Here is a 72,089-nt window from a genome sequence, read left to right as displayed (position 1 = left end):
GCTCCTGAAAATAAAAAGCAACAAAAACTTTGAAAGAAAGGACAAAAATCCTACACATTATGGCACAAATTTATTTTTCAGCTCCTACTACGTGAGCCGTCTCTTGTTTTTCCTGCGTGGTCTCTATGACATGTAACGTTTAACAGCCCATCACAAACATTATTAGATCTTGGTAGAAGCATGCTGCATGCTTATTGGCTCACTGATGAGATTTAATCCTTAGGTACCCAGCCCTAGAGAGGAGTTGAGCTGATGGTAGCGACAGGCTACACCAAGACCCCAAAGAGTGCAACATAATGTCAAGACGCTGCTACCGATTCATCCTGGTCAAAACAACCACTGCTTCCATTTGATCAAATGTGTAAACCAGAGGAGGAAATCCACATGACAGGTCACATTTAAGATAGATACACACACACACACACACACACACACACACACACACACACACACACACACACACACACACACACACACACACACACACACACACACACACACACACACACACACACACAAAGAATCAATCATCACACTACTGTAGGAAATGTCTCTCTAAATTAGTAAATGCCACACATGCTGATGGGAGGTCTTGTATCCTACGGAGGGCCACAATTGCTGCTGGTTAAGGTCAGATTTGACAGAAAATGGGCTGATATAAGCTCTATAGCCCCACATCAACCCAGGCTCGCTTGCTTTCGCCTATACCTAGAACATCTCATTAAGCTGAGTTAATTACGGTACACCCACGTAAAGAGCAAAGGTTAACCCATCTACACCCTCATAAAAGGCAAACATCATGAAGTGTGCCAGATAAGAGCAAGCAACTGGCTCTCTGTTCCATGTACAGTACATAAAACAATCAAACTGTGGTATGAGTTTGTGGTTCATTCACTCTGGCACAGTGGTCAAAGCAAGACTAGGTAACTTTTTCTGAAAAACAACCACTGCAGCTACAAATGACAATGACTATAACTATCGGATGATGCCGAATGTAAAACTATCGTTAGGCATTTAGCTAAAACGCCAAACTACTGTAACAGCAGCACAAATGGAGAGGAGTCATGAAGTTAGCAAACTGACTCATGTTTGTTAGCTACATTTAGCTAGGCATAGGGCTGCAACTAACGATTATTTCATATTACTGAATCTGTCAATAATTTTTGTTATTAATCGATTAGTTGTTTTTGGTCTATAAAATGTAAAAGAATTATGAAAAATTTTGCTCTGTGTTTTCCAAAGCCCAAGATGACAACCTCAAATATTTTGTTTTGTCCACAACTCAAAGATAGTCAGTTGACCCTCACAGAGGTGTGAAGACAATTGAAAATATTCCCATTTAAGAAGCTGGAATCAGAGAATTTTATTAAATAATTTCTCAAACCAATTATTCAATTATCAAAATGTATTAAATAGTTGACAACTAATAGATTAATCGATTTATCTTTGCTGCTCCACATTTAGCTAAAGCTTGCTTTAGCTAACAATACGGCTATATTTAGCTAGTTTGCTAACATTAGCTAACAGTGCAGCTACATTTAGCAAAGCTCTCCAACATTAGCTAACAAAACAGCTAAATTTAGCTAAAGTTTCCTAACATTAGCTAGTACAATTGAATTAAGCAACAGTGTGTTATGTTGCTTATGAATTTAATTCAGTTAAAGTGCTCATATTATGCTTTTTGGCTTTTTCCCTTTCCTGTATTGTGTTATATATCTTTTTTGTGCACATTATAGGTTTACAAAGTGAAAAAACCCAAAGTCCACCCCAAAGGGACTTACCATCTCCAACAGAAAACACTGTTCACAAACTGCTCCAAACAGCTCTATTGTAGTCCAGCCTTTACTTCCGTGACAAACGTGCGTCACTTTTTAAACACACAATGCTCACCTAGCTGCTAGCATGGCATTCCCTCATACTCTGCAACTGACTGGCTAGAACTGCTGACCTAGCTGCTGCGCATGTGCAACTCCCAACAAAGCTGGAACAGAAGTGACATGCTTCACTCTGTAGCTAAAACAGAGAGCTCAACACACAGGGTGAAAAGATGAGCTGTAGCAATGTGCAGTACAACAAAAATATGGTGTTTTTTGAAAATTAAACCATAAACATATTCTGATATAACCTCTAAATACAATTATGAACCTGAAAATGAGCTAACTATGAGCACTAGCAATAATGCAATGTACTCTATTACCACTAAAGGGGTTAGCTATGAATAATTTTACACATCTTTCTGAGCTTATCATACGTTGTCTCTTCTCTTTAGCTACAAATGTAATAAAGTAAAAAGTATAACATTTCCCTCTAAAATGTGTTGGACTGAAAGTGTAAAGTAGCATAAAATGAAAATATTAAGTAAAATTTTTTTCTTAATAGCAGTACTTAAGTAAATGTATGTGGTTACTTGCCACCAATGCCAGTGTAGTGGGAAAAAACTGTTCCTCAAGACACAGCAGGGACAGCCCAGTCTCATGCCAGGTCGTTATATAGTCACGTTATTGTCATCTATTAAGTCTTGGACAGGTTACGTAAATGCCGTTAAACACAGGACTTTCACCCCGGAGACCGGGGATCGCGCCCCGCGTGTTGCAGTTCCTTTATCGGCGTGTCCCGCGTGCGACGGTTACTTTCCCCGTTCTTTTTTTTTCCTAACCCCAACCGTCTCGTTATTGTGGTGTTTCATTTCCCCGTTGTTGTGTGCCCCAGCGGCCGGGGATCGTGTCCTGCGAGTGGCGGCCTGTTTCGTTGTTTTGGCCGCCGTGCGGCGTTTCATTTCCCCGTTGTTGTGTGCCCCTGCGCGGGTGGATCGTGAGTGGCGGCCCGTCCCGTTGTTTTGGCCGGCGTGTGGCGCCTCATTTCCCCGTTGTCACGTCCCCCAGAGCAGGTTCGAAAAGCGTGACCTGTACACGTTCAAAAGTCGTTGCATATACACAAAAAAAAACCGTCAAAATCGTAACCTGTACACGAATTTATGAATCAAAATAACGTGACTATTACACGACCTGGCGTGAGACCGGGGGCCTGTTTCACAAAACCAAGATAAGGGATTAAGCCGGGATTTCCTGGTTATCCTGGATGAATTTAGCCTTGACTCGGTTTCACGAAAGCAGAGGCACATAAATCACCATGGAGATTTATTCTGTGCAGCTAGCCTGGTCCTGACCAGGCTAACAGCCAGGATTTATTTAATCCTGGAACCTTTTCTGTTCACTCAGCAGTGGTTTTACCCTTTTCTTATCAGCCTGGATTAAAATACAACAACAGGTGCATATTGCTGTTCATTTGAGTACTGTTATTATTTAAAGTTGTGACCATTATTTTTTTTATAATTATACATTTGTCATTGTTACTGTTATATTGCTGTATGAAGACTGCTGTTCATATTGTTGTAAGAAGTTTGATGAATATATTATGGCAGTTGTTGAGATAATTAGAAAAGGCTGATCAAATTTCAAATGAATTTTAAATGAAGTATGTTACTAAGGGCAATACATACAATGCTGTACATTTCTATAGTTCCCCAATGCACCTTAAATTATTTTAGTTTATAATTTCTTTTTTTTTTCTTTAACAATAAGGATCATTTTTGTTCTCCTTCCATGTGCATTGTATTTGGCATTCTTAGCACACAATTTGTATTGTCCAGTAAACTGGGACTATAATTTGGGAGGATTGTACAATTTTAAGAACATATCCTAACTGTACAATCCTCCCAAATTATAGACTTAGTTCACTGGACCAGTAACTATCTAGTGATGTAGGCTACTGTACATTCATGTAACAACAGGGAGAGGACACCTTAATGGTTTTTGACCTTATATTTTGCCTGGGGGGAAATAACTGATGAATATACTCTGTTCCATTCATGTTTGTGCATGGAATTTATCACTTTATTATTTTTGTAGTTTCTAGATTTTACAGTGCAATTTCTTCAGTGTCTTTATTTTCTATGTCCATATATACCAGGGAGCAAGGCATATAATAATATGTAGAGAAGGAAACTCGTCCTCTAGAAAAAATAAAAAAACGCGAGAAAAAGCGTGACAGATAATAACGGACAGACTAAATGATAGTCTAAAAATATACATTTATGAACTACTGCTCTTAAATGAAACCATTCAATGTGTCACTTGTCATTTGCAAAAACGAACACCTGTACACTTTGCATTAAAAGAGAGTAGTGGAAGTTAATATGACTTAGGAAATTAATATTTTAGCCAATGAGAGAGAGGGAGGAACAGAGTGAAAGAGATATTTACGCTTCATATTCTAGCGTTATAGAAAATGGATCTTCATGGTAAATTTCCTGAGTTATCTTCTGCTTACTTTTAAGGCAAAGAGTACAATTGTTCATTTGTGCAAATGATTAGTAGCCTAATCATTGAATGGTAGGATTATGACGGTTTCCATTCAGAGCAGTGGTCAGTTAATGTAGATATTTAGGCTACAATTACGCATTCAGTCGGTCCGTGATCTTCTGCTACACTTTCTCTCGCTGTTTCGTTACAGCGGCCGTGTTATTTTCTTTTTATTCAAATAATGTGTTTCACGTCATCATACTTCCACAAGAAGCTGCTGCTCACTCTGTATAAAGTATGTACAATGCGTATTCTCCATTTTGGCATCAGTAAATCTGTGATCGACCTCGCGGTCTTTTGAGGGAATCCGTGGACGCGCATCTATCTGAATTAGTTCAGCCTGGCTCGACCTAGTCGCTCCTCCTCAGCCTGGCTTGGCCTTTGTGAAACGCACCTAGCCAGGATGCACAGATTAGACTAGGTCAAGCCTCGCTTTATCAGTTATCCTGGATTTATATATTCTGCTTTTGTGAAACAGGCCCCGGGTTGGCAGGGAAGTGCTGGCAGAGATGCATCAGCAATGACAACTCAACCTGCCACAGAGTATATTGCCAACATTAGCACATAGAGTACAATACAATGCAGCTTTATTGTCCACCATCTTGGTAATCTGTCCTTGAATAACATGATACATTACAGGCAACAATAACATCACCTAAGGCAGTGGTTTTCAAAGTGGGTCCTTGAGGGTGTTCCAGGGGGTCCTCAGCAAAAAGGGGAATCAATTATTTTCACTATAATTCCATCCATAAGTAACCCAATGACAGAATGTATGGCTATTTTTATCACAGCATTTTATACACTTTCTCTAATAAAACATCTAAAATCAGATGGGGGACCCTGGGACAAATCTAAAAAAAATGGGGGTCCATGGTCTAATTTGTGTCAGTTTTGGGTTCCTTGACGTAAAAAAGTTTGGGAACGTGGGAAGGCATGAATGTCATCAAAACTCATTTACATCCAAACGACTACATTTGATATGCAAACTAAACGCCGCTTTATACTTTACTTTGTTGGTTTGAATTTTGGAATTCATTTTTATTGTTACTAAAAATGAAATTAAATGAAAGGGGACATATGTTGGTTTATTTTGGTGAACTTTCTTGTGCATCGTTTTTATCTATATCTATCTAGTTCTATAACATGGTATGTGTTTAAAGCCTTTTATATACAGGATAAAAAGGTCCATTATAAATGAAAAGGTTGACTTTAATATGTTGGTATGGTCCAATAATGATGTCCTTGTCATCCTTAGTGATCTCTACACTTCCCGAGTATGAACAGTAAACACGCCCTCGTCCCAGCAGCCGCGCAGGCCGTATCTGCTCTCCCTAACCATAAGGCTTTTATGGGCTTTCTCATTTCATGGCTGGGGCAAAGTCTGAACCGGTGAAAAACAATTACGCTGGTTGTCAACAGCTGCAGTGCAATCGTTCCAACACACTCCCATGCTTCAGCAAACAGCACAGCATACACAGATTTCCCACAAAATCAAAGTGAAAGTCAAAAGCAATCCCCAATCTGCGGCACACTGGCCGCTGAATGCCATCCATTCCGAGCTCAACAGACTTCCATTCCCTGCCCTTCACCCCAGTGGCTCCATGCAAAGCAGCACAACAGAGAACTCATTACGTTTGAATTAGGCAGTGACTACTTTTACATGCAGCCAATAACCCGTTCAAAACCGGAATATTAGCAATAATCTGGTCGCTCACGGCCGTGTAAACGGCGGCAAAAACACGAATATGCTCATATTCCGGTTTTTAAAACCCGATAATGATCCCTGGGTTACCCCTTTTCTAACCCAAAATTTTGGTCATGTAAACGCGTATCGGCATATTCCCATCAAAAGGAACATTGATTTGTGTTATGTGCATGTTCTATTCGCAAGGAATCTTGGTCTTTTGAGTAGAGAACTTCTTGTATGCGCCAGAAAACATAGTTATAATAATAATAATAATAATAATAATAATAATAATAATAATAATAATATACTATAATAATATAGTTATATATATATGTCATGCAGAAAACCTGCGAGCAGTATACCGGAAGTAAACAAGAAGTAGAGGTAAACATGGCGAGACGCAGCACAGCACCACACTTTTGGAGCGAGGAGGAAACCAAATTTCTTTATTAGTGTGGTGAAAACCAGGAATATAATGTATTTTGTTGACGGCAGAAAGTACCGAGATAGTGAGATTTGTAAGAAGGTGACCGAAAAGTTATTGCGTCTTAAGGTTGTCCGTACGTTGCCGTTTACATCGGGATATTGCCAATTGATTACAAATTCCATGTATACAGGAGTAACTCTCTCTGCTCACGCATGTAAACGGGTTATTCCGAATGTTTCAGAAACCCGAATAGTGACCTTAACCTGACCATAACCCGAAAATTGACAGCTTGTTAACGTAGTCATTGAGTGTTGGCTGAGACTAGCAAAAGGTAAACCTTTTAACATTAGTATTCTGTTGTTTCTCATCCTCGCACAGCGGGCGTGGACAAAAGGGCAGCACACACGCACACTGCCTGTTGCAATGACTAAGCATCGGCGACTCTTCCCTGTTTGGCACCTAATGAACAGATGCTCGCTCTTCGACTGCCTCTTGTCTCTTGTTAACTCCGAAGAATGAAGATGATAAGGATCGAATACCCTGTAATGGCGTTCATCATGTCACTGATTAAAAGAAATACAACCTAAGATAGCTACAGATGAATAAAAATGTTGTTTATAGTTTTATTGCTCTCACAAGGTGAGACTTATTTGTGCCTCTGGCGAAATAGCAAGGCAATAAAGCGGCACAACAGTGATGATAAAAATAAAAAAATGTTGAGGAGAGAAAGAGAGCAGGGAAAGTGTGGCAAATGCAACAAGAAGAAAGATGAGAGGTGAAAGAAATCTTGTTAAACTGCAGGACATTGTCTGCCATTAAATCTGAACCACAAACTTCACAGAGCTGCCGTACAAAGCGGCCTACACAGGTGAAAACGCTCAGCCACGGTAACACACAGATAGTCTCTAGACATTTCCCACAGATGTACTTTTCCTTCCTCTGACATTGCATGCATACAAACAAACATAAGTGACAGCACAGCACTCCGGAAAACGTTTGAAGTTTTAAGAAATGAGCCGGTAGCTCACAAAAGAAAGTGCCCCGTCCCACGCAAATTTATCAGCTGACAGAAATAGAAATGTCAGTGACAGGCATGCTGTTGAAATTCTGCGTTGTTGCCATTTTAATCTACAGGAGGATAGAAATGGGGCCCAGCTGATTAATCGCGACCGAGGCACAGACACAGATTTATCAACAGTTCTGCCTCCTCTTACCCCGCCACACTTGAAAGCAAAAGGATAATGGACTCCTACACATTTGTTTTCTGATCAAAAATTCCATTTCTTTGGCGTGAGAATTTTCTTGGTCCATTTTTCTTTGTGTCTACGCTCAGAACATGTCCTTTATAATGTCCTGGGTATTGATTTGGACAGCTACAAGTACCGTATCCTTAAGGGAATGTGAAACACAGGATGCTTTGTTCAGTGGGTTAGGAAGGTTTCGAGGCTGTTTGTATCTGCCAGTAAGCTAAATTGGACCCTCTGACCAGAGTGAGAGTAAAGAGAAAGAAAAAAAAAAGGGTCAAATTCCTAATGTGCTGCCACCTAAAAAGGATAGACAAAAACACGCAAGAGATAATGGTGTTTTTAACTTTAAACTAACAAAATCATAGACATTCCTCCAAAGGTGATGGGAAAAAAAAAAGGAGGATACAAATTGATGCAGCAGAACCATCTTTTTACTCCACACTTTCTCCTTCCTTCGTTCCTTCTGGCTCCTACGTGATCCACAACGCAACTCAATCCCCGACTATTATAGTGCATTCCATTTGTACTCGGAAATCAAGATTTTTTCCGAGGTCAAAGTCGGAAACACGCCCCCCCGACGTCAGATTTCCGAGCTCAGAACTCAGGCAACCAGTGGCCCGAGCTAAAAATCCAACATGGCTGCTCCGCGCATCAACAGTTGTAAAAGCTGTAGTAACATACAGTTATAAGCACTTCTGTGTCGTACACGCAGTGCTGTCCATATTCTATCTCTGGACATGTTGTTATGCTGTTTGTATGCACACACAAAAAAAAAAAAAAAAAAAAGAAATGCATTGTTATAAAATGGTATTGCTAACATGGCTAAAGCTAATGAAAACAATGAAATAGAACTTGTAAATGGAACGCATTCAACTCGGGTGTGACAGCTTCAACTTCCGAGGTAAATGGAACGCAATATAAGAAGCGGCTAATGCAGCCTCCAGTCACCAGCCTCAAGCAGAGATGAGGAGCGGACTACAGAGCTCTTGATTACCCGATTAATCATTTGGTCAAGAAAATTGTGACAAATGTCCATCAAAATATGTTAAAGCCCCAGGTGTCTTCAAATTGTCTTGGTTTTGGTCCGGCCAACATTCCTATACCAAAGATATTCAGTTTACCAGCACATATTTACTTTGGTTCCCTAAAGATTGAGACTTGAAGTCAAAAATATCAGTTCAAAAAGTGAGGTTTGACCTGTTAAAAATCTCAGAACAATAAAAATGAGTGAGGCAGTGACATACAGGCCTTGAATGGTCCGACTGCTTAAATATTTTAGCATTAGACATTTGCATTGAAGTCCTTTGTCTCAAATAAAAACCATATCAACACAGCTTTTAAAAATGGAAATTCAGTGATCTCAAAAACCTGCGATTGACTTGAAATTTGCTCATAAAAAGACTTTGAGACTTGGCCTAGACTTACATTTCTATATTTTGATAAATCTTACCTATAAGTCCTCCATATTCAGATCATTTCCATTTGCAACACACACAGTTCCTCTTTGCCAATGTCATTTCATTAAACTTTTCAAGACCGTTCTTTTTGACAACATATTTCTGTAGTCTTTTTGGAGCTCATCAGAGTGCTCCACTCACATCTGAAAAGAACACAACTTATTGACATTCATCTTGCTGTAACCCACCTCTGCTGCACTAATTATTATTGTGATTAAGATACTTCAAGTTCCTTTCCACAAGATGCATACATTATTTTGTCTGGCCCCTGTGAATGTACATTTTATTTTTTTAAAAGTAGATAGCTTGCACATGGCTTAGAAGAGGCCATTTTCAAATTCTAACACAAGCTTCCCATCACAATAGGAACCCTCTGCGTGGCTCGGTTTGATGTGCACTTAAGAGAATAGAGGACAGACTGAAAAGGGAAGAGAGAAAAAAAGGAAAAATACTGTGTGGGTATTGCATCTCTACGCTCAGAGTACAAACATTAGGTATCTTTTTTAGGAATCAGAATTCAGACAGGCAAATCCAGATGAAAGACACAATCTTTTTTTTTTATGATGAAATATACCTTAGTCGTATACAGAAAAGAAGGGACCTCAGGGGTTAAAAGCACAGCAGGGGCAAAGTCACCGTTTTGTAAAAATCACAAATACAACAAAGTTTTGGCTCTAAAGTCTCAGGCCAAGACCAATGAGCTCCAAGTCAAGTCCACATCCTAAACTTTGTCTTTTAAGCACTAAACAAGTTATTAGAAATCCTTCGCCAAAATAAATGCCAAGTGTTGAAATTTGTTTAGTTTTTTGAGATGTATTGTCTCGTTTTCGAGGGAGTCCCAATATATATCACAATCAATACATAACAGAATGATAGGAAAAAATATATAAAAATAATAAAACTAGAAATACAATTATCAATTCAACAATGTACATGCAACAGGCACAAATTTTATTTTTTTTAATTCATCAAAACATTACAACACAATAGATGGCCAAAATGGCCAATACTAAATAAACGGTAGAGTGGGAGTTAATCACCATCTACAAATCGGGTAGGACCATTAGATATTAACAGTAGGTATAGGGAATGACGGCATCTTTGATAACAATGATAGTCCATCTCAAAGTGGGAAGACATGACATTCTTAAAACATACCAAATATTGAAGTTGATCTTATTTCAACTGGTAAATTATTCCAAATCTGCTGGAGCTTTAAACTTAAAAGCCCTTTTTCCAATTGATTTCTTAACACGAGGGACAGAGAGGAAGAACTTGAGCAGAGGGCTGAACTTCTTCGTTTGAGGTAAAAGGTGCAAGATACTGTAGTAAATAAGGAGGATAATTAAAATATAGGTTGAAGCCAATGAGTGTGTCTGAAAACACTGAGATGGCCATTTAAGTGCATCATAAAACAGACTGAGTATAATAAAAAGTACAGAAAAATGAATTATTTAAAATAAATGTGTATCATTTTCCATTAAATTATGCAAAAATACTTCTGTTCAATTATCTGTAATTTCTGAGCCAAATGTTTTGCATGCTTCCGTCTGTTTTTTTGTTGTTGACAGTAGTGGAGTCTTTATATCTCAGTCTGATAATTGGAGGTATCATCTGCTGTCTGCCTGCTGCTTTTCAACTGCCAGATGCACCTTTCCCTAAAGATGGGGCAATGTGATTGGCTGCTGTCAAATTGATTCAAAGTACATCTGGTTTAAGAAAAATTAATTGCTTTTACAACCTCATTGCATTTATTTTTTGGGTCTTGGAGAGGATATCCAATCATTCCGACTCAAATGTCCGAGTGACGTTGACTCGAGTCCACACCTTTGTTTAAAAGTTACTTTTTTCCAAGACAGGAGACTAATCTTGAGTGTTCAAAAACAGCTGTAACTCAATATTAGGATGGTGCTTTTCTGGGAATAGCCAGTGTAAAGCATTTAAAAGTTACAACTGAGTCGTTTGGTAAAGCAGAACTACATTATATTCTTTACCTTAAAAAAAAGGTCCTGAAAACTCTTTTTCTCAATCCAATCCTTTATGAACAAAATCTTTTCTGACAAAGTTCCGAATTTTTCAGCATTTAGCAACATTTGAATCCAAATCTGGGGCGTGTTCGGCCCAGTCAAAATGAAGCAAAAAGTGGATTTAAACCGAAACGATAGAGCCTTGACCACAACGCACTGCCTTTTTAATACCATCAGTTTACATCCACGTCGCTGCTGATTGGATTAGTCGCGATTTATGTAGGGCTGACCTCGACTAAAGAAATTCTTAGTCGATTAACACTTATACGATTTTGTCGACTAATCGATTAGTTGATTTAATCGACAGAGCTGTGCGCTTTGAGAGGTGGTTAAGACTAGAAAAGCACAATATAAATGTAGTTAATTAACCATCTGTAAAACTGATTTTAATTAATCCTGCAAAAGCACCACTTTAAATCTTGTGTTTACCATAAATGTGTTCATAAGTTTCTTGGAAATGAGTAATTAAGCATGAATAAGCATCAAAAAAATGACTTATCAACTAAAGAAATCTTAGTCGACTAAGACCAAAACGACCGATTAGTCTACTAATCGACTAAGAGGTGGCAGCCCTAGATTTATGCTTCTGTGTAAAATCTACGACGTGGCAACGTACGTTGGTACGTGGAGCCACGGACCCTATGCTGGACCCTACAACGTAGCCTGACGTGCACCTCCCGAAAAATGTAACTACATGTCGCGGCGACACATGTCGCTCGGGTGTGGCTCGGTAGGGTTGCATTTCCCCCTACTCATTTCCTGGTTCTCCTTCTCCATAAACAACATGAAATCAAGGAGAGCACAATTTGAATTTGCTCAGCGAGTCACCTTGGCATCGAGTGATGATGCTCATTAACTATGCCCTTGTAGCCAGGTTGCACCAATCACATCGGTGTATCTGATATAGGCGGGCCAGAGGCGAGCTAAACAGATGACGACGAGTTTAATCTACCAGTTAGCGCCGCCGGTAGCCAAGCGTATGGGGCTCTGGATACGTCACCCTGTGTATTGTTGTGATTGGTTGTAGTGTTATCCAATTGCATGCAGGGAGATTTTCAAATGCATGCTTGGTGCCGCCCCCTCGAGTTGGGCCACTTTCATTATTGAATGCCAGACCCTTCCAGATCCAAAGCTAACCGCCGTCACTCTTACACACACACACACACACACACACACACACACACACACACACACACACACACACACACACACACACACACACACACACACACACACACACACACACACACACACACACACACACACACACACACACACACACACACACACACACACACACACACACAAGTTCCGCATGAAGCCTCCACAGAACCATAAATCAAGCTTAACAGGTCAGACACTCCCACAAAACAGGGAAAATGTAACTCAAAGCCCGTTGCACACCGTTTCGATGAAACATGTTGTTCAACCAGGGGCAAGGCACCAAATTCCGGACCCTGTACGTAGGCAGTCTCTATGGGCCCTTCCCTGCATCCACGGCTATTCATTCTAGTAATTTTGTGGGCCCTCCTCACATCCTCAGTCCCTACATTCTGACAGTGTTGGTTTACATTGTTCATGCCATTACAGTTTTACAGAGACTTTTTGGGCCTAGATAATCCATCAGAGTGACCATAAGTCTCCTTTGAATCTCCCCCCATGAACTATATTCTAAAGTAACACTACGACAGGCCTCTGAGTCATGAGAAATGCACTAAGACCCAACATGCAAAAACACAGCATGGGTTTAATAGTGCTTTGCCGGTCATAATTTGCATCTACTTTAGTATCACATTTAAATTGGGTTTCCTAGCTGCATCCTCTCCTTCACATAAAGTCCTTTCCCCTCCAATGATGTAAACTTTATGAAAAATGTCATACTGTTGGAAACTGCACCCATCTGGCACCTTAACAGACTTAAATCAAGCCAGAAGTGGAATTTAAAATGATTAAATGAACCTTGCCTGGGTGAAGTTAAGAAAATATTTCTCTCATAATCTGTGAAATAAAGAAAGACTCTGATCTCCATAAAAAGTCAACAGCACAAAGAGATGAGATTTCATATTAGGTCTCTGGCTCTACATTGTTGTAGTAGAAATAATATCCATCTCCTTCAATGTAGTGAATTTAGATAAAGAAGAATATCACCTTGGACTCCTCTTTGAACCACAAACTAGTATGGAAGGATGGAAAGGTCTTTAAAATAGGCATACCTTTTATGATTTTAATAAAAAATACATGAACCTGTATAGTCTGTAATCTTGCATTTTTTAAAGTCCTGAATTAGATTTTAATTGAGATATTTTTGGAAATTTTTTGAAGCAACACTTCCAGACATGTTTTACCAGGTTTAAAAGCGTTCAATAATCGGCTCTTTAAAAAAAAAAAATAAAGGTAGTCACACCACTATAACCGAATTTAAACAATACAAGCCGGAGAGAGAGAGAGAGAGAGAGAGAGAGAGAGAGAGAGAGAGAGAGAGAGAGACACACACACACACCCCACCCACCCACCCACCCACCCACACACACACACACACACACACACACACAAATATAGGCCAACAGAAGCAGTTTGTGACTGACACAGACCTATAGTTGTTATTTGGAGGCTTGAACTGGTCGGGAGAAGTGACTGTTGCTGCGGAGTTCAAGCTCCACAGACTTTCTGCCAATTTCACAATTCACATCATATTGAAAAGCTCCCATAAAACTGCATTACACATGTTTAAATGCACGACGCCGTTCAGAGGATTAAATGGAAGTTCGCACTCCCCAGTATGGGCGCAGAGCATTAATTTCTCATCCCTTCAAAGCTGCTGGAAGTCAGAAACACTTTCAAAAATATATTTTACTTTTTTTGTAATTTATCATTTGAACTGATCCTACCTGTAGCTCGGTTAATGGCGGAGGCCGCTGTGAGATTTCCTTTTAAAAACACATCCTTCGCATGTTCCTTTCCGGGAAAACTTGTGCCTCAGTTGGCTCCGTGTGGACCTGCAGAAAGGTCACTGTGTGGCGAACTGAAAGCAGGCCTGGCCTGGAGCTTTTGTGGCGTTGCAAACTGCCTGAAATATGAGCGTTTTTTCTGTTTTTAAAAACCGCCCCGGCAACAGGTGATCATTTCACGTACAGGTAACAGTGAAGCGTCGAGGAACTCTGCTGCTCCAGAGTCCATCCTCTCTCTCCCCCCCCTCATTCCTCCTCCCATCCCTCCCCTCCCTCCTCTGGCTGCTCTTATCGGGTTGTGTTCAAAAGACTCATAAAAAACAAACAGAAAAAGACCACATTAAACTGAACACAGCCATGTTAAGCCCTTTCATGTTTAAGCCAGTGCAGATTTAATATAAGAGTTTGTTGGTGCAGGCAGAGGATAAAAAAGGCCATTTCTTTAGCCATTAATCCCCCCCACCCTCTCCCCCTCCCCCGATGGCACCCAGTTTAGTGGTAACCACAAGAGGGGGCCCTCTACCAGGTATAGGTGGCCAAACCAGGAAAAACAGTGTGTGTTGAACCTATGAGTCAGAATAAAAATGCATTACACACAGAGAATGATTCATTTTGTTACTTACAGAGTGAATCAGTGGCTTCTAATATTCTTCATAGATGAAAAATACCAAGGAAGTAAAGTGCTCCTAGTGTGACTTTTATACTGGTTTGAGGTGGTTGATGTTTGTGTGTGTGTGTTCTTGGCACAGTGACACAGTGTGTTTGGTACGGAGGCAATTTATTTATGATTCCTCACACAAAAAAAACCTTCAGTTTGTTTTTGTAAATTATGTCAAAAATTATGCAGGAGTGATTTTTTCCCCCCTCTCAGAACAGAAACAATTTGCTTCTCTTACTTTTTGTTCTATATTCAATTTAAACTTTTCTATAACTACATTTTTTTTTGTTGGGGTTTCTAATACCTCTCCTTGTCATACAGTACCGGTCAAAAGTTTGGACACGTTTCAACATTCAAGTAAATGAGAAGGAGTGTCCAAACCTTTGACTGGCACGTTATATCTTCTTTATGTAATGTGTAAGTATCAAAAATGAACAAGTCCTCCAAACCTTATGACGATACGGTTGTTTGCCAAGTAAATGGCTTAATTCACCATGTACTGTATCTTCATAGTCTGCCATCACTAAGGACTTTGCAGAGAATAAGCCTGACTGCAATCAAGAATCACAGCAACAAAACTTCTTCAGATTTCTACTTTATTTCATTTTTTTTTTTAATTAAGCAAATGTATGTAAAAATACATATTTCTTTTAGAATTAAAACCAATTGCATATATTGGCAAACAGCAATACTTCATACAGAAAGTTACACATTTCAGTCAAAAAATATAATAACTGTACTTCGACAAAGTAATCAATATTTGGATAGTTCTGCAAATATAATCCTTGAGGAGAAATATAGCCCCCCTGAGCTTTGCATGAAATCATATTGGCTGTGTAAGAAATTGCATACTAATGTACTGCCTACTGCATACTCAGTGTGTATACTGCATACTGCCTACTAAATGAGCGATTAAGTAAGACATTACCAACAGACTGTCCACACTGAGGAAATGGGCAAGCAAGCTAGGACTAATGTCAAACATGTGCAAAAACGTTGTAGCAAATTACCAAACGGGTGATATTTGGATAAACGGACCACATATTGGGAATCTAAAAAGGTTACTTTCTCACCTGAAGAGCAATGGGCAGTATGAGAAAGATACTGTGTTTTGTGAACGTCAAAAGCATGTAAACCTTTTCTTGTGGACCCCGAAAACACAAATAGGACGCTGAAAAAGGAGTACAATAGGACCCCTTTCAAACTTCATAAGGTGACAATATTAAGAGCTTTTAGCCTAGCTCAAAATCTCGGCCACTGCAGTCTAAAGACACGCAATGCATTGTGGGGCAGTTCAGTAAATGCACTAAGCTCACGTCTCATACTTCTCTAAATCGTGTTTAAGTAGTATACATCTGCGGACACAAAATACACACACACACACACACACACACACACACACACACACACACACACACACACACACACACACACACACACACACACACACACACACACACACACACACACACACACACACACACACTTTCACGTCATACTTAGTAAGAATAGTATGTTAGTAGGCGATTTCAAACACAGCCATAGGCTACAGTCACAAATAAATACAGTATTGGTTTAAGATGCACTATGAAACAGCTGTGCAAGGTTCTAGCAGTAGTCGGTTAAAGGCGTCCGTGTAGTCTCCAAAAATATGTCACCACTCATCCCAGGTTTGCAATCGTTTCTTGAATGAGCGACGTGTTGCTGCACTGTTGTAGGCAAAGCAACAGGTCCTCTACTCATTACAGCTGAATATATATATATAAAGGCTCTAATGTTCATCGAGCTTTTGTGTGGAGGATAATACCACACATAGCATTGAATAAACAACACAGAATCATAAAAAAAATAAATAAAATCAGCAAGACTTTAAAAGTCTCTCATGGCAGAACAGCGATAAAAGGTTCGCCTGATTTGCTACATGCATTCAGAAACTCAAAGTAAACAGCAGACACCAGTCTCAGGGTGCACAGTGTGGCAGGAGGAAGGGGATTCTCCACCAATCAGCAGCTTTCATTTGGGTCAGTCGTCGAAATCTGGGATGTCGTCGTAGGAGTAACCCCGGTAACCTTTTGCGGCGAAGTAGGCAATTCTCAAATGGTAAAATCCAGGAAGGAACACGAGTAGCCCTATGATGATGACAGGAATGGTGCGGTCTGGATGCTGAAAACATAAAAAAAAAAAAAAAAAAAAGAAGAGGAGGAAAGAAAGTTGGGGGTGAGAATCTGTGATATCAGGAGCTACAAGTAGACATTTCTCTGTATTAAGGGGTTTAAAAGCTTGGGAACCACTATTTACTCACAAACATATACATACTGGAATATTGTACTTGGTAATGAGGTGCTGGAAGAGGCATCACAGAGTCATCAGGCTTTAACGTGCTTGTCTCCGTCGCCCCCAGCATCAACACAAACATGCTGCGAATGGAAAGCGTGTGTGCAGGAGGCCCACAGACGTGATGACTTCATCTGTCTGAGATCTGGTTTCATGTAGATCATGAGTCATTCCACATACAGGGAAGCTAACCACAGACAGTCCTTACCAACGCCAAGTGAAGGGTTTCATTTCACCACCAGATGGCAGTCTTGTGCACCGAGTTACTGTAGTCCTCTCAATGCGCTTTTTTTTTTCTCCTTTTGTTTTTTTAAAGATGCAGTGCTGCATGAGCCATTGCAATGTCAATCATCTTGTTGCAGTTGTCAACATTTTAAAAGGTCCCATGACATGGTGCTCTTTGGATGCTTTTATATAGGCCTTAGTGGTCCCCTAATACTGTATCTGAAGTCTCTTTCCCGAAATTCATTACAGCCACTAGAGCCAGTCCCATAATGAGCTTTCCTTAGGATGTGCCATTTCTGGGTCTGTAGCTGTGGACCTTTTTCACAGCAGACATTTTGACTTGTAATAGTAGGAAAAGCCCAGCTGAAATTGATAACCTTAACGATGGCTCAGTTCCATCAAGTGTCCCAATAAGCTATTTCAGTGAGTCAGCATGCCCAATACCAGGGCCTCTCCTAAGTGGAATGCAGCCATCATTAATGGTTTTGAATACACCTGTGCTTTTCCTACTATGACATGTCAACATGTCAACATGTCTGCTGTGAAAAAAGTCTATTGAGGAGGAGAAAGGGGGGTGGGGGCAAGGTGGAGGGTGGGGGTTTGGCCTTGACCAACTGCCACTTTGCTCGTTTGAAAGCCATGATGTCTCTCTCTCTCTCATGGGTGGGCCAAATTCTCTGGGCGGGCAAAGCAGAGAAAGGGGAGGTAACCTTGCTCCTTATGACCTCATAAGGAGCAAGATTCCAGATCGGCCCATCTGAGCTTTCATTTTCTCAAAGGCAGAGCAGGATACCCAGGGCTCGGTTTACACCTATCACCATTTCTAGCCACTGGGGGACCATAGGCAGGCTGGGGGAACGCATATTAATGTTAAAAAACCTCATAAAGTGACATTTTCATGCCATGGGACCTTTAAACATTATGTTTGTACACTATCTACTGGGGTTATTGTGAGGTGGGTTTTAAAAAGGGACAATGCACCCAAATTACCACAACAAAAACAGGAGATGCGTTTTTTTTTGTAGTTTGAGAAAAACAAATCTTGACATAAGGTTCTCTTAGAATGCCAGGATCAGGCTACACACATTCAGCCCGATTCTGACCCGACGGACACGTCGCAGACAAACGTTCAAAGTCCTGCCCGACAATGAGGGACCGACCAACGTGTATCTTTACCTCTTGTAGTGCGACATAATCAAAGATCAGCAACCTGGGCGCCTGGTTAGCTCACCTGGTAGAGCGGGCGCCCATAAAGAGGTTTACCCCTCGACGTAGCGGCCGCAGGTTCTACTCCGATCTGCGGCCCTTTGCTGCACGTCATTCCCCCTCTCTCTGCCCTTTCAAGTCTAAGCTGTCCTATACAAATAAAGGCCTAAAATGCCAAAAAAAGATCTTAAAAAAAAGAAAAAAGATCAGTGATCTAATGTCTGGGACGCTTCAAGACCACGCCAAGTGTGACGTGTTCTATGACGTGTTCCTTGACAATGACCAATAGGAAGGCACACATATGTAAACATGGTGAAAAGGAGAGACGCTACTGCTGCTGGAGGAAAGATACACACAGTGCCCATATATAGGCTTTTTTCACGGCAAGGATCGCCCCGCTTCTCAGCATTGCTCGCTAGTGGGCTAGCTGCTAGCAGTTACCTGTTTCTCTCATTGACATATACATATATATACATATATATATATACATATATATATATATATATATATATATATATATATATATATATATATATATATATATATATATATATATATATATATATATATATATATATATATATACATATACATACACACACATACATATACATACATATATACACATACATACATATACATACATATATATACATATATACACACACACACACACATATATATATATATAATGGACCAATAGACCCTGTTGCTCTGGACGGAGACCAGTGAAGGATATTAGCACTTTTCCGGTGATCTCTTGCTTTACTGCGCAGCCTCCAACTGACAGAGACAACGTAAATGTGACGTGAGCAACGTGTCTGAAAGTTGTAAGGGTTAGGGTTAGGGTTATTACTAATTTCACTGCTATGCGACAGTAAGTCACTTGGTTATGACACAATCGTTAGCCTATTTTTACAAAAACGTCTGCTACAGAGCCATAACGTGAGGTACAAGATAATGGAGCCTTTTATACATTGTCGTGTTTCTTTATAAATAAACAACGGACAAATAGAGTCTTTAAACGCTTCAGATGTAAAGTTATTCGCAGTCAAGTAACGTAAAAAAAAAAAATGGCGGTCAGTGTAATGCTAACAGGAGGTGATACCTTTGTAGCAACAAAATGGCGTCATCGGAGGTTCGAGTTCTGAAGCGAAGCTTACCCCCTTGGTTTCTCTTCACTGTGACCACAGACAAGCAAAGAAAACAGGCTATACCCTCTTACAACCGCGATGGCTGCACCTGATTGGATGAACACTGCAGGTGGGGCTCCCGGATTTCAAAACAGACCTTGGTTGCAGATTTTTTGCAAAACGATCTCTTATTTTACAAAACAATAGTACACCGAAACGTGTTTCTGAAAACATTTTAAAGGTCTCATGACATGGTGCTCTTTGGATGCTTTTATATAGGCCTTAGTGGTCCCCTAATACTGTATCTGAAGTCTCTTTTATATAGGCCTTAGTGGTCCCCTAATACTGTATCTGAAGTCTCTTTTATATAGACCTTAGTGGTCCCCTAATACTGTATCTGAAGTCTCTTTTATATAGACCTTAGTGGTCCCCTAATACTGTATCTGAAGTCTCTTTTATATAGACCTTAGTGGTCCCCTAATACTGTATCTGAAGTCTCTTTTATATAGACCTTAGTGGTCCCCTAATACTGTATCTGAAGTCTCTTTCCCGAAATTCATTACAGCCACTAGAGCCAGTGCCACAATGAGCTTTCCTTAGGATGTGTCATTTCTGTGTCTGTAGCTATTGAGGAGGAGAGTGGGAGGGGCAAGGTGGAGGGTGGGGTTGTGGCCTTGACCAACTGCCACTTTTCTTGTTTGAAAGCCATGATGTCTCTCTCTCTCTCTCTCATGGGTGGGCCAAATTCTCTGGGCGGGCAAAGCAGAGAAAGGGGAGGTAACCTTGCTCCTTATGACCTCATAACAAGCAGATTCCAAAACGGCTCATCTGAGCTTTCCTTTTCTCAAAGGCAGAGCAGGATACCCAGGGCTCGGTTTACACCTATCGCCATTTCTAGCCACTGGGGGAACTCATATTAATGTTAAAAAACCTCATAAAGTGAAATTTTCATGCCATGGGACCTTTAAGTGAGTAATAAGCTATGCAGTTGCTGAATCTGTATCTATTTCAGATCGACAGCGGCCAGTTTAAATGATTTTCGTGAGTTTTTGAGAAGCTGCTGCTCCACCAAGGCGTCGACCTATGAACTTGCGCGTGATCTTCACGACAGCACGCGATAATCAGTGTGGGGGCTGGTCAGTGTCATGCTTGTAGTGTTGCCACTCTTCTGTCCAAGACACAGCAAGACTTTTTGGCAATTTGTCTGTCTAGTCCGACATAGTGACTGTCGTGAAAGACAAAAACTTGTGTAGTCTCATCCTGGCATTAGTGGAGTTTTTTTTACAGAGCTTTCAACCTCATCCAATGGTCTTCATCAGCCAATGGAGTATGCCCAGTTGTCATGGAGATGGCCCAGTTGTCATCACTAGACTGACGTTCCATAGACGACAACTGAGCAAACTCCATCCACTGATAAAGATTAGGGCTGTGTCAGAAATTGCATACTATGCACTACCATACTCAATATGTTTACTATCGTTCAAAATCCTTTTGTGTTTAAAAGTAAACAGCAGTATGTATCTTTTCTTGGACGCGCTGAGCTGTAATTACCAAGTCACCTCCTTGCCGGTTGGAGATGCGTAACCATGGTAACCCCAGCTCTACCAGCATAACAATGCTCAAATTACTGGAAAAGGTAAACAATTGGTCTAACAGTAGCAGGTGACATTCTCTGATATTTAATATTTAATTATGCAGAAATGTAACACACACACACACGCTAAAAATACAATTAAACAACTTTCAACCCAAAACTCCAACATACTGCTGCAATAGAACCTGACTGAATCCCACCTTTCCTTTATTCATTGGCTGAATCTTGTGTAATTTGTGGTATTAGATACGCTATTTCAACTGGGCGTGGGCTAATCGGCAAGTAGAGGGCACAAATACACGAATGCTGCCTTCATGTCAGATCAAATTTTCTGCAAATACAATCTGCAGGCTGGAAGAAAAAAAAAAAAAACATTCACATTAACCTCCTACTGATAATTACAAATGTAATATATGCAGGCCCAGTTATCTCCCACATGGAGTCATGATTTTAGGAAGCACAAACTACAGCAGGGGATCGACCAAAAGTTGGCACTCCGAGGCATAACATATCAAAATGATTAGTTTTGTTTAAACACACACAAAACCATTGTAGCCAGGAAAGGCAGTGCAGCAGAATACTGGCCTCAAGGCAATAAAATGTCAGGACAACAGTTAAATTACAGCTATTTAAAAAGCAGATTGACTGCAGCATGTTTTATTTACTGCATGAGTTGACATTTTGGAGGCTGTGTTGGCTCTCTAGATGTGTCAAAGCTAGGGCTGGGTATTACACCACAAGACTTTTCTGGTACTGACTGAAATGTTTTTCTTCCGGAAGAATAGCTGCTGCAATGCAGAAGCTAATGAGCAATTCTAATTAAACAAACAATACTGTCAAGTAACGAAAGCTGGCTTTCAATTACTTATTCTTTAATCAGATAGTTCCTGATTTAAATTACAAATGTTGCCGATGTGGCCGGGTTGGGTCAGTGGGTAGAACAGGCGCACATGTACTGAGAGGTTTATGCCTCGACGCAGAGGTCCAGGGTTCGAGTCTGACCTGTGACAATTTCCTGCATGTCTTCCCTCTCTCTCTCTCCCCTTTCTCACCTAGCTGTCCTGTCAAATTAAAAACCCCAAAAAATTATCTAAACAACAAAATTTTTTTGGGGGATTTTAGGATATTTCATTGAGTCAATTTACTCATACGGCTGCTTATCTTCAGACGACATTTAACATTTGATTTAACACTGACATTTAAGAAGAAAAGACATGGTAGGTATTGTATCGGCACTAGTATTAATACAAATGATAACCAATCTTGGTCAAAAGAGCATCAGCATCTGTAAACTGGAGGAAAACCTGTATCATTATCTTTTGTTATACAGTGCTAGCAAAAGAAAAAGTTTTTTTTTTTTTTTTAAATGAACACAGTCATCATGATAGCAAAAGCCAAAGAATGTAAGTGCCATGTTGTTATGTCACTTTCTTGCCTGGAGTTCGATGAGAAGATTGATATCACTCATAGACACGAGAGAGGTATCAATCTTCTCATCTAACGCTCAGCAAGAAAGCGAAGAAGCCTATTTTCCAACATGTCAAACTTATTCTTTGACATCAAGACACATCCGAGGTGAACTAACTTGATGAATCAAACTGCCTTCAGAGGTGTCTGGAGACACATTTTAGTTCACGTATAGGAGCGACACAAAAAGAGATGCATCTTCCAAGCAGGAATCACACTCCGAACAGAGAGGAGGCATGCAGCTCAGACAGAAACATTTTGGTCACAAATGGATTTCCAGGAGAACAAAGCTGACGGGGTATTTACTGTCCGTTTTAAGGAAGCCAAACATTATGGGAGAATGTGACACGCTTCAGAGTAAGCTCTTTGGCAATAGGAGAAGAAATTGTATTTAAGTTAATGTACTAAGTACTGGGGACACATTTCAACTAGTGTCCAACCATACTGACTCCAGACAACATCTGGACCTGACACCCATCTATGTATTTTGCCGTTGGAACAGATTTCATTGCATTAACTGACCAAACTCACCTCAACCTTTATGGTTCCAGACAGAAGAAGAGCCCCGAAGATGATCAGTAAGGAGCCAATCAAAAAGAGGAATATTGCCAGTGCAATCGCCTTGTATGGGACCTTTGGTGGGCTTTTCTTGAACTGTAAAGTGTTCAATTGTTGGACAAAAAACAAGACATTTAGACAGGACAAATGTATTCTTTCATCATTATGGTTAATAATAGCAGGTGGTTTAGCTTAGGTGCAGTGCTGCCTCAACATCAGGGCTGCAACTAACGATTACTTTCATAGTCGATTAATCGGACGATTATTTTTTCGATTAATCCACTAGTTCTTTGGTCGATACGGTTTCCCAAAGCCCAAGAACTAGATTATATTCACATTAAAGACGCTAGAATCAGAGATTCTTTTACTTTTTCATAAACAAATAACTCAAACCGATTAACCAGTTATCAAAATAGTTGGCAATTAATTTAATAGTTGACAACTGATCGATTAATCGATTAATCGTTGCAGCTCTAACATTCCACTTAAAAAAGGTACTTTATTACCGGCATAATAAATAATAGTAAGTAATTCAGTTCATATCAAAACAAAATTAGCCTGTGTTCATCCCTAAAACAGAAACAGAAAGTCTATCAGACTCGCAGATACTCATATCTCCTCTGGTTTAATCCCAGAAAGCGTTGGAACATTTCCAGGAAGTCATTCATTGGGCTTTATCTCTAATTAATTGCCTGTGGTAGGAAACATTTTCCTAATTACCAAGCTCCTGAACAACCCGTAGAGCAGCATGAGGCATTGGTGACAGGTCTGTAGAGAAATAAAGCAAGCCTCTCACCTGCAAGTCTATGTAACCGTCGTCATCAGCAGCCAGCCGAGAGTACCTGACTTTGTTGTTGGAGATTCCAGCACCTAACATGTTGCTTCTAATTGCCTGCATTAGAAGCTGTCTGAAAAGAGAGACACAGAGAGTTAATTAGTTATAATATCTACACAGTAATCTTTAATTCAGTCCTGTACTCTTAAACAATAAATAGTTTGACAGGTTAAGCTATAGTGACCCCGGTATAAACAGTATGTCAAAATCTAAATGATGGTAGACAACTTATATTACCTCACAACCCTGCTTATATCAGTTTTTTTTACTACGGTACACCTTGAGACTGAGAGGTTAGTGAGAGTTTAATTTCCACAGGGTCACTTTTGCTTGAAAATGTAAAAACACTGAACTAGGGCTGCACGATATGACCTAAAATCTAAATCACGATTAATTGCACATTTCACCTCGATAATGATAAATTAACAATAATTAATCACGTTGTTCTAAAATCATCTTTTCTGAAGCCAAAATGTTTCCAGACGACAGACACTGCGTTTTTTTTGGGGGAGGGGGGGACACAAGTTGCTCAGTTTACTTGGACAGTGTTTGAGTTATCCTCCATGCGGCTGACTGGTCTGGACGAAGTCACGTGACTACACACGCGGTAGAATGTTTTTAAGGAGAAAGTAGGCCGAGCAAAAGGAAGAAATTATCGTCATGGGAAAAACACGTCAATAACAACTTCAGAATTTCGACGTCCAGCCCTACACTTAACCGCCCTTTTCATTCAGGGTCTGACACAAGTTTCCAGCATTCGCTTTCACTGTTAAGAGAAGGCCAAGGTCACCGACTGTCTCCGTTTCAAGCGGTAATTACTCAAATGAAATGTTTGCAGCACACTGTCTAAGAACTTAGAGGTGAACTTTTGATCTGTTTTTCACACAAAACTTGTTTTTCTACAAAACCTGCCTAGAACTGGGACTGAATGACTACTATTTCTAGCATTTATTGCACACATGCCAGTCAATAGTTAATAAGGACAATTTACTCATGGATGTAACAGATTATCACTTTGTCATCTGATGTGGCATCCACACACAAAAAGAGAAAGAAAAACATCAAAATACCACAACACTGATCTGCCCCAGAGGGACTCGGAGAAGTGTGACTACACATGTGGTCTGATCTTCCTCAAAGCCTAAGTTTTGTTTATGTTGGAGAATTGAGCTCTGCGCACACTTGCACTTGAGCCCCCCCCCCCCCCCCCACGGGAGACTAAATCCACGAATAAAAACTGTTGTTCCCGCTTGAACAAAGTATGTAGGTGCTTTTAGAAACATTCGGTTATTTGGCTGGCAGCTGTCACTTCAACTCACCACAGAGCCTCTCTGATGGGGAAAGCTCCAGGTTATACATGAAGTGAAGTTAAAGCACGTACTGCCAAAAGGGAATACTGTGGATTTAGCACCAAAAACAAAAATAAAAAGGAGGAAAGTGTTGACGAGAGCATTTCAGGATTATTTGAGAAAAAAAACATTCTCAGCTTTGAAAGAAAACTAAAAACTACAAATATGTGGGTGAATATTCATTAGTGTTCATCTGGATTGGTTTCAGAGGGAGAGACGGAACCTTTTGTTCAAACACTTATTTTTTCAAAAGAGCGTTTTGCTGAAGAGCGGCATTCTTCCAAAGGATATTGCCTAATTAGTTGTTGTTGATGGTGGCGGAGAAGCGCTGTCGAACAAGTTGCTCCAAAAACTCCCATAGGTGTTCTGCTTAATGTGTGCTGCTGCTACAGACCTGGATGTCCTCACCGACATTGTGACATTGTACATCAGATTTTGGGAGGACGACATGCAGACGGTTTTAGTCAGCACATAAAACAACAATAACCCTGGGTTACAGCAACACTCAGGCAGCTCCATTACGCCATGGAGGAGGCCCAGAGAAGTGGGGACAGGATCCTCTACAACCAAGCCAGAAACCCACTAACAAAAAGGAGAACAGAATAGCAAAGAGGAAAACCTAAAAAAAAAACTGTTTTCCGGTCAACAACCCTGCGTCATGCTCCATTCAGACGGGAAATGTAGTACAAGTAGACTTTATATTTCACAATTACTGTTTCCCGTCAGATCATTTATAGACCTCAACGTTTCCGAACGCACTTGAAGGCAGCTTTATTTCACAGGAAAGAGAGAAAGCAAGGAGACGAGCTTGTGTTTTTTTTTTTACCCCCATAGTATTTAAAACATTCTTGTGGCAGCAATAAAGGCAGTGATGTTTCCGGTTTACTGTACGGGATTCTCACAGCACCTCAAACCATAGCTCAAAACATACGACAAGTCTGATCCCCGGTTACATGATTGGCCGCCGCAGCGTGACGTGGGGTTTCTCCAAAAGTTGAGTCGGTCTCAACTTTTTGTCGCAGGCACGCTGCGGTTTTTTTGCGTGTCCCCCGTGCGGCGACCCCGGTCACAGCCTATGCACTAGCCCCATTGAAAATGCAGACTGATCTCATGAATTGGCGTATGTATGTCACGCCAATTTGTATTCCGTTTTTGCGTGTTATCAAGACGCATAATCGCACTTTTTGCGTGTATATCAACGCAAATCGGCCACCATTGACCTACATTGTGAGTCAATTTCCTCCGTAGCGAGTAGTATAAAGGAACGGTGGATTGAGTAAATTGCGTGTGGCCATTTTTCGGCCGTTTTTTTTTACTTTTTTTTTTTTTTAATAAGCCTTACCCAATGTTTCTTTCCTAAACCCAACCATTTATTGTTGTCCTAGGCGTGTTTTTGTCGTTATTTTCCGTGTTTTTGTCACTGTTTTGTTACTAAAGCCTTTCCCTGTGTTCTTTTCCTAAACCCAACCATTCATTTTTTTATTTTTTATTTTTTTAACAGGCGTGTGACGTTCTCGCGATAGTACGTCGCGTTCTCGCGATAACACGCAACGTGGTGAGGCCACGTGGTGGGTATGTTTACATCAGCTGTATACAGCGTAGGCATACACGTGGATAGCTGAAAATGCGTACAATAACACGCCATTTGGCTTTATGAAAGTGGCGTGTATATTTACGCAAAGTCATGATGCCATGTTGGAAAATGAATGGAAAGACCTTTGTGTTTTTGCTGGACCGGACGACGTAGTCTGTGTGAATGGCCTGCAGGACCAACTACAGGGGACACTGAGAAGCATCAATTGCCCGTCGCTGCAGGTTTGATAAGCCCGCATTCGCACAACCAACTGCACCCAGTGTTCAAAAATGAACACCATTTACCAGTCAAATGCTGGTAAAATATGCAAGTGGCTGGTATATTTGCTTCACTCACCAGCCAAAAAAACAATGGTAATCTATTGAGTGGCTGGTAATCTTTGAACATTCACTAGCCATTTGGCTGGTAGACAAAATGTCAATTTTGAACCCTGACCGCCCCCCAGGATCTGTGAAGAGAATCTGCGTCAGCTCTTTCAGAGGCAGAAGATCAAGAAGGCACCAGGCCTTCTTGATCTTCTTGTCACCCTCCTGTCTGAAAGTCTGTGCTGACCCACTGGCCCCTATCTCCACACAGATCTCCCAACAGATCACTGGAGCTGTGTGAAGTCCCCTCCCGCTGGAAAGGCTCCACTATCATCCCGGAAAGCTTCCTCTACAGGATAAGATGACAGGTCAGTGAATGATGCAGTCAACATGGGACTTCACTACATCCTACATCATAGATCTGGGTGATATAGAGAAAATCAAATATTGCGATATGATGATCAAATACATCCATGTTGATATTGCGGCGATATTGTTGGGTCGACTACTGGTGCTTCCACAAAATATTTACACAACATTTTTGATAAATAATCATAAATAATGTGCATGTAATGACTAGGTGGGTAAAGAAAAATAATAAAATAGCTAGAACAGTTTGGTAAGTTCAGAAAATTACATCACTTTACTGTAATGTAGCCTTTAAAACCAGGAAAGGACAACACAATATATTTTGCGATATTACGATATCCAAAATGTAAGACGTTATCTAGCCTTATATTTTGATATCGATATAATATCGATATTTATTGGCCAGTCCTACTACAACATAAAAGGGACTAGAGCCCGACCGATTAAGGATTTTTAAGGCTGATACGGATACAAATATTTGAGGATTTAAAAATCCGATGGCCGAGATATAGATATAGATATATATATCCAGAAATGCGTAACTTAAAAGGTATGGTGGAGGACTTTCCTTTTCCGGGTGGATCATCAAGACTATTGGTCCTCCTGGTTGTCAATCATTCTGGTGATCTGTTTACGTAAGGCCGTCGTACGTGCGCATCCCTAGCTTTCAGGAGGTGTATATGTGTTGTGAGCTTGAGCTACAGTTTCAGCCATTCATTGAAGCATTGAAGCTTTTGGGAGAATATTTCACACGCTGGCGTGCGCTAAAAGCACAGGTTGGGCTTCCCACTGATGCCTCAGTCGTGAAGTTTCTACTCCACAGGTAAAGTTTGGCATGCTATTTGGAGAAATCCATTTAAAATCACTGCTAGTAAAAGTTGATGTAAGCTATGATTAGCACCGCTAAGTCACGCACCGCGCACACACGGTAAACATCTCAATTTGTTTGTATGAGCCATGCCGACAGCAACTTGTAAACAGTGCACTCTCATGCACACTTTTAATAGGCGTTCTCTCTTGGGAGCAGGCTGAGTGTTGCGCATGTGCATTATTTGAAAAAGTACAGAGGGCGGTTCTTTTCTAAAATTTGGGAAAATCCTCCACAATACCTTTAAGATATGAAATTTAGTGTGTTTCCAACAGGGACGTTGTAGAGTGCCCTCTGGTGGACGAACTATACAATGCCAACAACTCATAACATGGTTAAAGGGTGTTTCATCGGTTTTTATTTAATTTTTTTAATATTCAATTATAAGAAATCATTTGTTATTATAAATGATTCTGATGAATGAATATTAAAAAAAAAAAAAAACGGCCATTATAAATGCCGATACTGATAGTTTGGAAAATGCCTAATATAATAATGATATATGGATCGGGGTCTACAAGGGACATATGTGAGGGTCCTGTTTGTGGACTTCAGCTTGGCATTCAACACCATCATCCCAGAAGTCCTCCGCTCCAAACTCACCATCTCCCAGGACCTAATGTAGGCACCCAACAGAAAAGCAGCAACAACACCAGCAGAGAAAAAGGACCAGCAGAGGATGATGTACTTCCTGCACAAGCTCAGGAAGTTAAACATGCCGATACAATTTTACACTGCAATTATTCAGCATCTTCCCTGCACATCCATCCCTGGAGGACATCTCCAGCTCTTAGTGTCTCAGCAGGGCAAGGCATATAATTAAAGACTCTTCCCACCCCAGTCAGCACCTGTTCAACCTCCTGCCCTCTGGCAGGCGGTACAGGTGCATAAAGTGCCGGACAGACAGACTCAAAAAATATTTTCTTCTCCTGGGCCATCAGAACTCTTAATTTCTGCAAATAACCACAACTTACAACATGGAAAATCTTTAAAAATCTTTTAAATATGAAATGCACTTCCTATTTTATCTCATCACTGCCCCCCTGTCATGTGCAATTCTTATTTATTTATCTATTTATTTTAAATCCTATGCCCTGAATGTATGTGATGGCTTGTTGTTTGTCTTTCACAGAACAGAAGAGCTCTCCAAATTGTGTTGTATGTTACCATATACAATGACAATAAAGGCTATCTTATCACTTTCTGGTTTGGTTCAGCCACCAAAATGGACAGGGACGGACTGCAGAAAAAAACTCATTGGTACCAAACTGCCCCTCATTCAGGACTTGTACTCCTTCACACCCTGGACACAACCTGATCCAACTTCCGTCTGGTAGGTGCTACAGATCACTGTACACCAAAACTACCGGACACAGGGCTGTACTAACTGAGTCCCGACTCGGACTCGAGCCACTTTTCTGTTGTCTCGGACTTGTCTTGGACTCGTTGGTATTTGGACTCAGCCAAATATTCTAGTTGGTCTCGACCCAATCCAGCACTATATGCTTTTTTCTAAAGTAACTTCCTCCTTTAAAACAAAACCATTGATGAAACACGCTCGTTCAGAAAACAGATTTAGTTCAATTCCAAATCCACCTAGAACAGGCATCGAGATTGGTGGCCTGGTATACACCTGGCTGCTAGTGGTGCACGATATATCGGCCGCCGATATAATATCGGCCGATATGGTCATTTTTTTACACATGGTTATCGTTCTGATGTCAAAATAGGGCCGATGAATAGGGCCGATGTGAATCATTCCTGTGTATTTGACGTGTGTGTAGGCTCAGATGTGAGTGTGTGAGAATTTAGATCTAAATCTGACTTGTGGAGGGCAGTATAGGCGCTTAACAGCGTCTATACGGCTGAAATCAGAAGAAGAAGAAGAAGAAGAAGAAGAAGAAGAAGAAGAAGAAAGTGTGGGGGCGGGGATGTTGGTTTTTGCTTTTGCAGACGGAATCTGCGGCGAAGTGGGACACTGGAAACTTTAGTAGACCACCGGCTCTCGGTGGGCGGGGGAGAGATGAATGTTCGGAAATAAGAGGTTGCTGCGGCCCGCCGTACAGGTTAGTTTGACCAGCGGCGGCCGGAGCGGGCAGCAGCAGCTAGATCATGGGGGGACATTCTCAGCGGTGAAACGCAAACGGGGGCTGGAGTATAGCTAACCTAGCTAGGTGGAAAGCTAACGCTTCCATCAATCCTGGTTGCAAGTGTCTGCTCATTAGACAACAAACTGGAGTACATCCAACTTAAACGAAACTCCCATTGCGAGTTCAGAGACTGCTGTGTTTTTCTTGTTGTGGAAACATGTCGCCGGGTAAGAGTGGAGATTTTGTTAACACGGACTTGTGCAGAAATTAGCTGCTTGTATCCAACTAAATGCTAACTGCTGGGGAAGTTTGTGACCAGTAAATGCCGACCATTCTAAATTTCACGCACATTTACAACTGTGTTTATAATCTGCTACATTTATCTATTACACACACACGTAAAGTTCAGCTAATGCATACTAGCATTAGCGCTTGGTTGACTGTAAACACCTGTTTTGTATGTCGTTTTTATATATTTTAAATGTGTAACCATTACAGCCACGGTGAAATGTTGTTTCGTGTATATGGTTGAAATGACAATAAAACACATTTGGGTTGAGTTGAGGTTGAATGCTGCCTCGCTGTCGGTCTGTAGGTAGGCGTGGCTTGGGAGTAGAGTCTAAGCAGCGAAGCAAGTGCATTCTGGGATTTGGTGTCTTTCATCCATATGAGCCGAAAACACATTTTCTGGCTTATCTCGGCCTAGAAGGCACCAATTTCTATAATTTCAAGGGTTAGGCCTAACCTTTAAGTACTTGGCAGTTACTGTACTTCCAGTTCAGACTGCAAAAGCCAGTGTCTGTTCAGTCCAGTTTGTTCTGGCTCCATTTTCACATTTTACCTCTTTCAATACTTTTGGCTTTGGCCATTTAAGGCCTACTACTGTACTTTAAAGTTTTGAACTGTTGTACAATGTTCACAGAATACAGTGACTTGGTCTCAAGTGAGTTAGATGTTTATTGTGAATACTCAGGGTTGGCTTATTCATAGTGTGAATTCAGGACACACTTCCTTTTAAAAATTTATTTTTATATAAATATTTATTTTTTCTTCTGAAAATCTGATGACAGTCATATTTTGCACACAGGTAAAGGTGCCCAATATCAGGGATTTCTGAAAATAAATCACAAAAGTAAAAAAAAAATCGTTTTGGAAAATAGTTCCTTATTTGATTATCATAAAAAATGTGTTCTATACAGAGATATCGACATCGGTAAATATTGGTATCGGCCATAACAGCAATATTAATATCGGTTATCGGTATCTGCCACAATTTTCCCATCGGTGCATCACTACTGGCTGCGTCATATACCTCAATCTTCAAGTATCAATTGTTTTCATTTTGAACATAGACACAATGTCTTTGTACTATGAATTCTTCAGGACGAGTAATAAATTCAAGAAAGGGAATATGGCCTAATTTGATCCTACAGAGTGTTACTCTGCACTTGCTTTTTGATTATAACAATTAATAAAGCAACATTTTCATATTTTCAATAGAAGATATACTGTCTCTTACATCAAATAAATTATAAACTAACAGGTGATTGAGTTTTTTTTCTGTCTCAGTATTGACTGTCTCATTTGGACTCGGTCTTGACTTGGATTTGAACCTCCTTGGACCTGGTCTTGGACTTGGACTCGACAAAGGTGGACTTGACTACAGCCCTGACCAGACCCAAAGGGTTTCTTTCCACAGCCGTCACTACAACGAACACTTAATTAACAACAGTAACATAGTGTCCGAAATAATCCCATTGCCTATAACCTTTTAACCTTAATCCCTGTGCAATAACCTTGTTACCTTACAACATCCACTGTACCTGTAAACTCTATATTTAATTTGATAGTTTAAATACACTGTTTTAACATGTAAAGGTCATCACTGTCAGACATAAATCTGAGCATGCTGTATACACTGCATTGTCATATCTACCTACCTCATAAATATAAAGCAACATGTGACATTAATCATTCCATATTTATTCCAGCACCCTTTAATGTCGTTAAATGTAACAGGTTTTCAAATGATGAATACACAATGCAGGAGTTTAGTATTTTTACACCAAAACTATACCCTTGAAACTGCATTTTTAGACCATAATGAATATATTTATAAATATATATAAAATATTTACCACTTAATAAAACAACAAGGAGGGGGAAGATATTCCAAACTTCGTAGGGGAAGGGATATTTGGATTTATGACGCAGTATCATTAACTTTACGGTCATATGCGCAGCATCTAAAATCCTGCCTAGCCTGGTTCAGTTAAAACGGATTACTGCATGATTATATGGTAGTTTTTATACTTATGTCACTTAAACATTTTAGTTCACTGTATTCTTTGTGAATGACGTGTCATTTATTAGCATGTAGCTATGTGCCAGGGTGTTATTCTAGTTCAATTAGCTATAACGGTAACGTTACATGAATTCTGTACTTTATATTTCCTGCAACTGTGCCATGTCTTACAGTGTCGTCACCTAGCTAACTAAGTCGTATGCTATCAAACTATTAACAAAAAAAAAGTAAACAAAGTTTAAATTCACAAACCTCTACTTGTCTAGCTAGCTAGGTACCCTAACTCCCTAGCTAACATGCAGGGATTTAAATCCCTGCATGTTACATGGCTATTTAACGTTACTGTCCATAATATACAAGTCGCTTCTGTGCATTAATAACATTATAGCTGAGGCTTTTGTCAGCAAACACGTAAAAATGAAGATGATCCAGCTGCTGAGGGTACTGCTTAGTTAACCTGCCTTGGTTGTTTATGTCTAATTACCACTCATAAATTACCTAATTAGCTGGAGCGTTAGCTTCTTAGAAGTTTCGCTATCAAAAGCTAGCTAACGTAGCCTGACATACGCTTGGTTTTAAACCGGTTTCTTCTCCTCGTTCCTCTCTTACCTTTACTTGAGGTATAATTAACACCGTCAATGTTATCTTGCGCAGACCGCTCCTCTACGGTACCACATCTGTTGTTTTCATTGATGGAAATCTAATCTACGTCAACTTCCTTATTTTCGAAAATTGCGCATGCGCACAAACATCTTATCCTGTTGCTTGTCTTGTTCACAGTTCACAGGCTTCATGTCTAAATTGTCAATCCATATATTGGCTTTTTAAAGTAAACTAATGATCCAATCATACAGGGTAAACATATTTAAAATGTCACCTCATTAAGAGTACAGAGGTTGTATCAGCAGAATAGACTCATTCACTACTATATTATTGGTTTATTATTATTATTATTGGGTTATTATTGTTAGTGATAATGAAAGTCATTTATTGTTGTACCAGGTCGAATTGGGACTAATTTGAATGAATTTCTACACTGTTAACGGCAGTTTAATCTAAAACAGATAGATCCTGTCCTTGATTGCTATTGGCTGAGCCGCATTCAAAGTCGTTGTAAAATACTGTTTTCAAATTCTTTATGCAGCCTTACATGAAATTATACAAGTAAAAATTCACATAAAATTGAAACAGTTGGGTAAAGTACCTCAAACCCTTATTTAATTACAGTAATTGAGTAAATATAGGCTACTTTGTTACATTCTACCAACAAATTGTGATTAGTTGGTTATCAAATACTTTATTCCAAAACTACAAGAATACCGCAGAGAGAAGTAGCCTACCTGTTGCAACACTGTTACATCAATAAAATAGCCAGATAACTGTAACAACTGTGAGATATGTCTTTTATCCTATATACCAGGGGTGTCAAACTCATTTTCACTATGGGGCCACACTGGAAAAAGAGAATCACACCAAGGGCCAGACATGTAGAGTTTATTGACGTGCTTTTGTTACTATATCTCACTTCTTCTTTTTTTTTTAAACATAATGGTAGCTTTTTTCCTCATTTTTGTTGTTTTTGTTCTGACTTTTTTGTGGCTTTCTCAGACATTTTTCACCTTTTTGTAAATTTGTTGCTTTTCCGACATTTTTGTACGCTTTTTGTCGCATTTTTGTTGACATGAAGCCCTACAAAAGTCATCAAAAGAGTTCCTTAGCAATCATAGAATTTAGCAAATCAAGCAAAACAATGATAATTTTTTTTTAACAACAACCTGTTTCTCAGCCTGAAAATGAAAACTCTCTGCTTCTGGGGGAATCTCTAAGTCTCAGAGTCGGCAAATCTGCCATATGTCTGCTTTGAATGTCACGTAATTGCAGCACATTCCTGTGTTTTTGGCTTGGCGCAAAACTAGATGGGCCAAAATTGATTGTGAACCCAAATTGATATACGGGCCGGTTCTAAATCTGCAAGGGGCTGGATTTGGCCCGCGGGCCTTGAGTTTGACACATGTGCTATAGACATTTGTACACAATGCCTTTTTCTATATCCTTACCTTGAATGTTCCTGAATGTGTTGAGAAAGCAGCATTGTCTTCTTCACCCGTTCTGCAGTCTATTACGGAACATCGACAGAGATGAGCATTTTCAGCAAACCCTTTTTTTTTTTCCAAGACCCTTATCATAAACTGAAGTGTTGCATGATGTCCTAGCTTGCTGTGTGCGTTTGTCTTCAATGTATGTAAGGTCACAACGATTTCAAATCAAACAAAGGTAACTGAAGAATAAGCATCTTCACCCTCTACTCTAAATTCCAGGCATGCAGTCCTCAAAAAAACTTCATCCTTGGGTTTGTCAATGCTATTTTCTTTCCGTTCCACTCTTCTTTATTTGTACCTATACTTTTACTTTCAACTCTATTCCTCTCTGTAATCACATTCCAGGCTATTTGCCGATTGGCTCTGCAGCTGTGTGGTGGTTCGGGGGAAATGGATGGCACCGTACTTCCAGGAAAACATCACTTTGAGCTATTCATAAAGTGTATTGCCTGCCATGACGGTCAGACAAATTATTAGTGTTAAACCGATATGGAAATTTGAAAGCTGATACTATCACTGTTTTTTTTGTTAAGAAGTTGCAAAGAGCTGTGATTCTCCAGAAGTATTCCCAGCAGATTTATCTTCTTTGTACTGTGAGAACTCAATTTGTGCAAAAGAAAGGACGACTCTCTCGTCAAACCCACGCAAACTGTTTTAAGCTCTGTGATAGAAAACGCGTCATGGAAACATACATCATCTTGTAGTAAGCCACTTCCCGCCCCTGATAAGTGCATGCAGTGAATGTGCATCAGTACAGAGGTATCATTATTTTGGGATTTTTTACCATGTTATCATGGTGTCCGCAACGACAAGCAACAATCTCCACTTGAAATTTGTTCCTTGTTAGTGGAAGTGTCAGCTGAGAGTCCATCAGCTTTGTTACGGTCATTTAGATTTAATAATGCTGTAAACATTTATCTATCAGATTTGGAGTTTGCAGTATGTTCCACTCAAATGATATTAAGTGAGGAAAATTATTACTAATGGTTGCTTCACTGCAGTTTTTGCAGACTATCAACTGCTTTAGCCACCCCCCTCCAGGCAGCATTTCTTCTTCTATAGTGGGAGTAAACATCAGCTAGGAAGAGGAGGAGAGTTCACACAGTTCAGGAAATCCTGATACAAAACAAAAAAAAGATAAAATAAATAATTTATCTTTCACAGACTAGCCATCAAGCTGCATCACAGACATACGGTACTGTACAGCGTCTTAGTCCCTTGTTGTGTATAAAATAAATGTGATTTAGATCTGTTCTTCCTTGGCCTATGCTACACCCTTCCACAATGTTTTCATGGAAATTGGGCTAATAATCCTGCTGACAGACAATCAAACCGAAACCAAAGACATAACTTCCTTGGCGGAGGTAATAAGGTGACACCTTTAATAATAATCATTTTGGAAATAAGGACATATTGCATGCCACAATCTGCTTTATGAAAATCCAAAATATATTGTAGCACTTTTAATCAGAGTGAACATCTTTTTTCTACATGGACACATCCAAATAACTCCCTCACAACCACATCCATGCCATTTTGGAAAGAAGCTGGCAGTAATAAAGACTAAAAAGTGTATAACTGGAGGGAACAGACAGTCTTTTTCTACTAATGGTAGGAAAGCAGGGCCCTTTGCAGAGGACTTGCTGTGTGCAACTCTGAACTCTATCATAAAAGACAACAAACTTAATACTACACTACTTTGATCATTGTGAAAAATCCAGACAGCTCTGGGCAAGTCAAGTAAAAAAAAATAAAAATCTGACATAACCATCACCCAATGCCAGTGCTAACAGAATAAAATACCACGCACACTTCAAATTACTTATGAGCAACATTTCTTTTTATCAAATACTGCACCACCAGACCCATCCACATTTGAGAAATTTATGAGCACTATTAAAGTCAGGGAGCCAACTAAAATTGAAGTGAACGCCTCACCAGATATCAGAGAACCCCAGGAACAAACTTTTTGTAGAACTCATGTTTGTTTTTTAGAGTTTTAAAAACACCTCTGGTCAACTATATTACTATACATCGGTTTTTTAAACTTGGTCCCAAACTTTCCTCATTATTCAATAGCCAGTCAGGTGCACTTAAAAGGTGCTGTAGGTAGGATTGTGAAGATCCAGGACTTAGCCAAAAAATTTGAAAGTTCTCAGTCCCTCCCCCCTTTCTGCTGAAGCCCAAACGGTCTCCTAAGTCCCCACAAGGGAGAATGAATGCGTGTGCATGAGCAGTGATTGACATGCAGTTAGACTGATTGGTGCATCTGAACAGGGAGCTGTGGATTTTTGCAAATCGCACTACAGGCTGTAGGTGGTGCCAGAGGAACCAGATTTTTTTTTAATTACCTGCGTAATGTAGTTGTACTCAAACATAGGGTCAGTTTAAGCAAATATGACAGAAAGTTAGTTTTATAAGTCTTACCTACTGCACCTTTAATAAAATAGATACGATCAAATGTACAAAAAGGCAGACATGTTGACATGTCATAGTAGGAAAAGTATATTCAAAACCATTAATGATGGCTGCATTCCACCAGAGGCCCTGGTATTGTGCATGCTGACTCACTGAAACAGCTTACTGGGGCACTTGATAGAACTGAGCCATCGTTAAGGTTATCAATTTCAGCTGGGCTTTTCCTACTATGACAAGTCAAAATGTCTGCCGTGAAAAAGGTCTATTGCCCTATGGCACTCTAAGCTAAAACTCTTGGTATTTATTTATTGTTTATACGCTGCTGAGTCTGGGTAACACATTTTGTTCCATGTTTTTTAACATGCTTGAATGACAATAAGCTATCTGAATCGGAATAAAAAAAAAACAAAAAAAAAAACATTTCAGTCTACGGTCATCAGAAAGTGCTGAAAGGTTCCTGATGAAAATGAACACCAGGATTGACCAGGAGGTGCGCCTGCTACCACAGAAAATCTCCCGTGACCTGCTCCATTATATCCCCAGGATGTTTACTCCTGCTTTGCTCCAGATGTGAAATGTACACGGTGCCACGCCTGCGGTGGTCGAGCTGACCGGACATCCTGCTCACATCGACAGGCCCAAAATGTACAGTATTTGTGTTGTGTAGTTCAAATGAATGAAGAAAGACTAAATACTAGAAACTCCTCTTAGTATAACACAATGTTATTCAAAACCACTAAAATAACCATGAAGTAGAATTGACACCTCCTTAAAACAGTTTCAACAAAAATAAGATGAGATTGACTTTTAGTGTTTACCTAACGTACAACTAATAAATATGTCCCGTGCATCTCAAGAGCTCGCACTTGACACTGCCCTTTCTTGGGTCATCAACAATACACAAGTGTCAAATCGATCGGATGACAGACAGAGAGACCCCTTCCCTTTTAATTCGAATGGAGCCACCAGAGTATTTGCATTAATCATTAGGACTTTCCTCAAGCTGGCTTAACCAAGTCCCAGCCAATAATTGCATGCCATGGGCCATCTTTCCATTTCATTTCCATTTGAGTTGTTTCCTATTCATGCCCAGACTGTTGATGTATCCATCCTGGTTTTCTATCAACCCCAGCGGCTTTATAAGTTAAGGAAACAAAAGTGCTCATTTTAAATTCATTTTAAATTCCCTTTACCTATTTCTAAGTGCATTGCATGATTAATTGGACCCACCATATCCATTTTCCCTAAACAGGTCCCGTGGTGTATCACAGGCATCCGCCAGCATCTCTGCAGAGCCCTGCCCAGCACAGGAAATCAAATTAGGATTGACATAATTTCTGTGAACCGCCTACCTTGCCGTGTCTACACGGGGATGGAAAACAGTGCGTCATACATTTGATGGATGTAAGTGCTCCATCAGTCTCTCTTTAAAAAAAAATTATCTGTGGTCTAAGAAAGCTGCTAAGGTATGCGTGGGAGTTTCCGTATCAGAGCTCAAGCTTCTCTTCCCGCCTGTGAGACAGGCAGCAGGTAAGGACAGTACACACAGGTTGCCGAGCAGGCTCGGAAAATGATAAGGCACAAGGCACCTATAGTAACAGGTGTAGGATGGTTGAATTTAATAATTTTTAAAACTGCATATCATCATATTAATCCTTATTTTCTGCAACCCAATACCTTATGAGATATATTTAGTTTGATTGTTTTGACCAAAGATAACAGCACAGAGCTAATGTACAAATTCACCACATAGCGTTAGCTATACAGTAGCTGCTTGAGCAGCGTTAGAAGACTCTTCTAATGATCAGTTAGCAAGTTAACGTTACTAATGTTAATTTCTTGCTGTTTCATTAGAATGAAATTACATAAAGTGAATAACCCTAACTAACTAAATGCAACGTGAATACAACTTTTATTAAACAACACTTGCATGTTTTCTGCCCGAGTTCGGCTGGTTGACCATGACGACGACGACAACAAATCTCATGCTACGTCACGTCATTAAAGTCTGTCAGTTTTGTTTTTGATTTGATTGAGAGACCCCTAGCGGCCAAAAACTACATATTGTACGTTTAAAGTGGCATTGATTGGGTTTGGCCTCCAGGGGGCGCCAGTTAGTTAGAAACAAAACCAAAACGGTGAGCTAAAAGAGGCTAAAATGCCGAGTTGGGAGCAACCCCTTTCTCATTACTTTAGTCATTTGATTAAATGCTAATATAAAACTATCGATTAATGCAGATTTTTTTTTAAACACTTGGATGCTTTTTGCAGGCACTTGGCATTAAGTCAGAATATAATTTGCATATAATTCAGCTAACTTCTTTGATTGCTTTTGAGTGTGGCAAACAAATATCCATCCACTGCAGACAGTAGTGCAACTGCAGTATCTCTCTCGCTTTCCATAACTCTGTGTGCTGAGCTTTTTTCAAGGCTGACTCATAGAAAAAGCCTCAGAGCAGTTAACCAAGAGCTCCATGTGTGTTTGTCATCAGTGGCAGCCAGGATACCAGTTGACCCTTTATAGCAATAAGCTGAACCTTGAAAAGACCAAATAAACACGGCTGTGATATTTGTGTAATGACTCAGACATTTCTGGAATTTAGAAATTGTATAATGTTGTGGGCAGTGGCATGCCCAAGGACTTTTATATGTGCCCTGACAGAAGAAAGGTTGAAAAAAAAAAAAACACCGTATTAAGTAATACATGGAATATTTGCTAATAGAAAAATGCTTTGAGAAAGCAAAGAAATCTGCATATTGTGGAGGAGTATGATAAAATCTTCATGTATCTGCTGGAGCTCGAAAACAGGCCCACGAGACATTAAGGTTTTTCGAAAAGGTGCAAAGTGCCTTCCCCAAAGTTGACCTTTAGTTTCCCTTTCATTTTTGCGGTCTGCGAAGTTGGAGGTAGCCGTCTTCTCTTAGCTGAGTACATTAAAAGTTTAAGTAGCTCTGGAAAGAGTTTCTGAATGTCTTGTCTCTTTTTCTAATTAATGAAATCATCCTGGATGCTGGTATTCAGCCAGCCTCGCTCCCGAATTCAAGCAGCAAACTGGATGAACAATTAGGTGCACTAATCTCACGAGGGCAAGCCTTTACCTCCCTATGAATAATTTAGCATTTAACCAGCTGAAGCTGATAACAACGAAATGTATTTCCCTCTGCCAAGCGGAGGCTGCAGCTGCGCGTGTTTGCCTTCCACTGGCAATGTAAGGAGAGTGTGGGCTTTTCACAAAATACAATCACTTACTGATGTCTGAAGCTGAATGTGAGAGGACATCAGTTGTGAGAGGATGCCCTGAGCGCTACAGTGCAGTAATGGCTCACTGAGATGCCTGTCTGCCTAAGATGAGGAGCCTGACCTTTAAAGTGAAAAGTTTTACTTTTTTTATATATATATATATATATATATATATATATATATATATATATATATTCCTGGGATAACTGACCAAGATGGACCAATTTCAGAACAACAAAGTCAAAATGTTCTGTTGTTACATGTAAGCACCAGTGTGAGTGTCCTTTTGCAAGCAACAATAATTGCACCGATCAAGGAAAGGGAGAGTCGGGAATAGAAAAAAAGAGGAAGAAAGACTTTTCTTATTGATGTGCAGTTTGGGTGTGTGAGTCATTCTCTAAACGTTGAAAATAAACTGTCAAGTTATCATTTTAGGGTAGGAACACACAACTCCTTTTAGTAAACATCTGATAACACTTCATGACCTATGCAAATGAGCAGACAGGTTCAGGGAGAGGATTTAAGACAAGCGCATCTTCCCAAAAAACTGCCTTAGGTCTCTCAGATCTTCACACAGAGCAACTTGACACATAGCTTATATGTATCTGGAGACCAGGTTGCTTTTATATTTAGTGGCACTTGTTTTGTAATGTTCTTACTGAGAAATTCTCTTAAGAGTCTACAGCCATAGTGGCTCTGTGAGGTTGTAATAGGTGGCATAATGGTACACTGAGCTAAATCCTAACCTCTGCATGCTAACATGCTCACAATGACAATTGACACGGTAATATTTACCATAGTCATTTCCTTAGCTAAGCATGCTAACATTTGCTAATCAGCACTGTTATATTTGTTCCTTATGTACGACAAACTGGGCGCGGCAGCATGCTTACTCTTTATTACATTAACAGCCTCGTCAACACATGTAGGCTACAAGCTCGTCGCGCCAAACACCGTGTGCACTTCCTGTGCTTCCGCCATGCTAAGACTTCTGGGTAACGTACAATAAAACCTTTATCAACACATCTCCCCTCCTTTTAAAAGTAAAGCATTTTCTTTCTAAACAAATTCATTAAAAAATAAGATCTGTTACTGCATTACCACAAAACAACAAATAAACCACGTTGATTTCGGTACACCAAACGTAGATTTGCGCTCTTGAGTTCGGCTGATAAACTCTGTCATATGAGACCCTGAATATCAGATCATCCAAAATGTCTTTGTGGATGTGAAGCAGTGCGATATGTGAAAGTCTACTCTGAGTTATAGTGCTACAGAGCCAGGTTTTCAGGCGGCAAAGAGCTGAGAAAGACCTGGTAATGGGAAAATTACATTTAAGCACAATTCCTTATATTTTTATGTTTAATTCGTACTTTACTTCTCTCACAAATGCTGAAAGAGTTTATCTCATTTCCCACATGCAGATTTTGATTCTAACTTTGTGAGACACCCAGTCTGGAACATTATGTGAGCACTGTTAGCCTGAACCGATAAAGGTACAAGGTCACCCTAAAACTATCTCTAGTTTTCCCATGCCAGTTAAGATGTAACGGGGGGGTGAAAGTCATACAGGGAGGAGGAGGTGAGATGACTCCAAGATGTCTCTTGTATTTCTCTGATTGTCTTCACGTGTATCTGATTGCCTGTCAAAATTGTAGCGTCATACTAAGCCAAGTGCGTGTGTGTTGTCACTCTGAAGATGCATAAAAGCCTGGTGTTTCTGTCCACTCATTTGAGAAACTGACTCCACACTGGGCTGCGGCCTTTTGTGAAATCATGTTGAGCCTATATTTGCAAATATATCTTTTTTAATAAAATACAAAAACACAATTTGGTTTTAGTCTCAGTCTGTCTTATTTGTTTCAATTTACTAAACTCTGAAAACTCTTCCCCCTGCTGCAAAGGAAACTTCCACTACATACATGGCGACGAGGATGGGATGATGTGCAGGGTTCAGATAAAAGAGACTCCGTGGTTGACTGAGGACTCGCAATCCGAGATCCAACGATCTTCGCCTCTACCTCGCCCAAAAAGCATTCAGAGAGAGAGGATCAGAAACCATGGAGGCCTCTACTGACCCAACACTGATCTATTAAGATGGAAGCAATTCCACGCAGCAGGGTAAGATCAAACTCTAATTTAAATTGAATTAAGAGTAATTTGAATTGGCTGTAGTAAACTTCCAGAAACAAAAACTGACACTAAAATAGGATAACCACTTTGGGGTTGTTTGTATTAATTTTGGGTAGGCCTAGTCTTTTATGTTTGTGTAAATACATAGGCCTAATTGTAATCATTCTAGCAGCATTTTGGCACCATAAAACTGATCCACGCACGGGTGTGACTTTGCTTTATAGATTTTCAGGGGACAAATCTAATTAGGTTTTGAAGTAAATCTAATAAACGGTTTTTCAGAAACTGTTAGGTTTTTTTGTGCTTTGGTTTTTTCCGAAATAAGATAGAAACCTGGCCTTACAGTGACGATTGTAAGTAGGATAGAAGTACTTCTTCCCAGTAAAATGGGTAACGGATCGGGCAGATCCGGGTCACACATCCCTAGGGGAACCGTGGTGGATGACATGGTGCAAAAATACGGCTCAAAAGTTTGGATTGTCAGTTTTTGGGTTTTCTTTTAAATTCGGGCAAATTGAAAATATTCAAACAGGAATCAGGAGAACAAGAGAAAAAACTAAAAAACTAAACTAAAAACTAAAAATTAAGAGGATTTAAAGCTACTGAGTACAGGAAAAACTAAAGGTATGATTCAGGGAAAGATTGCAAAAACACACATACACCAATAACCTCCTCATCAGTTCAGAAAGACAAGTTGGAGAAACGGAGGGACGAAGAGGACACAGACTCAAAAAAACACCTCAGACAAAGAACAACACTTGTCCCTCTGTTTGACTGAGTCCAAAAGCTGATAAGTAAGGTACTGCTAAAAAACACACACACACACACACACACACACACTCGCTTCATGCAATGAAGAAATGCTTGGCACTGATACACTGTTTTTTGTTTTTGCTATTTAGGGACAATTGATAGGTTAGAAAGTTCTGAAAAAAGAATCTAATCAGTTAAACCATTATAGTATGTTATCTTCTGAAACCTAGAAGAAAATGCCTACTACTGAGGGTAAAGTTAAAAGGGTTCCACTCACATAACTTGATTATTAGAGCTAAAGATTTGACACTGAAGTGCAGTGGTCATTCTATTTGGTCAATTGGGAATACAGGTTAAACAGTAAAAGAACAATTTTCTGTTCCTTTCTCATATACATGGGAAACTTTTTTTGGTGTCTGATTTATGTCCACTTATTTTGCTCAGGTAGTGACTTAATGTGCACTTTTAACATTGGCTTAACCTCAACACCTGATGGATTGAGAATTTCTCGTAATGATGCATCTAGCCTCTGCTGGATGTGGACTGTAATGTTGCAACTTCTGGATAGTTGGAGTAGTACCCCGTAATCACAATATGATTTTTTTTCCACTGCATTCGAACAAATCAACTCCAACCTTGTAGTATGGGTACTTGGGCACCGGGTGTGGCATCAGCAGCTCTGCGTGCTGTTTGGGACTGTATGTGAGACATCTTTCACAACAAGCTGTAGTACGGCTAGTACCTGCATTTATTTTTGGCCAATACATGACTTTGCATGCCCTCCGTTTTCATTTTTCTAGGCCCAAATGTCCTTCATGTATCTTTAGTAACATTTCCTGTTGCATTGTAGGTGGAAAGACAAACTTGTTCCCTTTGAATATGATGCCTTCCACAACAGTGAGTTCTGTTCTACACATCCAGTAGTCCTGTATTGCAGCTGGACATGTTTGTCTTTGTTCAGGCCATCCTCTTTGTATTGTCTCTTTTAGTGTTCTCATGGTCTGATCAGTCTCTGTCTCTTTCCTGATCTGCTCTGTTCTCTCTTCAGAAACCGGATGACACTATCATGTCCACATAAGCCTGAATTTGTGCATGTGTCGTTTCATTTTTGTCAACTGCCTGGTGTGTAGGTCATATTCACGTCGTATTTTTGCACCCTTACCATCATGCGTTGTATCCTCATAGGACAGACGTTGAGTGGCTTTGACATGATTGCCACCAGGGGCTTATGGTCTGTTTCCACCTCAAAAAGCTTGACCATATACATACTGGTGGAATCTTTCACATCCGTAGGTGCTGGCTAATAGCTCTTTCTCGATTTGAGCGTATCTTGTCTCAGCTGATGTCAAGGCTCTGGACGCGTAGGCAACAGGTTGCCAGTCTTTGTCATGCAGCTGTAGCAATACTGCCCCTAGTCCATACTGTGACGCGTCAGCTGATATCCGTGGGCTCTTTTCTGGGTCGTAGAATTTAAGCACAGGGGAGTATTCTCTTCTTATTTTTAAAACTCTTGAACAGTCTTCCTGTTCATGTGACCATGTCCATTCATTTTTTCCCTCTAGGAGACATCTGAGTGGCTCTGACTTTGTTGACAGCTGAGGTATGAACTTTGCAAGGTAAGTGACCATACCTAGAAACCTTCTGACATCATCCTTGTTTTTGGGATGTTCCATGTTCTCGATGGCTTACATTTTCCTTGGGTCTGGACTAATCCCTGCCTCAGAGACTACATCCCCCACAAATATCAATGACTTCACTGCAAACAGGCTCTTGTCTTTGTTTAACTTTTAAGTTTACTTGCCATTTCAGGTCGAGCATCTGTCTCAGTGGCTTATCATGTTCTTCTCAACTGGACCCCGATACAATGATGTCATCCATCATGGTTTCGACTCCTGGTATGTGTTCAAAGATCATGTGTATTTTCTTGTGGTAGACTTCTGGCGCAGACAGGATCCCGTATGGTAGACGTAAAAACCTGTACCTTCCCTCCGGCGTGTTGAAAGTACATAGCTTTGAGCTCTCCTCATCTAGTTTCATTTGCCAGAACCCTGACGACTTGTCCAGTTTACTAAACCACTTGGCTCCAGCAAACTGTGCCGTGATCTTTTCCCTTGTCGGCAACTTAAAGTGTTCACGCTTGACTGCTTTGTTTAGATCCCTTGGATCCAAACAGGTTCTCAGCTTTCCTTTGGGCTTTTCCACAGCGACCAGCGAGCTGACCCATGCTGTAGGTTCATCGATTTTCTTTATCACTCCTAATTTCACCATTCTATTTAACTCCTCTGTGAGTTTTCCCCTCAGCTTGAATGGTATTTTACTGCATGGATGACCTACTGGAGTCACATTCTCATCAACTTGTATTTTGTACTCCCCTGGTAGACATCCTAGTCCCTCAAAACAGTCACTATATTCCTTCATGACTGAATCGGGATCGTTAGCAGGTTGCGATGAGACTACAAAAACTCTTTTTACAAGGTTCAGCCGTTTGCATGCTTTTAATCCCAATATTAGCTTGACAATCACTCATATCAACAATCAACAGCATTTATTTTATTTGCTTTCCGCTGTGTTGGAATGTTGCAATGCAGCCTCCTTTGACTGGCACTTTTTCTCCTGTGTACCCACTCACTTTTGTTTTCACAGGGAATATTTTGCTCTTCACTGTGAGTTTCTTATACTCATCCACAGATATGAAATTCGCTGAGGATCCCGTGTCCAGTTTGAATGGGATGATAGTCCTGCTAACAGTCAATGGCACTATCCATTCTTCTTCCTTTTTAGCCTTGTTTATACGCACAGTATCCACAAAGAACTCCTCAGGTTCCTCTTCAACTGCATGCACCTTCTTTTTCTTAAAGGCCTCCGCTTTGCAGCATTATGAGAAGTGGTTATTTTTCCCTCAGGTATTACACTGCTTGCCATATGCTGCTCCACATTTCCCACAATTAAAGTCCGTTTTAGTCTCTTTTTGTGACTTGTATTTATTTGGGTGTTTAAAGTGCTGTTCTCCTGTCTTTATAGCACGCACTGCTGTCTCTTCCTTGCGCAACTCCTTGGCTCGAGCACGTGTGGTTTCTGCTGCTCTGCACATGTTCACAGTTTTGTTTAATGACAGGTCTCGCTCCCGCAGTAGTCTTTCTCTGAGAACATTATCAGGTATGCCACATACGATTTTATCTCTGATTAACGAGTCTCTCTCAAATTCCCAAATTCACACGTCTTACTCAGCGTGTGCAGCTCAGCTAAATACTGAACAAAACCCTCTCCTTGTTTTTGATCACATGAGAAAAACTTATATCTCTCAAACGTGATGTTCTGTCTTGGCATGAAGTATTCTTCAAACTTTTCCATTAGCGTACTCAGGGTCGCATCTTTGTCAAGTTGGAAACTATTCCACATATCTAATGAATCCTCACCTATGACGTGCAGAAAAGATTGACGCTTTTACCTTGTCGTCTTCTTCACCACATCCACTTGCAGCCATATATATGTTGAATCTCTGCTTAAACATTTTCCAGTTGTCAGCCAGATTTCCCATTAGCTGCATAGGTGTTGGTGGACTTAGCTTATCCATGTTTTTTTCACTCCGCTTGACGAGCGATCACCTGTTGCTAGCGTTAGCCTCTTTTGCTAATCCTTGCAGCGTGCAGAACTCCTCTTCTTCTTGCAGCGACTATCCCTCTTCTGACACCATGTTATGTTTGTTCCTTATGTACGACAAACTGGGCGCAGCAGCATGCTTACTTATAAGAACTCTTTATAACATTTTATTGACCTTTATTAACACAAGCACTAAACGCAAAAGTAAAGCTGAGGCTAAATAGCCAAAGTTATTACAAGGGGATCACAAACGTCTGTACAAAACTTAATAGCAATCCATCCGATAGTTGTTTAGAAATTTTATTCAATAAATTGTCAACTTCACAGTGCCACTACAGGAAAAGTCCTGGAATCACAGAGGTCATGAGGATACACCGTCTGAACCATGAATGTCAAAATGGTATGCCAATCCGTAGATGTTGAGACATTTAAATGGATAGTTGAAAACTTTGACCTGCTTGTGGCGCTAGGTGAAAACTCAGGGGGATCACCAAAGCCTTTAGGATTCATCCTCTGGGGACCAGACAGAATGTCTGTACAAAGTTTTATGGCAATCCATCCACGGTATATTTCAGTCTGGGACCAAAGTGGTGGACCGTGTATGCTCTTACTCTTAATGCAGTCAGGTTGAAGTCACAGAACCATTAGCCAGCTGTGTGCTCATGCAAAGTATTTCAAAATACCAGGTGCGTCACCAAATGTACATCTACAAACTGTTGTGTTCCTCACGCGCTCTGGGGCGGTGGGACCTGTGCAGTATCCATGAGATGATTCTAAATAGGCAGTTTCTGTTCACTGTTCTCAAAGTCAGGAATAAACATCAGTTTACTGACTAAAGGCAACACTCATTATCAGCATTATCATGTCCATATGTTGATGAGCTCAACATTGAGTGCCACACCTGGAATATCTACCTCTGTTCTCTCATTTGATCAGAGGTGAAAGAACAAATCAAAGAGAGTCCATCAGTGTTTAGGCTTTAACTATTTCCACTTTCTAAAATCAATGAAAATTCTACAGACTCTAAACCATAAAACACCTTTTTACTGTATACTCAGACGGGGGTATCAAGCTGGAGACCAGTCTAAGGACAACATAAGGACAGCCCCAAATGAACACTGAAAGATTAGATATAAACCCAAAGACTAGAAAAGATCCATACACTGACTGGATCAATATACACCCCGGGGGGCAGCAGACTCTCTGTCATTTGAAGATGAATGCGTCACCATGACATTCGAGACAGAAGTGAAAAAAGAAACTCAAAGTGAACACGGTTGCCATGGCCCTCGGCGGCATCTGAGACACCTGTGGTGAGGTCACGGAGCCATGAATAACTCAAACTGAAACAGTAAACCGATAAAAGAAATAGCCAATTTGTCATCCTTGAGGTATGATGTCCTGGATCCATCCCAACCCTGTTTAGAATCTGCGTCCGTACAAAGTCCTGCAAACAGTGTGCTTCCAACTTTGGGGCAACAGTTTGGTCCTTTCCTATCAACGTGACAATATCCCTATCACGGGAATAGTGCATTATATAGTGTGTTCATCATTTTGTAGTGGTTTTCGAATTCTCAGTGTTTAATTTAAAAGGAACACGCCGACTTATTGGGACTTTAGCTTATTCAATGTAACCCCCAGAGTTAGACAAGTCCATACATACCCTTCTCATCTCTGTGCGTGCTGTAACGCTGCCTGACGTCCCCAGCATTAGCTTAGCCTAGCATAGATCCTGCAGGTAACCGGTTCCAACTAGCCTACTGCTCCCAATAAGTGACAAAATAACGCCAACATGTTCCTATTTACATGTTGTGATTTGTATAGTCACAGTGTATTCTCAGAAGGCGAATCTGCTCTGGGCTTCTCAGGTGCTGCAAGCATATCACTCCGCCCAAGTAGAAGAAGTAGCACTGCTTCGCCTTTCTGAGAATATAGTTCCCAGTTTATATACGGTTAGAAGATGGCTGTGTGTCATGTGACCTTGTTATTTGTACACGCTGTGACTATACAAATCACAACATGTAAATAGGAACATGTTGGTGTTATTTTGTCAGTTATTGGGAGCAGTAGGCTAGTTGGAACCACTTCATAAAGAAATGCTTTTCCGTGTTGGCTGGCCTGTGCAGAGCCCTAACCTTAACCCCATCCAAACACCTTTGGGATGAAGTGGAACACTGACTGTGAGACGCCCGACTTCAGAGTCAACCACACTTATGCTCCTACCCGCTACACCTACTGAAGCAGGAACTACCACAGAGGAGTAAAAAAAAAAAAAAACTTGTGATAAATTTGTGATCATTTGCTATTAATGTACAGTAAGAGCGTGATAATAGCTTTGTCCCTTACCGGGTCACACAGTAAATAAATGAGCAGGGAGCGTGGACACCCTCTAATAAAAAAAGGTAGGAGCCGCTCGGACAGGGGGGTGGGGCCAGGGAGGATCAGCTGTGTGTGTATGTGTGTGTGTGTGTGTGTGGGGGGGGGTCCTCTGTGACTTTCTTTCCCACCAGAGGAGGAAGGAGCATGGCAGGCAGGCAGCAGGGACGTCAGCTGCTCTGCTCTCCTCGCCGTCTGTGGCCGACAGAATGACTGCTTTCGCAGAAAATAAGCTGAACTGTTCAGTGAGATGTGTGTGCGCTCTGAAAAAGGTAAGGACTTTTTTTTCCTTCTCCCTTCATCCTACAGACAGGCTACTTCACTGGCTGAGTGACTTCTCATTTCCATAATGGATCGTTATGATTATTTCTGATTATTTTTAATCAGGCAGAGGATGTGGTGATTGTTTTTCTTTAATTAGGCAAGTGATGAGCACGTTGTGAAAATTGCTTTATTATCACCATCAGTTGGTTATGTTTATTCATGCAGCCTATGTTCAGTAATTGTTTATTTCTTTGCCTATTTCAAAAGTATTCAAACGTGTTAAAAGTGAAAGCAACATGCCATTTATATGAGCCATAAAACCTATATTGTATTTATAATTAACAAAACAATAGGCTTTGCAGCCTAATTTAGATTCATTTTCAGAACATTTCACTTCAACAGGTTGGACATCTTAATCTAAAAACAGATGGGGAATAGATGGGTATTTTATGAATATAAAGAAAATGATGGAATGATTATAGCTGCAAATGCTCATGGTTCGAAAGCTTTGGAAAATGACACATGATCATCCTCTGGGATAGATCTGCCAGCTGGGAATAAACACTCATATGGATCAAAGCACAAGACTAAACACTTAACTGTCCTTTCTGCAGGGCAGTGTGCAGCTCGTGTTCAAGGTTGATAAACCATAAATATACCTTTTCATGCAGGTTTTGAATTATAACCCCCCTTTCAGCCAGAGAGTACAGCGTTTTAGAAATGAGGTTCAAATGTACTATAATTCATCATGGTAATGCACTGCTCCAACACAAACTGTTGTATTACAGTGTTTGTAAAAACAGACAATCTATGAACTCGACAGTGGGCTGCACTGTCAGCAATTGATCACCGTGTGGAGGAGATTCATGGGTGTTCTTGAAAAAGGATGTTGGATTGCATTTGTTTAATGTCGCCTAAGGGAAATCAATTGTAGTCAGCATTTCAATTCCAGGAATTAGTCTTATTGTTTGAGTTGCCGAGAAATATTTTTGATATCTTATTTCATTATATCTTTTAATATGAAAAGTGATAACAGCTATTTTGACAACCATCTCTGGTTCCAGCTTCTCAAATGTGAAGATTTGTTGCTTTTTTCCCCTGTTTTACATCATTGTAAATTAACCTTTGGGGAATGGGTTTTAACTGTTTTTTGGACAAAATAAGCAATTTCAAGGTGTCCACATAAGTAATATTGCCAATACTGCCTAAAATGCGGATATCGGTATTGGCGAGTATGCAAATCTATGAACCAATCCAATACCACACAATTTAGCCCAGAAAAAAACCAATCTACATTTAAAGTAGTTTATTCACGTTCTTTTTCCATTATGATTGTCAAACTAGATAATAAAAGAAAGTTCTATGGCATTCAATCTCTTTTTGTTCATGTTTTACAAAGGGTTTAACCTGAGCCAGACCATACATCAATGATAGCAATCATAACACGTCCATACAGAGTTAGTAGTGTAGTAACTCTAATAGGAATCGCCTATTAGATATGGACACAAATAGATTGACATGGAAAATATTTCTCTGGGATAAACACATTCTTGGTCTTTGGTCTAACGACATATGCAAATTGTTTTGTAATTATGGTTTTGGGGATTTGTTTCTGAAAAGCTGAATATCGGTTTGTTCAAAGAATCTGTGTTTGCTAAAGACAAAAAGCAGTGGCTTGACGATATATGGGCTAAGCCAAAATTGCGTATTTTGGTAATGATAAAACCAGAATATGGCACTGAGAATTATGTTGTATATAATTTGTCAAAAAGGCAAAGATCCTTATGTGCTCAAGTGAGATCTGGTGTTTTGCCTTTGACTGTTGAAACAGGACGATATGTTAATGTAAAAGAGGAAAAACGGATCTGTCCTATGTGTTGTTTGAATGATATAGAACATTTTTAATTGTGATTTTTTGTTTTGTAGGATAAAAGCAGAGATTGATTTGGTAAATATGGATGATGCTCAAAGATTGAGATGGCTGTTCACATATGAAACGTATAAATTAGCCAATTATCTAGATAAAGCTTGGGAGAAGAGGAAAAAAAGCTCTTTATCGAGATGAAGTGTAGATGAGAATTTGTTGTTTTTGTGTGGTATGTGTGTATGTGTGTATATGTATATATTTGTATTCATGTATTTCTCCGAATGAGTTGTACATGCGACAGGAAGAGGTTTGTTAAATAAGTAAATTTGTGGTGTCTTGTAATCCCATGTGGGATGGGTCAAAATGTTTGGCATGACACAGAAATAAAACATAACTAACTAACTAACTAACTAACTAGTAGCAGTAGCTGCTGTTAAAACATAATAATATATACAGTATATGCTGTATATTTAACGCACTGGTATTGGATCGGTACTTAAGTTCAGGTATTGGAATCAGAATTGGGAAGGTAAGAATGGTATCAAAACATCTCTTCTATTTATTTAACATTATTTTTTGGGCATTTTAGGCCTTCATTACAACAGGACAGTTTAGACCTGAGAGGGGGAATGACATGAAGCAAAGGGCTGCAGGAGTCGAACCCACGGCTGCTGCAACAATGACTGAGCCTCTGTATATCTACCAGGTGAGCTACCCAGGCACCCTATTGAAACATCTCTAATGAAGATAACTGTTCCAGCCCTTTTGCACAAGAGACAGTGTTAAACCAGGTGTGTTACAGAAGAGCAGGTCAGACAAAGTGCTGCTGAAGCTTCAATCTTTTCTTCTACAACCTTGATGATGAGTGTCCCTACATATAATGAATGTATAGAGATCCGTGCAACACAAAGCAGAGACATTTCTATATGTATCGCTGTTGGCAGTGATAGCAAACACAAACAGACATGCTGTCAAAAGAACACAAACTCCTGATCTGCTGCGTAGAGTCGCCGTAGACAAAATGTGATCAGGAAGGCTAATGCTAATATTGTGCACAGACATTACCCTTGGTGAGAGTAATGCTGTCCTATATGCCATGAGCTGTTCTGATTGAATATGCCCATGGTCAGGCTACATTAAGCCTTTTAATATACACCCTGATATTCTGTCTCCTAAAACAAAAGCCTAATTATTATTCCAATAGGAGATTTAATTGGCTGCCTTGCTTCAGTCGTGTAATGGCCACTCAGACTGAGCAGGCTAACGGGAAAGTTTCTTCAAGGGCAAAGCACCATCTTTCCATAAGTTCCACTTAATGCAATAAAATGAGCGGTGCACATTTGAAGTGCAGATGTAAATTGAAGTGTAATGATGCCTGCTGGTAGCTTTTAATCAAATATATGATCTGCAGGGAATGAGAGATGTATGCAGTCTCACTGTTGGGATGAGCTGCTGGTCAGCCGAAGGAAAATACACGTAGGGATGCAACTGGTGATGGTTTTACTGTAAGCCCATCACTAGTTTTTAAATGGCTATTTTTCTGAACAACAATTCAAATTTCCAAGATATTCAAGTTACTAGATAAATAGAGAAATAATAGAGAAAAGCAGCATATCGAAACATTTGAGGAGATGAAATGAGAAAATATTTGGTGATTTTTCTTGATAATTGACAATAAATTATGACATCTTGATGCCCTGTCTCCTTTAGGACAGATGTAAAAGGATTTGTGATATTTTAGTTAACTCCTATACAGACTTACTTTACATTTGTAGGTCAGGGTGTGAATCTTCACTAGTCTCATGATTCCATTACAATTATCCTGTCAATGACTCGATATCCCTATGCATCACGATGAGTCACCTCCTCAATATTATTATATATTGCTACACATGGTTTTCATCAACTAATTCAAGCTGTCAGATATACATGAACTCCCCTTTTTATTGAATCTGCTCTTAAAAAAAAAAAGACACTTCCTAAATGTAGCAGCTTAACACAGCAGACAACAGACAAAAGGCAAAGACAAAAACAAAAAAAGCAGCGACCAGAAAATCAACAAGAAACCTCATTAGGCAATAATCCATTATGGGCTGTCACTGCATCGATGCAGAATCGTCTAGGTCCACATCGCGATGCATCGATGCAACGATTCATTTCAACAGCCCTACAATTTACTCACCTGACGCGTATTAGAGGACTTTGTTTTTTTAATCTTTTTGCTTCAGTTTCACATCTGGAGAAATGCACAGGCATTACAGTTCCTCCAGATGTAGGAAGACGTGTCTGTTTCGGACTGCTCCTGTGCTTTGTTCAAAACACAAGCAGCTCGACAACTTTTGCATTTTGTCCGATTATCCTCCTTTCATCCTGGATGAAGAAAATTATAAATAAAAAAAAATACGCCAAAACACTCACAGGACGGGGCTGGCAAGGGTAGAAGGCAGTAAATAATGAAACAGATTCATAAGGTCATTTAGCACATCTTACACCACTTCATCATTTTGTCACATTGCTGCCATCATCCTGCCCCTTCCATGCTAATACTGCACATGCATGCATGAAACATGAAGCAAAAAGACACGTAGAGGAGGTTTTGTGCTTTAAAATTAAGCTATGTTTTTGGGATGACCCCTAGCTCACCCAGTAGAGCGTGCGTCCCATGTAGGCAGAGTCCATGGCAGCGGCCAGGGTTCGAATCAGACCCGCTTAAAAGGCCATAAAAGCCCCATTTTAATAAAATTAAAATGAAGCTACATTTTCAGCCTCAAACAGCACATGCAAATCAAATCTTCAGGACATCCATGTGTCACCTATGTTCCAGACTTGGTGCTGTGGTTTTCAACTTCACGAAATACTTAGGCCTACATGCAGTTGTCTTTAAATAGGCCTACAGATTACACTGCATTGATACATACAGCACAGTGCTGCAGAATTTAGGAACACTACATGACATTTTGCCTGTCCCAGAGTAATGTACCTGTGTTGAATTGTTTCTACATCATTACCTCGGGTCAGTTGTAAATGCATTTCCCGCCTGACACTGTTCACAGTAATATTATCGTCCTCAAACACAGGTGGGTTGAGGAAATACACTTTTTAGATACGGTTAATCTCTTTTGCACAGGCACTTCACCACCCCGAGAAATCTCATTACAACCAAAAACAAATTTCCAAATATAACTGCGTTTAGCTTCAGCCATCCTGCTGAAATTTCATTTCAATTCCCCCTCTGGCTACTGATGCGGAAATCCCAGCATCGAGCGTTTAGTATTTGGGTGGATTTTGTCATGTGGCGGCATGTGTGGTGAGCGAAAGCCTTTGATCCTGCACCATTATGTGACAAGCATGACCCTGCTCTGCGCAAAGGCTTTATCACGGCTGCCTTTCCATTCATCCTTTTTCCTCCGCCGCCGTTTATCTCGCTCAGTGACATCCCAGATCTCCCACACGTACACTCAGAGTGGTACTATCAGCAGGCTCAAGCCTTTGCCTCGGTAATATAGTGCCCTCCTCAAGGTTCAATTCCTGGCCTGTCATCCGCCATTTGAGTTAGAGCCCAGCTTGCAGACACAAGACCTTCAAGGAAGCCATCACAGGCTCCGGTTGAATGTCTGCTCTTAAATTTTTTCATCTCCGCTTTCATTTATCTTTGTATCCCCTGCATGGCTGGCGGGTTTTCTCATAATAATAATAATAATGCCATTTTTGGCCCCCCCAGGATCATTATTGCCGCTGTGATGTCTTTATCCCTGCTGTTCTTGAATATGTTTCTATTATAACACTTCCCAACCCTACTGCTCACAAGCGTTATTATACCTCCTCACAATAAAATCATATTTCCCTTTAATCGACCTGCCTGGTTAAATAAACGTTAAACAAAAATCAGATATTAGTAACGGGATGTTTTATGGTTGTCAGTTGTATGCTGGCAGAGGCAGAAAGACAAGTAGGCTGTAATGTTTTTAGGATGAAAAAGGAAATGTAAATGCCACTTAGTCCACTCAAGCACAACCCCCATTTTCTCTAATGCAGCTGTAATGAGGGGAACAAAATTTGCAAAAAGAGGGACTGTGTCCTTCAAAAACAGACTATTGAGTGATATTTTTACCCTTTAATCATAACTAAGTGCGGTATGGTGATTTGTTTTTGGTGCAATTTGCAATCTACCTTTAATGCGTTCTATTTGTGTGAAGTTTTGATTAGTTCCAACACTGCCACACACACATAAAGAACAGCACTTTATAGAGGTAATGAGCCTGTTGCAGGTATTTACAAAAGCCTTGGATTATGCACGTGTTCTTAATGTACTTTTCTCTCTTTTCTTGTTTTTAAAAAGGTTTCCTGCAATGAAGCCTTTCGGCTTGGCTGAACGTCACATTGCAAATCCACCAGCGACTGCCACCTAAAGACGTGAATATCTGTCATTTCTATTAAGATATTCTGGGTTAAATATGACAAACTGTGGCAGTGTTTCGCTTTCTAAATATGGCATTCTGCCAAGGAACCCTGGCAGAGGCAATATGATCGGTGGAGCGCTGGCAAGACTCGCTGCATCTACAAATAAACTGGAAGAGCTTTTATCCTCTGCGTTAGGAGCAGCAGAAACAGGCAGAGGGTTGAAGCTGTAGTAATTGAGGAACAGATGTGGCATGAATGTTATCAACTTGCAAGACGCTTGCACAGCTTAATGCACCCGACCGATAACAATGGTTCCTGCTGAGAACGCGAGTGTTTTCTCTGCAGCGGATCGCTGTCCCAACTGCAGCGCTGCCACCCACCCAGGGGTGGATGTAGCCAAGGTGGTGGTTTTGGGGATGGTGCTGCTGGTGTTTGTAGTGTTCGGGGTCCTTGGCAACATCCTGGTCATCCTGTCAGTGTTGTTCCACCACCACTGGCGCTCTGTGACACATTACTTCATTGCCAACCTGGCGGCGGCAGACCTGCTGCTCAGCGCTGCCGTCCTGCCCTTCTCCGCCACCTCCGAGGCTCTCGGCAGATGGGTGTTTGGCCGGTCCTTCTGCAGCGTTTGGGCCGCTCTGGACGTCCTCTGTTGCACCGCCTCCATCCTCAGCCTGTGTGTGATCTCTATCGACCGCTACCTGGCTGTCAGCTACCCTCTGCGCTACCCTGCCATAGCCACGGGGCGGCGAGGCCTGACAGCGGTGGCTGCTCTCTGGGGACTCTCGGCAGCTATATCCGTGGGCCCTCTGTTTGGCTGGAAGGAGCCCGACCCAGAAGACGAGACGGTGTGCCGAATCACGGAGGAGCCCGGCTATGCTTTGTTCTCGGCACTAGGGTCTTTCTACATACCTCTGGCCATCATCCTGGCCATGTACTGCCGCGTGTATACCGTGGCGAAGAGAGAGACGAAAACCCTCAGGAAGGGCAGTAGGGGAGAAGGGGTTGAGACAGAGGGGGTGGTGCTTAGGATTCACAGAGGGAGTGCTCCTCAGACGGAGAAGAAGGAGGACGACGACGGGACCCCGACACATAAACGCAGAACCTTTTCCCTGCTGCTGAAGTTCTCGAGAGAGGAGAAGGCAGCCAAGACTCTTGGCATTGTTGTCGGGTGCTTCATTCTGTGCTGGCTCCCTTTTTTCCTGGTTTTACCAATTGGTAGGTACCTCCTAACCCCTTCTGCTTTTAACGTGACATAACTCCAGTTTGTGCCTTTTAATGTATTCAAGTCACAAAGCTATGGGTCTGTTTTTTTAATTGTTAAGTAAACACTTGCAGAAAACGACCATATAGGTAAAATGTGCAAGCAGCTCATAACGACCAATATTTACATTTGCTGTTAGGCGCCGACCCCTCGTGGTTGTAGTAATTATTAGTGAAATAAAAGACGGTAGCCGTAAGTGACATAAATTACTTGCTTGTTTTCATCAGCTAAATTAATTTTAAAAGTCTAATTTGTATTCATTATTCTTCAATTTTTGCAGTGATGTGTAATGGTGCGTCAGTACGCCATCACTGCTGGGTGTACTTACAGTTGCAACAAATTTGAAACTATCAGAAAGCGGACAGTAAAAAGGTGCTTTTCAGGCCAGGTAGAGATAAATGTACCTATGATAAAACAATGAGTTGCAATTTAGCAGAAGAGTTCAAATCTTTTATACAATGCAGCAGCTGTAATACTTAGAAGGCCAGACCCGGCAGTCAAAAATATGCACTCGTCAATTTTGAGATTGCGGGCTGTTTTAAAGGCCATTTTCTCAAAATGACTTTTCCTTACTCTGAGCCAGAAATCTCCACTTCAGTAGCACTTACATACACCACACTTTCCAGTTTTACTCTTATCAACATATTTTATTCCAACAAACCTGGTGAAAATAGACTTTTTCCAGGTCATTATTTTCTGATATATGCAGTGATAAAAAGATATCCAAAACCCCCTCTGTGAAAAACTAGCATAATCTTATCCAATGTTCAGATTTGGAAATTTATGGAAAATAGCACATATTTAATTACATAATGTCTGAGTTGTATATTTGAACATAAAAACAATACAAAAAAGAAGTGTCTTAATGTAAATTATCAACTGGGGACATTACATGGTGTTATCTTTTATATAAAAATGTTTACCCTATTTACCAGCAGTGTCTTGCCTTAAACAGCCTACTGAATTTTTGAAAGGCTGCCACAGATGTGTTGTATCTTTCAAAAGGTCTTTACAGTAGCTCTTTGACTTATAGGGGAGCACAGCCTAAGGGTAAATGACACAAAGAAAACCAGCCTGGTCTCACAGAATACCGTGAAATGATCACGAACTGTTAACAGCTCATTACGTGGTGGTGGCCCAGAATGTGTGAAAATTCTGTCTGACCACCATGGAAAACAATGCCAAAGTAAAGTCAATGAGAAGATGACATAGCATTAAGAGCAACAACGCTAGCCCAAAAATCCTCTCAGGGAGACCGGGGATCGTGTCTCGCGTGTCACAATTCCTAACCCTAACCGTCCCCTTTTTCTTTTCCTAAACCCAACCCGTCCGCTGTATATGGCCGTCCCGTCCTTTTCCTAAACGCAACTCGTTGTTGTCTCGCCCACCCACGACCTTTTCCTTGATTTATAGGCCGTGTTAATTTCACAGAATTCTTCCGTGGGCCCATCATGGAATTTTCGGTGACTCCGTGAAACTGCCACAGATTTTGAGATAAGGGGAGTGTTCGTTTCACGGAATTCTGTGAGATCCAGTAAACCTTAAAACGATTTATCTGCTGTACAGTTTAAGGAAATAATATATTCACTGAATCCAAGAAAGGAATTAAAATTATTCAGAAATGAATTGACGTCATAATGAGAGCTTTAATGATTTCTTGTAGAGGCCTCCTTTATTCCGAAAAGTATATTAAAAAATGGTAATTAAAGTTTAAGCAGAAGACAAACTGAATAGAAATGAACTAATTAAGGATTAGTCTGCTATTACTAGTCAAACGTCACTGTAGATATAAGCTTCAGTTAACAATATCGGGAACTCAGAAAAAAGGTAAATGTCCACTAAGACAGATATTCTCAGCTCTATCTTCAATAAATTAGACCTTCATTTTGTCAGACTGTCAAAGGCGGCGATGTTATCATAGATGTAAGAGAGGACAGAAACCGACCATTGTGAAGCCTAATCTAAAATCTTAATTGCATCTGAAAGAATTTATGGCTTGACTGAGATAAGTGAGTGCCAGTGTGTATTTAAGGTTAATAGTCTGTCAGCAGTGACCTGGCAGGTCACAGATGGTGAGATTATTTCTGAAACATGTATTGTGTTACACAAACTGTAATCTTATAGAAGCAAGGAACAATCTATTATACAGGATGGAGGAGATGTGGATGAAACAGCTTTGGACATACATACATACATACATACATACATACATATTATGAGTTATCTTTTGCCTCTTTTTTTTACCAGGGTGTACATTCATAACCAGCCAAATTAAATGGCCAGTGTTTTCAATTAACAGGTCTTTTAACAATTAACTAACTTTACTTTACTTTTACTTTTTTAAAGTTTTACATTAGGTCTGAAACATTTAGCCAAAAGGGCTTTTTCACGGAAGAAGTTTCGACCTGTTCCAGTAGAAAAATCACAGGTGTAAATGATAAAAATTAATGATGGGTGAATTCCATTTAACTGCCCCAGTTTCAGGGGGGTCCTGGTGTTATTCATGCTGGCTCAGGCTGTCGTAAGTTACTGGGACACTTGAATAGAACTGAGCCATCGTTCATGCTGATAGTAACACCTGGGCTTCTCATACTATGACAAGTCAAAATGTCTGCTGTGAAAAAGGCCTTTTAATCAATCATCCGTTTCTCAAATGTGAAGATTTTCTGCTTTTTACGGTTCTATATCACTGTAAATTGAATATTTCGCGGGGTTTTAGGAGAGAAACTCAAACTGTGTGTGAAAATACCTGAAATGTACACAGTATTGTTGAACACCACTAGGAGTCTACTCTACAGCCACTTAGCCGCTCTGTGAGGCTGTACTTGGGCACAGCAGTGCTTTGAGCTAAATGCTGACGTTAGCATGCTAACATGCTCACAATGACAATGCTCACAAATTTCATGGCAATCCATTTAAAGGTCCCATGACACAAACATTAATTTGAGTTCCCCTAGCCTGCCTATGGTCCCCCAGTGGCCTTATGATGTCATAAGGAGCAAGGTACCTCCCTTTTCTCTGCTTTGCCCACCCAGAGAATTTGGCCCACCCATGAGAGAGAGAGAGACAACATGGCTTGAAAACAAGCGAAGCATGGCAGTTGGTCAAAGCCACACCTCCACCCTCCACCTTGCCTCCCCCTCTCTCCTATTCAATAGCATTTAAAGCTACAGACACAGAAATGGCACATCCTAAGGAAAGCAAATTGTGGGACTGGCTCTAGTGGCTGTAATTCCGCACCAAGGCTGAATTTCGGGAAAGAGACTTCAGATACAGTATTAGGGGACCACTAAGGCCTATATAAAAGCATCCAAAAAGCAACATGTCATAGGACCTTTAATACTGTAGTTGTCATGGCATTTCACTCAGAACCACAAATGCCAAATTCTTGGGGGCACTATGGGAACAGTCTGGGGATCAAAGTCATTTGGATTCATCATCTAGATGAATCAATAGCAAAATAATTGGAATTGATCCTCTGGACACCATGGATATCTGTACCAGACTTAATGGCCATCTCTCTAAAAATAAATGTCAACATCAAGATGGCACTAGAGGAAAAGTCAGTGGATCACCAAAGAATTTATCCTCACGGGACCATAGTTATCTGTACCAAATTTCAGTGCAAACCATCTAAAAGCTGACATATTTCAGTCTGAAAAATGGTGGCCCAACCAACTGACCACCCGACTGACAAAGGGGCCAACAGACCAACATTGCCATCCATAGAGCCATGCCGCTATGCAACACATTCACACTCTAAGCCCCTTTGGCATAATTTTTTAATGTGCTTGGTAATGACCCTTTGGCATCATTTTTTAACGTGCTTGGTTAGGACCTTTTGGCGTCATTATTTAACATGCTTGGTAAAACCACTTAAAGTTAAGGAATGTGAATGGGGTTAAAAGATGTACATCTAAGTGACACACAGGACAGAAACGGGACAGAAACCCCGGGTGAAAGAACTTTGTTGTTTGACCCATCCATCACCATAATTTGCTCCTTATGCGTTGTTTCGGTTTTTAATACTACTCCCTGCCATTGTTGCTCTTCATACTAGTTCATCGGTTGCTCTGCCCGGTGTGTCTCATAAAGACTTAAGGGTGCCGAGTTGGGAGTAAGAAGGGCTTGCTATCAGGGCTAAAAATACAGACTAAGCCTTTATTATGTAGATGTAACAACACACCTGTGGTTCAGCACAGTAGCTATTGTGATGCAAAAGCTGTTGAGGCTTAAATAATTTGTATAATGTTGCTTGATATGTTTTGTTCTATGAACACAACATCAGGCAGGACCTTTCTCCTTGCCCGCTTCACCCCAACTCTACTGCTCGAGATTCTTAGAAGGGACTTCAACAAATTCAATTACAAGCAGCCAAATAGACCAAATAAAACACTACACCGGAGCAGAATGGCCTTCTACTGTGAGATGAAATGGAATGAAGCAAACTATTGCTCCCTCCTATGAAAGCTATTATAGATAACACGAAGCACGAGGCTTAATGGGCTGTAATGCTAGGAGGCATCTTCAGTCACCCTGTAGCCTCCCAAGGCAGCCAGTCAGCGGAGAATAGTTATGCATTTCAATTGAGACAGACTTTCAAGGCTCACAGCGCAGTGCTCATTCAAGCTCTGAGACAATGATTGTCTGAGATTTGCAGACTGAGGGTTTGAAAAAAACACTGAATTTTGTATTTTTTCAGAGCACTTCAGATGGAAAGCCTGTTTTTCTGCTGAAGCACTTGATGGCTGCCCCACCTTTCACTGCAGCTGCACAGAATGCATACTGATTTCAAAAAAATTAGATGGCTGCTGCTCATCAGTGGTACCATATACTATACTGTAAATTGGTTTTGCACATTGGTTTATGCAATTTCCTAAAGGTGTGTAATGGGGTTGAGGTCAGGGCTCTGTGCAGGCCAGTCAAGTTTTTCCCAAAAAACTAAGAAACCATTTCTTTGTGCACCTGGCTTTGTACACCACTTAGAACCAAACCATAGTTACCAACCAATGCGATGGGAAGCACGAAATATTAATAAATAAAAATATATGTACAGGCCAAAAGTTTGGACACACCTTCTCATTCAATGTGTTTCTTCTATTTTCATGACTATTTGCATCGTAGATTCTCACTGAAGGCATCAAAACTATGAATGAACACATATGGAATTATGTACTTAACAAAAAAGTGTGAAATAACTGAAAACATGTCTTATATTTTAGATTCTTCAAAGTAGCCACCCTTTGCTTTTTTTGATAACTCTGCAAACCCTTGGTGTTCTCTCAATGAGCTTCATGAGGTAGTCACCCGAAATGGTTTTCACTTCACAGGTGTGCTTTGTCAGGGTTAATTAGTGGAATTTTTTCCCTTATTAATAAAAAAGCTTATAGTCACCTATTGGTGGCTGAACAAACCTGAGTGAAAGTATTTAGTTTTTGCACTACGTCCAAGTGGTGTTGCCGTAGTTAGCTGTCAAAGATGGCGGCCTTTCTGCACATGCGTGTCTCACATCGCGTAGGGGATTCACATCGTGTCTTGACAGGGCGTGCAACGCTAGCAGCTATAACGTGTGTTACAAAATGATGCACGTTTGTCACAGAAGTAAAGGCTGGACTACGATAAAGCTGTTTGTGAATTATGTTTTCTTTTGGAGATGCTAAGTCCCTTTGGGCTTTTTCACTTTGTAAACCTATAACATGCACAAAAAAAAAAAAAAAAAATATATATATATATATATATATATATATATATATATATATATATATATATATAGAGAGAGAGAGAGAGAGAGAGAGAGAGAGAGAGAGAGAGAGAGAGAGAGAGAGAGAGAGAGAAAGGAAAGGGAAAAAGCATAATATGAGCACTTTAAGTCACTATCACTGAATGAGGTAACAGGATGGTGATTGAGCATATGGCCAGAGCGCACTAGCACGACGATCCACCACTTTTTGTTTCAAGTTAGGAAATAGAACATTCTCAGTTCGCATAATCCGAATGAAATCATATTTTTTTAAGCGCTTGAAGACCCAATAATCCCTAATGCATATGCCATGCAAGAGAGACAACAAAAACTAACTGAATAGTCAAAGTTGTGATATGAACATTTAAGGGTGTGTGGGTTATTAAACATGCAAGAAAACATTCCACCTCTAAAAGTTGCTGTTAGCGGCCGATGATAGCCTTTGAGCTGCACAGTGAATTCAATCACTTTCTCAGTCAGCTAACTGTTAACTAGTTAAGATGACAAGGCAGCAAAACATCTTTTTTATTTTTTTTAATGTGTAGTTGACTAATATATGTAAACTTGCCACCGTAGGAACAGTAGTTAAATGAACTTTAAAAAACGAGCCACAATTTAACCGTCATGGGTTTGTTTTAGTACTCAAACAAATAGCACTACAAATAGTGGAGGTTAGTCCCCCAGAGAGGGATGGCAGAGTTAATGCAACAGACTCGCTTTTCAGCTCAATCGTGTGTGAAGCGGCGTACTGTTTTGTTCGCTTTGTGCTAGCGCTGCGGGTAAACGGTAACTACGATTCCTACATCACTGTGACCGTACAAACAAAAAAAATAGCGATGACTACAGACGATGAACGAACAAGGGAAAGTGAGCCATTTTGATATACACAGGATAAGTGTGATTCAATGACAAAGTGAAGGTATATGCAGGCTTACAGGAAGGCAGGCAGATACAGGTCCCAGGTTCAGGTTTCAGAAGCTTGAAAGAAAAACCACAAGGCAAAAAAAAACCAAAATAAACATTGCAAAACTTTGACGAACTGGCCGGAAATAAATGGACATGGGCCGGTATACAGTATGAGCTGGGAGGCTAATGAGGGAATGAGATGCAGGTGAGCGGATGAGGGAAGTGGGCACAGGTGTGCGGACAGGGAAGGGCAGTCAGGTAATGGGGAAAGGGCAAAGTCCGAGGGCATCTGGTGGATGGATGGAAAATGGCATTGAAGGGGCCTGAGGAATAGGGAACGTGAGAGGAGGGACAGAGAGACACACCATTCATTTATTTAAACACTGGAAATTCAGAGGATTATTCAACCTTGATAGAGCTACCTTAGCACTTTGTAGTTCCAACTGGGACTTATTAGACGTACTAGTGTCCAGTAGTAGTGTCTTCCCATTCCTATATTGAGTTGTGTCTGTTTGTGTGTGTTCTCTCTAGGCTCCATCTTCCCGTCCTGTAAGCCTTCTGAAACCATCTTTAAGATTACCTTCTGGCTCGGTTACCTCAACAGCTGCATTAACCCCATCATCTACCCCTGCTTCAGCCGGGAGTTCAAGAAAGCCTTCCACAACGTGCTCCGTGGCCGCTGCCTGAGAACTGGGGCGCTGGCTGCCAAACCACAAGGACACATCAGCGCCCACTCCTCCAGTCCAGTCCCACAGTCTGTTCCCGCAGCCCAACACCGCGACGCTGCTTCGTCATGGGGTTGCTGCAGGGCGCTGTCCACCTCCTCGTCATCTGTCTGCGGTCCAGAGGCTCAAAGTGCACAAATCCAGAGGAAGAGTCTACTAAAGGCGTGGTGTCTCTCAGCAAGTGGGACACCGGTACCGCAGAACCCCTCCAGTTGCAAGTCAACCAAGGTTTTACGCCTTTCTCTCAGCGTTACAGGAGAGGCTGTTTGATTGTCAAGTTGATGCAACTGTGGGATTTGTAAGCATCCAATCTTGTACTTTGGTTTTGCCTCGAGGAAATACTTCCAGTATGTACAATTTTGCATGAATATTTATGCTCTCCAGAGGCATCAGAGTGCAGGGCCAGCCAATAGTGAGACTTGCCTCCAGAGCAGACAGAAGATAACTCTCTTGCCTTTAGGCTTTATGCCAGTGTAAATGCCTGGAGTGTCAAACAGAACATGATTTGGGAAAGCCAATGAATAATACTGTGTCCACACGCAACAGCCAGTACTGAGCTGCTCTTGAACAGAGCACTACATGTCAAAACTTTCAATAAGAGCTACTTAGTGATCAAGAAGAAAAAGACTGTGGAGTGTGAACACACGGCAAGAGACCTTTGGAAAAAATACAAGACAAAAGCCATTTTTGCAAGGTCAGTCGGGATCAGCACATGAAAAGGAATAAAACTAAAATCTAATTGAAATGACATTGTAAAATAACTCCAGAGACATGACATTAGTGGCATTTCTGCAGATTGCACAAAAGCCCTTAATTAAGGGTGAGATACTCATAAATATTGTCATAGTAAGCATTCACTGAAAGCTCTGAGAAAGTGGAAGCTGGTGTAGGAGTGTGTGTATTACACGAGTGGCCTCTGCTCTAAAAGGGACTAAACAATCACAGGCATTGGTTTTGAAATACCCGTTACAGAAAGAAAAATCTAGAATTTGTTGGAGGTAAGAGAAAAATCTGTTAATATTTGGATTTGGGATAAATGACCTTAAATCCTGGACTCCACCCTCTCTTCAAATCCATCATCAAATCAGCCTTTTTTCATCTCAAAAACATCTCCAGCCAGACTCCGGCCATCACTCTCTGACTCTGTGGCAGAAACCCTCATTCATGCTTTCATAACCTCCCTTTTGGACTACTGCAATGGAGTCCTGTCTGGGGTCCCCAGCAAAACCCTAGACAGGCTACCAGGGTCCTCACCCACACCAAGACCTGACAGCACATCACCCCAACCCTCATCCACATTCACTGGCTCCCGATTAAGTCCCGCATCACATATAAAATCCTCAGACTCACCTACAAATCCCTCCATGCCCTGGCCCCAACAGTACCTCTCTGACCTCCTCCATCCATACACCCCACCCCGAAACCTGCGGTCCTCTGACGCTGGCCTGCTCTCCATTCCCCACACCAGACTCTGTACCTTCGGAGACAGAGCCTTTAGTGTTGCAGCCCCATCCCTAAAATGCTACATCCCTGGACATTTAAAAAAAAACACCGCCTACAACCTCCTTTAGCTTAGCCACAGTAACTCTGTAACGTGTCCTTGGGTTTCATGAATGGCGTTATAGAAATAAAAGTTATTATTTAAAAAAGAAAGGAAAACTTTACAATACAGTGCAGACTCAAACAAAAGCCCCCATTCTGCCCCTCCGAAGCTTTCAATGGTTAGTTTTAGTTTTTTGTCGAAGCTGTATCAAAGATGTGTTAAATCAACTTTCGATGTTTGACATAATAGCTCGTGGTGTTGTTCAATAAATGAAAAGGTGTCAGGTGGTTTTCTCTCTATTTTGCTAGTGCATTTCACCAGAATTGTGTTTTCCTAGGATGCAGGAGCACTCTATCGATCAAGCTGAGAGACACACAGCTCTGACATGTCATCACCTTATAAGCCTGTTATGGCTAACGTGTAAGAAAATGGTTGTCTGCTTTTGCATCCAGCAGACAAAGAGCAACATTATAATCCCATTTGAGTCGTGTTTGTGTCCATGAATGTCCAACATTCACTCTTCTTGGATCTCCACTAGCTGGCAGGCTCTGTAGCTGCTAGAGTTTCCACTTTCTTCACCATTTTTTGGTGTTGGTCAGGTAGTGTAGGCTACCGTATGCACTTATCTTTGCTGTAAAACTAAAACACAGTTTCAAAAGACCAAAGACCTCTGTAGCATTGCAGAGGTGGTGGGTTCATCACTATGAGTTCATCTTCATTCATTTCACAACACGTGCGCAGCATTTAGCAAATGCGCTGCATATACACACAACACAACCAAATACACAAACAGAAACGATGCAAAATGAAAAGCACAAAATCCCCGAAAACAAATGCACCAGAAAAACGTTGCATCCAGATTACACAACGGAAGTTCTCCAGGCCTCTAGGGGGAGCGCTAAGTGGGACAGCTTGATTTTCGACCCCACAGGGAGAGAGCGCTCTGCCTTTTTATCATCACGAGTTTACGGGATCACCTGTGACCTGAGCTAATAAACTAGAGACACACCCACCAAACGAGAGAAAACATATCTTAAACATAAACTTAATATTTACAGTCTGTGATCTCAAAGCAGTTGCACACCGTTTCCCAACGGTGCACACCGTTCTGAGATTGAACGTGCCCCAGCTATCCTTCTCTCTCTCTCTCTCTCTCTCTGTCTCTCTCTCTCTCTCTCTCTCTCTCTCTCTCTCTTTCCCAGTGGGGTCGAAAATGCAAGCTGTCCCACTTAGCGCTCCCCCTAGAGGCCTAGAGAACTTCCGTTGTGTAATCTGGATGCAGCGTTTTTTGTGTTGCATTTGTTTTCGGGGTTTGTGTGCTTTTCTTTTTGCATCGTTTCTATATTTGCAGCGCGATTGTGTAATTGGTCGTGTTTATCGACGCTTTATAAACGCGCGCTTTATCCAAGCAGTACATGCGCTTTAAATAAGGCGCAAATGCGCCCGCTGCTGCCAGTTACGTACACAGAATGATGCAGCCTGTTCTTCGAAACTCCTCTTCAAAGAGTCTTTTGTTCATAGAAAGGCAAGAGGTTTAGTGAAAAAAGTTAAGGTGACAATATTAAAATAATTTGACTGTTTTTTGAATAGTCCTATTCCTTTGCATGAGAGGAAATAACCTTTCCTAACTGCTTCTAATGCACACTGAAAGCAAAATACATACTGTACAAGAAAATGCTAATCCTAATCTTCTATTACCTGTTAATAGTGAATGAGGGCTGCATCAATCATAGAAATCATCTTAAGAGTTCAGTACTCATCACACTGATTGTGTGTGTGTGTGTGTGTGTGTGTGTGTGTGTGTGTGTGTGTGTGTGTGTTGTTGGATACTCATAGGGTACAGATTTGATCATTGGCAAATTATCAAAGATGTTTTATCAATATTAATAAAGTTATGAATATGGTTATTAATAACTTTATCAAATCGACAAACAATCAAAACGGGGCACCACCCTGCAAGTCAGGGACCAATAATCAAACTGTGGAACAGTCTCATTTCTGTGAAAATCCTTTAAAAGGAAACAAAGGAAGGGGTGATTTCGAGCACGGACCTGTTCAGCCAGCAATTATTACAAGTACAAAAATAATCACAAGCAACTGCTAATTAAGTATAATAAGATTTATTGACGTCACAATTATCAGTAGCTAATCAATAATCCTTCAATAATAAACTTATATACCTTTTTACAATATCACAACCAAAAACAAAGCAAAAACAAAGCCGCATGGACACGTCTGTTGCTAGGCAACGCGCACGCTTAGCCGGTATGGTAGTTCCTGTGTTAGCTCTGTACAAACATAAGCCGATTCCATGTGGTTAAGCTAGCAGGTTTCTTGAACATGACAATGAGTTCGCTGTACTAAAATGGCCCCCACAGTGAACAGGCTGGATTATTTCTATTTATCAGCTTTTCTTTTCATGGTTATCACAAATTAGCAGACACAAAAGAAACCTGGGAAGTTTTTCACTTTGCTTTGTTTTGAAAATGAACTTCTCGTGCTTTTTTGCCTTGGTGATGGACTTTTTCCTTAACCTTTACATGTGTCATCACAAGACCCCTTCCTCCAGAAGCATCAACAGGAAGTGGTCTGGAGGAGGCAGTTATGTCAGGCCTTTATCTCGCATTCATCTACATGTTCACTGTGTAAAAGATAAATATTTACCAATTGGAATATAAATGGTTGACACGATTACCTTACAAGTTGAAAAAAATACTTATGTCAAACATTTTGGCTGTCATTCACGTGAAACTGAAAGACAGCAAAGCACATCCGCAAATAACTAAATAACCCGTAACAGTCTTGTGGGTTTGTTCCATGATGCTTAGAGGTGTTAGAATGCAGCTTTACCACATTGCTGTTCACACCAAACGAGTGGCTGACAATGACTGCTTACCGGTGGATTTTCCTTTTAGCCCTGTGCTTTATGTGTGTGTCTTCAAATGGTAAGTCCTTTTGTGACATTAGAGAATGAAAATATAATTTATATACAATATTCCATGAATAAAACTTCACTTGCATTTGTGCATCACAGTCAGTGAATTTAAGTTCCTTAATCTTTGAAGGGTAACCCTTTATAATAACCATCATTAATAAATGGTAAATTGATAGTTAATTACACTTTAGTTAATGGTTGTTTCACTTTCAAACAAAATGATGAGTTATAATGTTTAATTATTACTAATGCTCTAATTCACGTTATCATAGTTTAGCGTATTGTAAAATAATAAGATTATAAATGTTTTAAATAATTTAAATAATTAATACTTTGTCAATGGTTTATTGTTTTGTAAACCATCTATAAATATTATGGCTAAATATTATTTGGATGGCTATTATAAAGTTGCAACTAATGCTTACTAGAATTATTCCGTGATTCTTAAATGGTTAATAAAGCATCAAGTAACATTAAATATTTTTTTGGTGATCTATAAAAGAGATAATTATATGATTCTTGTGTGCTGATAATAGCTATCTAAGTTATTTTTATAAATGCTTTACAAAGTATTTATTAACTATTAACAAGGTTTTATAATCATCAGTTGCAACTTTATGAAAGCCATCTAAGTAGGGTTTGCAAACAATTTTTTAGAGGTTAACAAATAATTTTGTAATCATTAACAAATACTTGAATATATTAAATGTTATGTGTGCAAAAATGACTGTCACATAAATTATATCATTACTAATCATTAGTAAACATGAATTATTGCATTGTAAAATAGCCATTAACTAAAGTTGAATCGACTATACTTTTACCCTTTATTAGTGATGGTTATTATAAAGTGTTACCTCATATTATATTTAAATATATTTAATGATTAATTTACACTGCTGATTTCATATTTATTATTCCCCTTTTAAAAACAGTTTATTAACTAATCTAGTATTTGGGGCTAGTATATAGTATTATTATTGGACTAATTTGTAAGACTCTTTGGGCAGATATGGCTTTTTTTTAATTAGTTTTAATGTTATGTTTTTAATCAGTGTCTTAAATAAAGTTGACATTTTTATTTTAAGATAAGTGTTATCCAGTTACATTCTAATAATGTATTCTCAGCCCTGACGGTTAATTTAAAGATATCCAGACAAATGTGTTGAATATCTACAGTAATAAGGAGGAAGAGTTTTTACTGTTGGTACTCTTGGTTATTTGAATATGTATGGAAGAGGATTAGAGCCACATGTGAAAAATGTATTTGAGTTCTGAGTTTGAAGTCAGAATTCTCAGAAATTTAATTTAATCTCAGAATTCTCACTTTTTTTCTCAGAATTCTCACTTTAAATCCAGAACTCAATAAGAAATGTTCACGTGGCCCTAACTCTCTTCCGTAAATATGAGATCAAACCTAAACTTAAAATATGTTCTTGTATTTCTCTTTTCCCCAAAGAGCCTTACTTTGCGAACTCCTGTGGGCAGAAATCAGTTTGTATGACGCACACACTCAGCGTTCGGCTTGGCTCCTTTGTGCTCCTGCCATGCAAATTTGCAACAATTAGACACGACTGGGTGTCCTGGACCCACAATCTTGGTGTGGATGTGGTCCTTATCAAAGCTCCAGGTCAATTTAGGATCCTGGACCACAGGTATGGTCGGCTGAAAGTCCTTCCAAACCACAGCTTAAAGGGGAACTACTCCATCTTCATCGATGATCTTAAAAACTCTGACCTGGGCTGTTATCGCTGTAAGCAGGGACATGATTGTCTTCAAGTGGAGTTGGTTGATGGAGGAGGTAAGATGATTTCTGTTTTTAAAGTTTTCTTAGTAATTAGGGCTGCACAAGGTATCGTTTTTTTTTTATCGTCATCGCAATATCCAGCATGTTCTTACCATACGTTAGAAAAGCTACGAAAACATAAGCACTGTAATTTGTATGATTTTCTTTTTTTTTTTGCTGTGTACACCACAGTGACTGCTGCTGTATAAGAATGCAGCATAGGGAGGTTTTTGGGGTGATGGGTGGGTGTTAACACACAGGACTTTCAACCCAGGGAGCGGAGTTCCCTTCCCGGGGAAAACAAAACCCTTTCACCCAGGAAATGCATGTTCCTTGGGTGTGTTTTAATACAAACCACAATCTATAAATCTAAAATCCTATACTTAACTAGTCGTTTTGGTGCCTACTGCATTTCGCTGTCTTTGTACTTGTACACTGCAAAATGACAATAAAGTTGAATCGAATCTAATCTAATCTAAAACTTAACTTTCGTTGCTGCAAAACCCTCACTTTTTCTTGCCTTAATTTAACCGCAATCTTCACCGGAATGACCGACAGCTTGCGGTGCTCCGTACCCGGCTCACAGTCACCTATTCTCGTGCAAATGAACAACCAACAATGACCGACAGCTCACGGTGCTCTGTAGCCACTTAGCTGTTGTCGCAGAGCTCTGTATCGGCTAAACACATCTGCCGCTGATATGACCGAGCTGTGACGGAGGTCTGTAGCCTGCCTCACAAAGCTCTGTAGCGGCTTAAACAGCTAGCAACTGCCGCTCTGTAGCTCTTAGCAGATGTCACGTGACCAGCCTGCAGTCTCCTAGTTTTCGTATATCACACGTTTTAGTGTGCATAACTTTTCATACGAAACCGTTCATGAGAATGCGTTGGCACATCGCGAAAGATTCCTCGTATCATGTCAACCTAACAGTAATGCTTTCTCAATACTGAGCAGTAGCCTGTGCAAAATAAATCAGCCTCTTTCCTTTCCATGG

General features: G+C 40.3%; 3 protein-coding genes across 3 annotated transcripts in view; 1 reads left to right on the top strand and 2 right to left on the bottom strand.

Annotated features, from left to right (window-relative positions):
- The window catches only part of igsf9a (immunoglobulin superfamily, member 9a), a 77,280-nt gene extending 62,941 nt beyond the window's left edge, over positions 1 to 14,339 (bottom strand). The window contains exon 1 of the mRNA XM_028601592.1: positions 14,095 to 14,339. The gene's annotated coding sequence lies outside the window, so the exon portion shown is untranslated. The remainder of the gene's footprint in view (positions 1 to 14,094) is intronic.
- Positions 14,340 to 16,237: 1,898 nt separating this feature from the next.
- On the bottom strand, positions 16,238 to 33,767 carry tmem230a (transmembrane protein 230a). The gene is made up of 4 exons (XM_028602564.1): positions 33,654 to 33,767; positions 24,126 to 24,237; positions 23,303 to 23,425; positions 16,238 to 16,975 (listed from the first exon to the last, which is right to left on the bottom strand). The coding sequence occupies exons 2-4, from the start codon at positions 24,225 to 24,227 to the stop codon at positions 16,835 to 16,837; spliced, it is 366 nt and encodes a 121-aa protein (XP_028458365.1). The 5' UTR covers positions 24,228 to 24,237; positions 33,654 to 33,767; the 3' UTR covers positions 16,238 to 16,834.
- A 22,737-nt stretch (positions 33,768 to 56,504) lies between these two features.
- Positions 56,505 to 65,101, top strand: adra1ab (adrenoceptor alpha 1Ab). Its single transcript, XM_028602188.1, has 2 exons — positions 56,505 to 57,414; positions 64,638 to 65,101. The coding sequence occupies exons 1-2, from the start codon at positions 56,505 to 56,507 to the stop codon at positions 65,099 to 65,101; spliced, it is 1,374 nt and encodes a 457-aa protein (XP_028457989.1).
- Positions 65,102 to 72,089: the final 6,988 nt, after the last annotated feature.

Source organism: Perca flavescens, chromosome 16 (genome assembly GCF_004354835.1).
Source record: "Perca flavescens isolate YP-PL-M2 chromosome 16, PFLA_1.0, whole genome shotgun sequence".
Taxonomy (NCBI): domain Eukaryota; kingdom Metazoa; phylum Chordata; class Actinopteri; order Perciformes; family Percidae; genus Perca; species Perca flavescens.
Note: the sequence above shows the minus strand (reverse complement) of the source record. Positions and strands in the feature narration are given on the sequence as shown.

Coding starts and splice junctions, on each gene's coding strand:
- tmem230a (XM_028602564.1), bottom strand. CDS start 24,227: ATGCAGGCAATTAGAAGCAACATGTTAGGTGCTGGAATCTCCAACAAC. Junction 23,426..24,125: donor ACGGTTACATAGACTTGCAG/GTGAGAGGCTTG, acceptor AACACTTTACAG/TTCAAGAAAAGCCCACCAAA. Junction 16,976..23,302: donor CTGGAACCATAAAGGTTGAG/GTGAGTTTGGTC, acceptor TTATGTTTTCAG/CATCCAGACCGCACCATTCC.
- adra1ab (XM_028602188.1), top strand. CDS start 56,505: ATGGTTCCTGCTGAGAACGCGAGTGTTTTCTCTGCAGCGGATCGCTGT. Junction 57,415..64,637: donor TTTCCTGGTTTTACCAATTG/GTAGGTACCTCC, acceptor TGTTCTCTCTAG/GCTCCATCTTCCCGTCCTGT.